General features: G+C 38.8%; 2 protein-coding genes across 2 annotated transcripts; one reads left to right on the top strand and one right to left on the bottom strand.

Annotated features, from left to right (window-relative positions):
- Positions 1-21,411: 21,411 nt before the first annotated feature.
- Positions 21,412-30,608, bottom strand: LOC139471304 (uncharacterized). Its single transcript, XM_071253612.1, has 2 exons — positions 30,449-30,608; positions 21,412-27,360 (listed from the first exon to the last, which is right to left on the bottom strand). The coding sequence occupies exon 2, from the start codon at positions 27,337-27,339 to the stop codon at positions 25,789-25,791; it is 1,551 nt and encodes a 516-aa protein (XP_071109713.1). The 5' UTR covers positions 27,340-27,360; positions 30,449-30,608; the 3' UTR covers positions 21,412-25,788.
- Positions 30,609-33,809: 3,201 nt separating this feature from the next.
- Positions 33,810-41,062, top strand: LOC139471367 (uncharacterized). The gene is made up of 4 exons (XM_071253694.1): positions 33,810-33,865; positions 37,554-37,662; positions 39,202-39,251; positions 40,136-41,062. Exons 1-4 carry the CDS (start codon positions 33,863-33,865, stop codon positions 41,060-41,062), a joined length of 1,089 nt encoding a protein of 362 aa, XP_071109795.1. The 5' UTR covers positions 33,810-33,862.
- The last annotated feature ends 12,655 nt before the right edge of the window (positions 41,063-53,717 follow it).

Genomic DNA, 53,717 nt, shown 5'->3' with positions numbered 1-53,717 from the left:
CAGGACCTCATGAATGTGAGTGAGTGAGTTGGGTTTAACGCCGCATTTAACAGTATTCCAGTTATATTACGGCGTGTCAGCTTAATGTGGGAGGAAAGCCCGAAGTGATGCAGGTCCCAGACGTTTACCACTTCGGTGAAACCCACGAGCACGGGTATGATGCTGACAAACCTAGAAACATAATCGGGGCGAACCGGGATTCGAACCCACAATCATAGGTTTCCGGCATGTCCAAGGGACGCAACTGTACACAGAGCCTTAGACGACTGGGCCACCCGTGCCCCCACGTCATGAATGTGGGGATCGAACCCTGGTCTTAGGCCTGGAGAAGAGAACACTTTAACCACTAGGAAACACTACAACCTCACGATTTTGTGAGCCTAAACATTAATATTGTAAAGTACACTGGGAATACACCAAACATGTGTGAATTGCTATAGATATGATATACAATCATCACTATAATCAATATTAGTATCACTTGTATTGGTATTTACACTGACAGCGGTAGAATATGACCCGGACCTGTAAAAGGCCGCTTGTCTATAAAGCTGGCTACGGCTAGGTATCCCAGTGTGTACCGATACTATGGAGAACCCCTGGGCTTGTTAGGAAGGTTGTCAAATGAATACATCCAGAGTAGCATGGCTCAACCACATCTGTATATATCCATTCTTCTGAACTGTAAACACCACCTAATATAGTTTAACCCTACGTTGACCCACAGCAACAAAACACTGAGCTTTGAATTTAGTGAAATTCATATATTTACTTTTGGTTTAATTTTTAAATATGCTTATTTAGAATGTCAAATATCCAGGGTAGCATGGCTCAACTATTACAGATATTTGACGGCGGTCTGTAGAATAATCGTGTCTGGACCAGACAATCCAGTGATTGACATCATGAGCATCGATCCATGCAATTGGGATCGATTGATATCATGAGCATCGATCCATGCAATTGGGATCGATGACATGCATCAACCAAGTCAGTTGTCACTTACGACAAGCATAGTCGTCTTTTACGGCAAGCATGGTTTGTGCTTACCAAGATATTCACGGGTTGGCCCATATGGGGAATCGAACCCGGGCCTTCGGGCAAACGCTTTAACCACCACAAGGCTCTAACCACGAACGCCGCCATCCCCTCCCTCCCCCAATTAGAATTTTGAAACTGGAATGTAGTGATTATCTTAAGTTAGCGATATTATACCCAAAAGAATTATTCTGGCGCTTTGTCAGCACTCACAAAATACCCCAAAATGGTTTCATTTTTTAAAATATGATTTAATTTAGAACTTTTAAAAATATAAAAAATCATTCACATAATACGCAACTGTAATTGGGTATCTAAGATATCTTATCTTGAAAATCAATAAATTTGCTCTTTTCGGTATAAATTGATAACATTTCAAACACGTTAGGACTCAGGTGGTTGCAAGTTCATTTCCTACCCCAGTCTGCATTGAACCATTATATTTTTACACTAATTACCCAGCCACAGATTACATTTCACAAACTGTTGCACGAATGAGATATTATCAAATGTAACAACAGTTGTTTCAATTTTCCATTACATAAAAAAACAAACTCGATATTCTTTCTTTTGACCCTGAGTTAATATCTTTTTCGCTTGTGTGGTACTTTATACATATTGTTCATAATTCTTTAATATTTTTTATTAATAATCAATACAATGATTAAACTGCATTAAATTGTTAAGGCGCTTGGCAACTCGTGCTCGACTATCCACTGTGTTATATCTCCATTCTGTTATGATGAATACCGCTAAAAAATACCAATGATTTTTTTAAAAATCATATGCGAAATTTGGAACTAATAAAATCAAAGCCATATTACGGAGAGAGCTCCACATGGTGTACGTACGTGGCGAATTGGTGCGACGCTTTAACCTCGCTGGACAAGCCCCACCGCCAATGGCTTTGTCGGTTAAGATTATTTACATAAAGAAATGTCAAATCAGGTCAGAAGTGTTGTATATTTCACGCAGGTGTTCACCAGAATAGTCACGTGATGTCATGGTTACGCGTTTAGCCAATCGGGAAACACTTCCGTTGCACGAGTTTTTCCTGCGCGTAAACCAGACTCCTTGAATTGAAGCAGACGACGCTTACTTAATCAAGTTTACCGGTGCATGTCACATTAATTCCAACAAGCTGTTTACAATTCATTTAAAATCGAGATTACAATGGGTAATTTCTCATGTTTATATTATTCTCGCGCTACGGAGAAGGCTGCTGTTTAAACTTCGGTACGTCATGCGCATTATGAAGACTTTTTTGTTCTGCCGTATGTTTTTACTCTGGAGAGGACGTTGAACAAAACGACAAGGTAAGTGCAGCCGTAAGTAAGGGGGGGGGGGGGGTAGCATTGTCCCATGTCGTCAATGAATTTAAAGCATATTATTAAATGAAAACATACAGCATGTACATAGAAACTACTGATTCTAAATTCTGTTTGGCAGCAAATACTCTGTATGTTTGCAGATGCTGGCCAATATTGACCTTACCTCAAAGAAACAGTACTGATAAGTTATATAGGACTTGTTCGTACGGGTGGATTTTAGAAATAGTATATTAACGTGTCATAATTTGTTGAAGAAGCCGTTATGACGGCAACGAAACTGTTTTCTGTTGTTTACATCACTGGTGTTGCATGGAAAAACGTGTTGTTAAAACGTTCGCTCCTGTACCACAAGTGGATACATGTGAGAAACGAAATATCCGGGGTAGAATAGGTGGGTAAAAGGCGACTATGCTTGTCGTAAGAGGCGACTCACGGGATCGGGTGGTCAGGCTTGCTGACTTGGTTGATGCATGTCATCGTATCCCAATTACGTGGATCGATGCACATAATGTCAATCACTTGATTGTGTGGTCCAGACTCGATTATTTACAGACCGCTGTCATATAGCTTATATAGTGCTAAACAACAAACAAATAAACAAGTGTCTTCCCGTCGTTGAAATATAATGATAATTGTTGTAAATAGGTGTAAGGACGTAAATTACCGTTTTAACCATTCGCTGCAGCTCTATCGTGTCAAGCTCCGCAATGACAGGTGTAATAACATCAATACATGCTGTTTTCTTTGTGAAACCTGCAAACTGTTGGTTTACTGTCAATAAAACTAAAATTCCTTGCAATAGATACGAGTTTAGCTCCGCCGATTCAGCAGTCCTACTCCGACGAGGGTAGTTGTTTGATCCGCTGTAAGCAACCGCAAATTTTGTACCCATGTCCAAATAGGAAGGGGTGAGGTTAGCTGTCACGTTTTCCTTCCGATTTATATTTTTATCAGCAAATGTTCACAAGGTGAGACTTTGCTAAACCCTTGCACCCATTGTCAGACAGCTACATACATACAAAGATTTTAGAAACCGAATTTAGATTCAATAAAATTTTATATATTCATGTTTAGAATTATTAATATGCTTTTTAGTTTTGTCTTTGAACACCCCCTCCCTCCACTGAGCTGCAAAAATGTATGTTTTCAGTGAGCACCATACCCGTCCTCGTGATTTTTCACCGACAGATAAAGATACTGCATCACTTCGGGCTTTCCTCCTACATAAAGCAGGCACGTCATAATATGACTAGAATACTATTCCACGCGGCGTTGAACGCGGCTCGCTCACTCACTCACTCAACAATGCCTACTTACAGTCATACATACACCAGGTTTCCAGGTAACCTTTTAAGCCATTGAATATTTTCTCACGTGTTATAATTCATATTGGGTATTGAACGTTTTCTTCCTATTGTTTAATTCCCTTGGACCCAGTGTATTGGGTATATTCAAACGAATGAGTAGGCATAATTAGCAAAATAATTCTGCTTGAAATGGTGTTTCAAGTAACGTCTGTGTTTGATCTGCTCATGTGCAGCCCCGGTGTCACATAAACTCTCAACAGCGACACTTGTATGGAGACAGGATTTTCTTCCAGGTACAGATGCAAAAAGCAGCTATTTCTGGACAATTTAAACTTTGAGCATGAATATTGTTTTTAATTCTTGTGGCAGAAAATGTCTTTCTTTTTCAACAGTCGGAACCCTAATGGCATTTTTCAAGTCATTTCTGGGTCGAATTTGTTTTCGATAATGTTAGGTAAAGCCCCGATTGTAGCCATGTTTAAATGTGGTTCCCTCACCACTGCAGTAGGAAACGGCCGTTATAGTAGACCACCAACCTTTAGAATGATATAATTTGTTCAAATCGTTTTAGGTTATGTAATGTTCGCACTGTTGAAGATGAGAAGCACTTTTTCTATTTCATGTCCTTTTTCTTCTGACTTAAGAGATGAACTTTATCACATGCAAATAATATGGTAACTAAGTTTAACAATCTTAACGAGTGTGAAAAGTTAATATACATTATACAGAAAGATAGTTTAGTAAAAACATTACAAGAACATTTATACAACATCTAAACACGCAGCTGTTAATCTTGTTTTTCTTTATACAGTGATTGTACGGTTGTATCTATATAATACCTGACACTAGTTTATACATCACCATGAATGTTTACCATGAATTTGTGCCTATTATATATACTATCTATATACACGTGACACATAAATAATATATACATATATCCTTCTCGGTCTCTCTCAAAAGCAAAACAAAGTAAACAAAGACTAAAACGAGCTGTAAGAACAATGTGTAACATTAATACTACGAATTATAGAATAGAGAAAGTATAAGATACAATGTATCTGTTAAACTGGTATTAAAAGAATAGTCCTATAAATAAAGAAAAAAGAGATAATAAAAACATTATTGCTGTTGCGAAAAAGAACGTTGGGCTGGGAGGCGGGGTAAGGCGGCTGATGATTGCAGTGTTGTGCTTGTGTGGGCGAGGTGACCTTGATAAGTTGGTTGTATAATCGAGTTGGATAGATCCATAGATAGGTGAGGTGAAATGGGGTTTAAACGTCCCTTAATGCCGAGCGCCTGGCAGGGTAAATTTTAAGTACCATCTTTCAACGTCATTTGGTGTGACGCGGCCGGTGATCGAACCCCTGACTTTCCGCTCTCAGGGCAAACGCTGTACCACTCGTCCACGGGGGCATGTCGATTCAGAGATGGAAGATATTAATCTTTATCATATAATGGGTAGGTTTCTCGGCAGGATAAAAGCAACGGATAAAAACGATATCCGTTGGGGTCATATGCGGATAGAGATGCAAATATCAAAGGTCAAGTAGGGACTACTTTCACTGTTTATAAACAAACATGGCGTCGCCCTTGTCATTCGGCAATCGAGTCAGAATTAACCATCGGGAATCTGGATAAACTACAGAGATAATTGCTATCATTATCAAAAGAACGGTCTAATATACTGAAAATCAGTGTCTAACTGTGACGTAGCGAAGGCATTTTATAAGTTTTGGCAACTTTGGAGAAACAATTTTGCGAGGGCACGTGCCTAGCCAAGCGGGATAAGTAGCCATATCTGTGCTTGTAGACCTCTGCGGCTTGAAACCTTCTCCAGAAATTAAAATAGTTGGATTTGGCCGAAATATGTTTGAATTGTTACCTTGTTTCGTTTTGTCGCTGTGTGTACATCTGACTTCACAGCTTAACGTTATGACTGTCAACAACGTCTGTCTGTGGCCGTGACGTCTCGTAGACTAGGTTTAGAGTAGCTTCCCTTTGACAAAGGGCAGTTTATCTAGCGGACAGACCGATGGATTGCAGCGAAAGGCTATTAAAAACAATTGTTGTTTTGCGTATACGTTGCTTCGCCACTGTATAAGAAACAGATTTCAGTTTGAACTATATTGGCTACTGTCACTGTCCGACTGACACATCACTTACCCTGTGACGTAATAAATATTAATGCGCGCATTCCAGGAAAACTCGCAATGTTTCGGTAATGTTTATGAGAGAGGGAAAGCGATTTTGAAGCACAGAATTAAAGAATGACATTATATGATAAAGAGGTTATCACGCTTGTGTGTTTGGGGATGGTAAATATTCTGTATTAGGAATAAACACTATGTATTTAGCTCACCAAGGCTCGCTAAATACAATGTTTATTCCTAATGCAGGATATTTACCATCCCCAAACACACTCGCGTGATAACCTCTATTTATTTCTTCCATATGAACGAATATTAAAATATGTAGAGATAATTTCGATATGGATCCGAAATGGAGAAATGTTGTTTTGGCAATTGGTTTGTATGGAGTTTTGTTTTGTCAAAGATTAATCTAAATTATTTGCTTTCTATTTTGAAAAAATTGCCGAGAATACTGCCGATGCATTAAATGGTCTGAATAGTAAAGCAAGATTGTTTTTATAGTTTGATGTAGAGCTCGAACAGGGGTTTGTCAGGTGATCATGATATAAAGATCAGTTGTCAAGGTCCTCGGATTTTGGGATATATGTCAATGTAGATTTACATGTTGCAATATAAAATTTAGAAATTTGATGCTCTCTCTCTCTCTCTCTCTCTCTCTCTCTCTCTCTCTCTCTCTCTCTCTCTCTCTCTCTCTCTCTCTCTCTCTCTCTCTCTCTCTCTCTCTCTCTCTCTGTCAGAAGTGAACAAACGCTCGTCCTACCGGGCGAGTTCATATTTCAGTCATATCAATTCATCTCTAAGCAAATTCAATAAAATTGGTATTTTCTTGAGTGTAGTGCGCACGCAAGCATTATGCGCACCCCCTCTACGTGATTCAGTATTTTGGAAAAAGGATATTCGAGTATTAGGCACAGAAAAACATAACATCATATCCCTTCAACGAATCCATGCAGGTTAACGATCGTGTGATACCAAACATGGTCAATACAAATTTGAAATTTAAAATAAAACATCACTAGACAATATTATTTACGTTTAAATTGTATTTCCTGTTCTGATAATCTTTGGTTTATATGCAAAGATTACGAGAAAATTCATGTAGTAATCTTAAACTAAAACGGATACAGCAATCAGCTGTACACACTTTTTCTACCGATGACTCGGTTAAAAATTACCCAATAATAAAACTTCAAAGAATTTTGATGCAATGATCGGCAGAATTGTATCTGAAACTTTTATCTTATCAGTAATAATATATTCTAATATTGTTTCGTTTCAGTGGCAGCTTTACTATATACATTTAAAATAATAATCATAAGTGAAGCACTTTCAAAGGTTCATCGCTATTGCGTATGGATTAATTTGACCAGTCACCGTCGAGGGTCCCACCCTTTTGATCGAGAAAACTTTATGTTGACATATAATAGTCAAACTACAACAAATATGACTTTGAACGAGTCAAAGTATAACATTTATGATATATAGATAATTATCCATTTTCTGTCAAACAAAGTTCATTTCAAGGGGTCAATAGCAGTAATCTAACCATGGTTGCTGTAAATAACGGTCATTTGAAACCAAATAATGAAATAGGTTACAAACATAAGTCCACGTATACAATGAACAATTTTATAACCAGACAGCGAAATACATAATTAATTTGCGTACTTAAGGAGGGATTTCTTGACCTGGTATTTCCAGTGTTACGAGCTCACAGTAAATGTCTTTGCATTGGGAAAAAAACCATCACAAATTATGATGGCGTGTGTTTTATATTGGGACCCCTCTCCAGACAGATGTGTATTCTTTTTAAAGTGTGCAGGTTAGAAACAAAGCACAGTATGCAAGATAATTTCTAACCTAAAATATCTTCTTCACTCTCACACGTTCTTAGAAATAATAACGATGCACACGTCACACATATCATTAATAGACGGCAAACTTGGCAACTGCCTGTTAAAGAAATAAACAGAATTTTAAAGGAATACAATCATATATTCATTATTTCTGTTCTAAGCGAATTGGTGAAGATGACTGGATGACGGGAACTATGCATTTCTTTGTACTGTCTGTCTTAAATATCCTCAACTATCAGATCCAAATTCTTGACTGGTGATTGGGTGGAACAATAAGTCCAGAAATTAAAAATTAAACTTTCAAAGGAAAAGTAGGAATATGTTCAAGGCTGTTTCTGAACAAGTTATGAATTAACTTCAGTCAGCACAATATCATGCAAAACCGCTGAACATAGTTGTGACTTTTTACTTTATAAAGGTTAATTGAAGAACATGGTAATAATAACCGAGAACATGGAACTTTATAAAAATTATAAGGGCGAGTGAAAACATCGCACAACGAGTACAAAATAATATCCACTTGCCTACAGGACGAGTTCTGTTTAAGACATTTTTCGATCCCTCAGTTGGTCTTTTAATGTGTCGACACCCCTTCAGGCGCCCCATTTCTTGTTATAATGAGTGTGTCTTTTTTAGCTCCAGCTAAGACGCATTACTTTCTATAATAATGAGTTGGTCTCTGATGTTTCAGCTCCAGTTATGACGCGCCACTTCATATAATGAGTTGGTCTCCAGCTCCATTTGTGACATCTGTTATTATGTGATTTTCTCTCATGTTTTAGCTCTAGTTTAGATATCTCCAGTCACAATGCGTTGTTCTCCAGTTGTGATGCGCCACCTCCTAGTTTAATTTGATGCTCACTAATGTTTCAGATCCAGTTGAGAAGCGCCAAATCCTATTATTATTATTATTCGTTGGTCGTTTAATGTTTCAGTTCCAGTTGAGACGCGCAACTTCCTACCAAAATGATGTTTTTTATTATTCATATCCAGTTTGAGACGCGTCCTGACAGAATCATTTTTTTCAATGTTATGGTTTAAATTCGACCCTACTTTAACTCAATATAGTTTCTGCAGTCACGGTGACTTTGACTGAATGTAAACATGTCCTTCTACAATTGTAGATTATACCTAGACGACCAAGGTGCCTGGACATGGGTTACACATTGCAACTGTCCGTGGTCATGTGGGCTCCATTCTGAGAAAGCCATGGTTTGCTGGACTTTCCCTGTGAAGAATGTGGTCAGTAGATATAGGGGTGTATTTTGCTGGTCCGAATGTTCCGAGTAGTGGGGAAAGTATAACCTTCCGCATGCATGGTGAAGTGTAAGAATGAGTTGCGGGTGCTGTCCACACCCAATGATACCCCAGTTACCGTAGAAAGGCAGTTGTAGTGTCAGCTGAGGTCGTCTGGAAGTTTGATCCCTTTTGCACTTAAATTGAGAGTTATCAAAATGCTCTAAGCTTCCGGTTGAGATGCGCCACTTCTATAAGAAGTTAGTCTTTAATGTTTCAGATCCCGTTGAGACTCGCCACTTCTATAAGGAGTTAGTCTTTGATGTTTCAGATCCGGTTGAGACGCGACACTTCATACAGTGAATTGGTCTCTAATGTTTCAGCTCCAGTTGTGACGCACCACTCAAAATAATGAGTTTGTCTTTAATGTTTCAGATCATGTTGAGACGCGCCACTTCTATAAGGAATTAGTCTTTTATGTTTCAGATCCTGTTGAGACGTGTCACTTCTATAAATAGTAAGTCTTTAATCTTTGATCCCGTTGAGACCCGCCACTTCTATAAGGAGTTGGTTTTTAATGTTTCAGATCCTGTTGAGACGCGCCACTTCTATAAGGAGTTAGTCTTTTAATGTTTCAGATCCCATTGAGACTAGCCACCTTCTGATAAAATCAGTTAGTGTACAACGTTTAAGCTCCAGTTGAGACGCGCCACTTCCATAAGGAGTTAGTCTTTTTATGTTTCAGATCTCGTGACGTGGCGCGTCGCATGATATATATTTATGGCTCCCTTTTGTTTCAGCTCCAGCTTAGAAGCACCACTTCCTATTATAATGGTTTATTCGGTGTGCAATGTTTTAGCGAAAGGTCGTTCTGACGTGACCCATAATGGGATGTCCTCAGATCTTTGTTTAGCGGCATCGAGAACAAAGATCTGATTTTAATTAGATTGGTGTAATCACCATTAAGCATTCACGAAGATTTTTCACACCTAATGATGAATAATTAAGTGAGATGTTTACCACTCATAGCTCACGCCGAGAACATAACTCCATGAGTGAATGAACTTGTTGGGTTAACCCTTTTAAACAACATTTTAGTTATACCAGAGCATGACAGCTTAAAGATAGTCATCGAGTTATGCCAAAAGGCTGAAAGACCTTAAATAACATGTGATATGGCGATATATCGATACTGAGCGTCCACAAACCCTACTCAAATCAGACAAGTACCTCCAAGAAACGTCGAGGAAAAAATAATCACATCCCGTTGATATTGACGATATCCTCACCAATGAAATAGTCCAGATTATCAAATGTCTGGACTAATGAAGTGCTGTCACATTTTAATCACATACTGGCCAACTCTTAAAAACGATTGCTGTACATTGATAATATTTTCACGATTTTCTGAACTTTTGTTACTATTGTTTTTGCATTAACTCGTTAAGAAATGAGGAGGTGAAATAGATTCCAGTCAGGAGATAATGTGCTTGCTGCCATTAAAACTTTTCTCGTTGAGAATATGTTCGTTCATAGTTAATTTCCCATCAGTAAGAATCATCTTTTTGTTCTAACACAGCTGTTCAGTAAGTCGTGCTCTTGTCCTGGAAATACAAATATACAGAAACAGAATCAGACCCTTCACCGCCATTTCTAAAATATATATAATCATTACATACCACAACGAGTTTCCAGTGGGAGGCCATCACCTTCAATTTGGTAAACTACACGCCTAGAACCTCAAACCAGATAACATAATGCCATCACAATGAGTGAGTGAGTGAGTGAGTGAGTATGGTTTTACGCCGCTTTTAGCAATATTCCAGCAATATCACGGCGGGGAACACCAGAAATGGGCTTCACACATTGTACCCATGTCGGGAATCGAACCCGGGTCTTCGGCGTGACGAGCTAAGGCTTTAACCACTAGGCTACCCGACCACCCCCATCACATTGAGGAAACTTGAGAATGACAGTTACCATAGACATGAAAAAATTGTGACCACATCACCTCTGGCTCTTAAAGCTCTGGAGAAGAAGATTTTTTCATTAAGGATGGCTACCTGTCAGCCATTTTGAAATTCCAATTTTGAGGCCATGAGCAGCCTTGAACCCTATTATAGCATCATACATTCATGAACTGATTCCATCCAGCTATTTTGGAGAATAAGTCGAACATGTAAGAAGCTTCTGTGATATTTAATAGATCGGGCGGTAAGGCTCAGTGACTTGGTTTGTAGCGTGTCCTCGTTTATTGCCGTGGATCGTTGTTCGTAATATCTATCACTCGACTGTTACGTAGTTTCGACTGGGTTGACAACAGAATTACAAAATAATAATAGATACTATTTTCTTTATTACCCTCGTACACAACAACTATGTATTTCTAGACTAATAAGATTGTTTAAAATAATGTTTTACAAGTCATTTTGCTACATGATTTTGATTTGGGTAGTAAATGGGGAGAGTGGGAGGACTCCTTTTAGCTTTTCAATATTTCCGAAATAAAAAGGTTGCATGGTGTGCCGAAATTGTTCCAACCAGGGGACAATCTGCATCTGTTGGATATTTTAGACCGCGGTCTCGTCAATTTAAGCATATCTTTCTTATAATCAATTTCCCATATCTCAAAAATAAACCGTTTCAGGTTAACAATTAATACTCATGTAATGCGAAGCTCTCCCAAGTAGCTTAATATAAACTCGTTAAATACATTCGTTAATACTTTTTAAACATTTTTTTCCATTTGGTTTGGTAAACTGTGTCCTTCAAAATATGTTAATGTCGATTAAGACGGATATGGACGGTAATTGTCATGTATAATGAACATATAAGTGATCATATTTGTTTGGGCTCATTTAATAGTCAGGAAGGACGCCGCCAAGTAGAATGTGGCACGTAAGAATTTCCAGTTCTTCAAATAATGTATTCAGGAATAAAACGATGTGAAAAATAATAATAATCAGATTTCCAACCAGACTGAGTTTTCTCATTATAAGTACTGCTTTTTTCCTGTTAAAAAGGGGTATAATTTTTCACAGACTGTAGTTATTGAAATCTCGAATAACTGCCGATCGCCCTACCTGTGGTTTGAAGTATTTCAGTTGCAAGGAGTCCTATCGACAAGTTTACAGGAGACAAATTCGAACGAAAACATGAAGTTCACATTTATTCTAAGTCCAATGATGGCAGTCTGAAACGGACTATAGCAATATTCGCACGTGACTCCGTTACAATGATAACAAGTATTTGTCACAGAGTGACGAAATATCCCCCGCCTGTACACCATAGTACCAAATATGAAGACAATCCAGCGATTAGTTCTTGAGATATTGTGGCAACACCATTTTCCAACTCCAAAAACAGATTTGCCTGCTGTGACCTTGAAAATGGGGTCAAGGTCACTAAAACCAACTGGTGTCTGCGGAGTCTGTATATACACCATAGTTCCAAATATGAAGACAATCCAGAGCTTAGTTCTTGAGATATTGCGGCAACACCGTTTTCCAACTCCAAAAGCAGATATGCCTGCTGTGACCTTGAAAATGGGGTCAAGGTCACCAAAACCGACTGGTGTCTGCGGAGTCTGTATATACACCATAGTTCCAAATATGAAGACATTCCAGAGATTAGTTCTTGAGATATTGCGGCAACACCGTTTTCCAACTCCAAAAGCAGATATGCCTGCTGTGACCTTGAAAATGGGGTCAAGGTCACCAAAACCGACTGGTGTCTGCGGAGTCTGTATATACACCATAGTTCCAAATATGAAGACAATCCAGTGTTTAGTTCTTGAGATATCGCGGCAACATACAGGTGGGACGTACGGACGGACGTACGGACGGTCGTGAATACTATATCCCCCGCTTCGCGCTTTCGCGCGGCGGGGGATAATAATGTAGTCTTCATAAAACATCTACTCCACACACAAAAATCATTTTGAGAAAATTCTAGATGTGCATCTTCTAAAATGACAAAATGACACTGCGGTTTTTTTTGGTTAACATTGCTCCCATGATGCATGTTACATTCATTACACTTGCATAGCCATAACCAAGGTACACGATATGGAATCTGTACTTGGAAATGCATACAAGTTCTTTACACTTTAGAGAGATAGAGGGAAACCATTTATTAATTTAGATAGGGTGAATTACCGAACTGCCCAAGCTATGGTGTTTTCAATTCATACCATCAAGTCTACGGTAGGATAAGAAAACAAAACAGGTATAGGGGTGGTCTCAAAAACAAAACTGGGGCGTAAAAGGATTTAGACAGCTTTGATACAGGGTGATTAGGCGTATAGTGTACAAGCTTTATAAGCAGAAGGTAACCTTACTTTTAGTAGAATTTGGGAGAAATTAAAGATACAATTAATGTTTCCCAGACTGCACTATTGCTCTCCAAGAGATCGGATTTCGATACACTGCCCGTGGCGATGACCGAGCACTTTTCAGGGGAAAATATTCCACCCTGTCTATGAGGTCACATTATCTCCGAACCATTCATAACTATCACGGTTAGGGCGTCCAGATAATTTACCTTGATGAATCATTCCACTGACTACATGTGGCTATCGGCAGATGGACAAAAAACACCCATGGTACCATCAGGTAAAGGTAATCGTGTCATTGTTTTGCACGCTGCAACCAATGATATGGGGCATATTGATGGATGTTTTCGAGGCGAAAAAGAAAACTGGGGATTTTCATAATGAAATTATAGGAGGTGAAGTGTTCATATAGTGGTTGGATCTTCAGCTATTGCCCATTTTAAACAACGTCAGTGTGATTGTCATGGATAACGTCCGGGAATCAGATACTGTCGCCCTAACCATGAGTAGTCTGAAAGCGACCATACAGGAATATATGACATTGTCGACTTCAGACCATATGAAACGAAAGTTCAACTCATGGAGAAAATTCGGCTGAATAAGAAACAAGTAAAGTACAAGAAATATGTGCTGGCGGCACAACACGGTTACGTTGTCTTACGTACGGCCGTCAGACATTGTGAGCTCAACCCTGTTGTGTCTATCTTGGCTAAATGTACAAGGTTCGTGGCAAGACATAAAACAACATTCAAAAGTACAGATTCATATACGTCATCAGCGGAGATAAATGCTACCTCAAGAAAACATCTGTAGAACAACAAATACTTCTGGATTCCAAACCCGCAACCTTCCAATACTCATCCCGTTTTATAGCTCTTAACTAGTCTATCATGTTTCCAAGCAAATATAATGCAGTACATATCCTAAATTGCTACCTCATCAACGCATGTCAATTAAATACAATAACAGCAATATTTTGAGACCAACTCCCAACTCGGTGACATTTGCAACTTGGAGAATGCACGGGACGGTGTGAGGTCATCACCTGGGGACAGGTGTTAGGTAATTACCTCAGGTTATAGGCCATTTCATAAATGCATGACAACACACGAATATTTTCTAAGTTTATCATCATTTTACCTGTAAAAGTACATTTTAAGGGTAATCACAGTGTCAGTTAGGACAGGCTAGATTAAGGCAATTCGCGTTATTTTGATATATGCTCTTTTTATAGTCCTTTGACTCGTATCTATTAAATGAAGCCAATAAAGCAGTTTTCTAGCATTTCCGACAGTACTTTAGTAACTTTAATGGCCCAAGCGAAGAACTTCATCATACTTAATTAAGCTTCATGTCAGTTCCAAACTTTGAGATGTTTCAAATTGTATGACGCAGATCAGTCTGCTGTTCAGATGTGGTGAAATGTGGTTTAACATATACTGAACCAAATTAAAAACTTCACAATCCTAAAATTTAAACATTTTGACCAGTTATCATTAACTGTATTTAAACAGTAATGGCCACGTATTGTCTTCAGATAACACCCGTTTTTGTGCAGGTGAATCGATCAAAATCATGTGCACAGCACTATAGTGGCAAAAGTGTTTTTTCACGTGCAACTGGTCACGTGGCCATAATATACCGCACGTGTTTTCAGCCATACTTGTTAGCAGTCATTAACACAAAAAGAAAAACATCGGCATGTTGTAGACGGGAACGTCCGTAGCTGAAGTCGCAAGGACGATGGGTTGTAGTCGACGGACTGTTTATGATTTACAGACGCGTCTACAGCAAACGGGTACCACCGCTGATCGCCCTCGGCCAGGTCGACCACGTGTGACGTCACATGCAGAGGATCGTCAGATTGTCTTACGTCACCTCCGTAACCGATTTTTGACGGCTACATCACCCAGAAAAGAACTGTATAGGGGTAGACTGAGTGCGCAAACTGTTCGAAACCGCCTGAGAACTGCTCAACTTCAAGCACGACGGCCATACTGCGGGCCGATTCTGACTCAAATACACAGACGTCAACGTCAATTGTGGGCACAGCGACACTTACGATGGACTCAGAGGAATTGGAATCAAGTCGTCTTCAGTGATGAATCCCGATTTAATCTTCGATTTGCTGATGGTAGGGCGAGGGTGTGGAGGCGCCGTCATGAACGTTACGCCCAGTGTTATGTACAGGAAGTTGACAGATTTCGAGGCGGAAGTGTCATGGTGTGGGGTGCTTTCTGTGGCAATGCACGTTCCAGGCTTCTTGTCATCCGTGGCAACCTCAACGCTGCTGCTTACCGCGACCAGGTACTGGCACCAGAACTTCCGCCTTTTATGGCAGCACATGGACCCGGTTTGATCTTCCAACACGACAATGCCAGACCCCACACAGCAATTTTGACAAGGAATTTCCTTCAGAATGCAGGAGTCAACGTCATGGACTGGCCGTCAAGGTCTCCCGATCTCAATCCCATCGAACACGCCTGGGATGCTCTTGGCAGAAGTCTGCGCACTCTCCAGAACCAACCACAGAATTTGCAAGATCTTGGCACCATTTTGCAGCAACAATGGCGTCGTCTTCCTAATCATGTGTTCACAAGCATCACAAGGTCCATGCGGAGGGGTTGTGTGTCAGTTGTCAACGTACATGGTACACGCTACTGAACTTGTGTGCCATCAGATTCTCGTGTTTGGGACTTATGATTTAAACTGTTGATGTTATTACCGAATACCGTAGGTGCTTGGAACAAATTATGGTTACCACCGTTAATTAAAATCCTTCTTTGGACATTAATGATTACAAATTACCTTCTCTGATACATTTGTCCGTTGTATATCATATATGGGATTACTTTTAAAAATGTGAAGTTTTTAATTTGACTTAGTATATTTTAGATAACCCATTCGTGTGGATTTCACCTCTTTTTTAGTCGTATACGACCAACTGGATAATCGAGGCTGGTTGTTCTCTTACGTTGACGTTTTTTACAGTGGAAACGCGAAAACGTCGTTTTTTTCGTATATGGGCATTGGACGGAAAACCTACGAAGAATCAATAAAATTGTGATGAAAACCAACAGGCTTCATCCTATAACTTAATTAAGCTTCAAGTCAGGTCAAAACTTTGAGATGTTTCAAATTGTATTACGCAGATCATGTGCCATGTGACCTCCAAAGCCCATAAGATGATGGTCGTTTACCGATGTAGCTCGATTTTCAGAAGATATTTTTAACATCGTCCGTTTATAGATATAGAGAATCTCACCCTCGTGTCTTTTGATATCAAATATATCAACACAATATATATATATATATATATATATATATATATATATATATATATATATATATGATATCAAAGGACACGATAGTGAGGTTTTGTTTATCATCCAACATTATTCATCCAACATTTCCAGTTTGTAGGCAGAAATAAGTAGTGTCTTAAGTGTAAAAATTACTGCTAACAGCTTCAATAGCAGAGCCAGTGATGTCATTTGATTCTGACGTCATGGTATCCGATGGCGTCACAATGATCTGCAAAGCATTGTGATGCAATTTCCTTGCAGCGATATCTACAATGTAGATATCGCTTGATCTCACCCAAGCGATATCTCCTGTATGAGCAAGTTTTGGATGCTAAAAAACGTTCCTTACATGAAAATCAAAAATCTTATTGCTCGCCATTAAATCACATTATTTCCTGGTAGTGTTGAAGATAATACAAGCACATCCCTCTCATCTCTACATGTGCATCAAACATTCATTTAAGCCAGTTAAAAAACTGCTCAAAGTTTGTAAAGGATCACTATTTTGAAATAATACGTCAAATTATGTCCATCTTTTGAAAGAGTCAAAGACAAGATGGTTTCAACTAGCGTTGCGGCGTTTGCAACGTGCGGAGCACCTACGGACTACTGTCATGCCGAATACTGACAGAAGTCAGCGTGTAGTGGCCAATACATTCAATGTTTCACAGTCTGTGATTAGTGGCCAATACATTCAATGTTTCACAGTCTGTGATTAGCAGTCTGTGGAACAGGTACCAACAAACCCAAAATGTTGACAATCGACCCCGTTCAGGGCGTCCCAGGTCAACGACATGCTCATCTCAATGCTCGCCGGCCATGTGTTGTTTACCTTACAAATCGTCATTCCGCCAACAGACGTCAAGGGTATACACAACGTCGAAACGGGGGTAATCGTCGCCGGTGATGTGTCGTGTTTTCAGATGAGTCCCGATTCACATTGAACTTCCTTGATAGGCGACGTCGAAATGAACGTCAAGCCATGTCAAACATGAGACCTCATGACACATTTGGCGGTGGATCGGTTATGGTGTGATGACCGAACACCACTTCATATTGTGCAAGGGAGGGTCACTGGACAGTACTATCTGGACAACATGACACCCTTTGTTGTTCCGTTTGCAATGAGAGTTGGTTGACGTTTTGTCTTTCAGGGCGACAACGCCCGTGCTTACCATGTGCGACTCGTCATTACTCACCTCCAGCAGCACAACATCCATAAAATGCCATGGCCAGCAACGAGCCCAGACCTTTACCCCACTGAATACGGGACATGATAAGGCGAGTAGTGCGTCAGTGTCATGAGCCGCCGAACACGTAGACTGAACTTGGCCGGGCGCTGCAAGAGGAGTGGGACAGACTCCCTCAAATCTCCACTGGGATACTCATACGCAGATTGCCTCGTCGAGTGAGAGAATGTTTGACAAATCGTGGCGGTATTACGCACTTAGTACTGGTCCCAAACCGTAAACGTTGAAATTTCCCATCTTAGTGAGTGAGTGAGTGAGTATGGTTTTACGCCGTTTTTAGCAATATTCCAGCAATATCACGGCGGGGGACACCAGAAATGGGCTTCACACATTGTACCCATGTCGGGAATCGAACCCGGGTATTCGGCGTGACGAGCGAACGCTTTAACCACTAGGCTACCGACCGCCCCCCATTACTAGAAGACCAACCTGTAGGTCCCGTGACCAAATCATGGAAACAAAGGTTTGAAAGTGTTTTTGAGTTTCCTGAAGTATACTGAACAATTTTGACTTGGGCTGCCCGGTTGAAAATCCCGGGCATTTTGGGGAAGGGTCAACAAAGGTCACACAGGGGTCAAAATTCAAAATTGTGTCGATATGCATATCAAATTACTCGTCCAGTCATGAGAAACCTAGAAATATATAGTTTGTTATACTTCCGACCTTAAATGGGGTAGCTATGGCCAAAAACTTTGAAAGGTCAACGCACTTTTGGCAGTCGGTGAAATTCACAAACACAGTTAACATTGTCCGATAGTCATGATTTTAGTGTCTAATAATATGTTTTCTGACATGACAAATTCAACCAAGCAACTTTTAAAAGTAAAAAGGGTTACCTTGGCCTTGAAAATCGAAAATGGCCATAGCTCCCCCATTTAAGGTCGGAAGTATAACAAACTAGATATTTCTAGGTTGCTTATGACTGGACGAGTAATTTGATATGCATATCGACACAATTTTGAATTTTGACCCCTGTGTGACCTTTGTTGAACCTTCCCCAAAATGCCCGGGATTTTCAACCGGGCAGCCCAAGTCAAAATTGTTCAGTATACATCAGGAAACTCAAAAACACTTTCAAACCTTTGTTTCCATGATTTGGTCACGGGACCTACAGGTTGGTCCTCGACTTATCTTAGACTTATCGTCCTTCAAGATCGTCGACGTTCATAAAATATACTGTCATACTTCACTACCGGTTGCAATGAGTTCCCAATTCGTTCACTATTACCATACAACTAATACTAGAAACTAATATTTCTTACAATTTTGGATATTTTATGTAATTTCCGAGTAACCCGACGTATTTAGGCACTGGCCAGGTAATATAGAGATGAGGGGTTCATAAGAATGTAACTTGTACGGGGGAGGGGGAGGTGTTTAAAAAATGTTACATAAAATAAATGGTAAGGTCATCAAAATGTGATAGTCTTAAGAAAAGACGAACCCCATCCCATGTAATAAATTACCAGTCCCGAAATACATTTACATTTTTAGCTTGTGTGCTACATTTGGCTTAACATTATTTGGATCCAGTATGCATAAGGTGCATATGTGAAGCCAATCATTGGGGTAATACTAACCAGCTGATCCTGGCAATAGGCTGAGGACACAACTCTGCACAGAAAATTAAAATTATTTTATACTGAAATGATAAAAGGAGTGAATGTTTGAGTTGGTTTAAATCGGTTTTGAACACCATTTGAGTGTATGACACTCGGGCCTAATGTGGGAGGAAAGCTCAGTGTGATGTTTCGTTTGCTTGTTTGTTTAACGCCGCACTCAGCAATATTCCAGCTGTACGGCGGGGTCTGTAAATAATCGAGTCTGGACCAGACAATCCAGTGATTGATATCATGAGCATCGATCCACGCAATTGGGTTTGGGTTTGCATCAACCATGTCAGCGAGCCTGACCACCCGATCCCGTTAGTCGCCTCTTACGACAAGCATAGTCGCCTATTACGGCAAGCATGGGTTGTTGAAGATCTATTCTACCCCGGATCTTCACGGGTCTTCAATGTGATAAATGTGATATTAACCACAGTGGTGAAGCCAAAGTGAATTAGATGGGTTTACACTTACCGGTAGTCCAGTTAATGCAGGTTTCAGACGTTTACCAAGTTGGTGAAACCATGAGTATGGTGCTGTGCAAAATAGGAACATAATCTGGGCGAACTGGATTCGAACCCACAATCACATTGAATTGCGCCCTAGACGATTGGGCCGCCCTGCCCCTGGAGACCCCAAAACACAGGTAAGGTGCAATTAGAGGCTCATAATCTGGGCAAATCTGGAGGTAAAACCCCCTGATCATAGGATTCTTGCATGTCTAAGGGACGTAACTCTGCGTTGCTTACTCCGTCGTCTTAGGCCGAAAGGGCCACCAATGAAACAGGAGACATCAGGAGATGACATATTCCGTGTAGGTGCAATTCTCATTTTTTTAAAAACGGGGGAATAACAATGAACACTGGCCATGTGGAATAATAACTTTATCTTCACATCTTGTAACATCTACGTTGCATATATGGACTGTGGTACATGGATAGTTCTGTTGTGTATAGATACATCCATAAATATATAAAATGGAATGAACACACAATGTAAGGTTCTGTTAGTTTCTGGTGGAGAGGGGCTCTACTGAACACACAAAGTAAGGTTCTGTTAGTTTCTGGAGGAGTGGGGCTCTACTGAACACACAAAGTAAGGTTCTGTTAGTTTCTGGTGGAGTGGGGCTCTACTGAACAAAGTAAGGTTCTGTTAGTTTCTGGTGGAGAGGGGCTCTACTGAACACACAAAGTAAGGTTCTGTTAGTTTCTGGTGGAGAGGGGCTCTACTGAACACACAAAGTAAGGTTCTGTTAGTTTCTGGTGGAGTGGGGCTCTACTGAACAAAGTAAGGTTCTGTTAGTTTCTGGTGGAGAGGGGCTCTACTGAACACACAAAGTAAGGTTCTGTTAGTTTCTGGTGGAGTGGGACTCTACTGAACACACAAAGTAAGGTTCTGTTAGTTTCTGGAGGAGAGGGGCTCTACTGAACACACAAAGTAAGGTTCTGTTAGTTTCTGGTGGAGTGGGACTCTACTGAACACACAAAGTAAGGCTCTGTTAGTTTCTGGTGGAGTGGGACTCTACTGAACACACAAAGTAAGGCTCTGTTAGTTTCTGGTGGAGAGGGGCTCTACTGAACACACAAAGTAAGGCTCTGTTAGTTTCTGGTGGAGTTAGACTCTACTGAACACACAAGGTCAGGTTCTGGCCATGTGGAAGAATAACTATATTCACATCATGTTACAGCTATATTGCATATATGGACTGTGATGCATAGAAAGTTTTCTTGAGCATCGGCACGTACATAACCATATAAAATGGAATGTATTCAGCAAATAATATATACTAAATTGTTACATTGGACAATAACACATGGAAAAGTTGATTGAAGTACACAAAATAACATTCAACAAACAGGGTTGCCCTAGCTTCTTAAAACTGGGGGTCTTTATGACTCCCTAGCTGTGCTACAGAGAGCCATATATCCTTTGAAGGAGGTTATGTCTCCAAACTATGAATTGATATCAGATTTCATAATTTATAATCTAAAAAAGATTATCTTGTTCCACTAATCCTGCTTTAAAATCATATTTTAGGTATTCATCTACTATCTACACAGTTGTTAATATACTTAAATAACAATGTCCAATATTTGTTATTTTTCTTTTAGAAAAATATAAACTAGGAAAGCAACTGCTATATAAGAACATCACTCTTCACATGAGATTTGCCACACTCAGTACTGTACACAATACACAATAACTTATCTGTTGTCATCTTTAAAACCACAAAGCATAATCTGGAATTATAATGAATTCAATTAAGTTGCAAACATCAAAGAATTAAGTGGCCAAAAGAGTGTGATGTATATTTTTTTGATCTGCTATATTTGGGAATTCCATTGAATGTAGCCATTCAGACTGATAAAAATATAATTCTTCAATAGAATGCCTCTGTTACTATGGCTGTAGCCAATGCAAGTACCCAATTATGCAGAAGTTGAAACTTAATTCTGACTGGCTGCCACTGATAGCTTGCCAGGAACGTTGTTATTAGACATCGGGTTTTCCAGCTTTAAAGAAAAGCGACGTCAGTTGCATTTTATTGTTAACATGGTTAAGGGATTGTTCGTTTTGGATTTGAATATTCCGACAGTAAAATGCAGATAAGTTATTGGTTTTGACAGACTGACATGCTGGACACTGGTTAATTCAATCCCTGTGAGTGAGTATGTAAGTGAGTGAGCTGGACACTGGTTAATTCAATCCCTGTGAGTGAGTGAGTGAGTGAGTGAGCTGGACACTGGTTAATTCAATCCCTGTGAGTGAGTGAGTGAGTGAGTGAGTGAGTGAGTGAGTATGCTTTTACGCCGCTTTTAGCAATATTCCAGCAATATCACGGCGGGTCAATCCCTGTGACAAGCCAACTCACGTATATGCCCGAGTGTGATAAAACATCCTGTGACATCCTGCCCCTCCCCCCTTAGTTATTGTCAATCATAAGTCACCAGGAGGTTTCCCAATCACAGATATCAGCAGTTGCACATAAAAGATTACTAAGGATGAACCTTGTAATCGGCCAGCAATAAATTCTATATATTAATTCTACATAAAAAGAGTTTGATTGTTCCTTTGTCATACAAAATGTTAAAAGTGCTCCAAATTAACCCGTGCTGTAAAAGCAAGTCTTCGGTATCCAGACTACCAAACCATACACGTTCAGCTCTCAGATTTTCACATATTTGCAGTCTGGTTATATATACAAGGACAGATTACATATACATGTACAAGGGTTTGAGGTGAGGAACTTGACTAACTCATGTAACTCACACCAGGTGCATCTTGACATGGAAAACTGGTTGCATCAGAGTAAACCAGGTTGCATCAGACTAAACCAGGTTGCACCAGACAAAACCAGGTTGCACCAGACAAAACCAGGTTCTACCCTGGTCCCATAAATTTATCAAAGTTGAAACACAGATTATAAACTAGTCTAAATAAGTAAAAGATCTCCGATGACTGTGTCATGAATTACACATAACACAGGGGCAGATATAGTATGGTAAATAAAGCTTAGAGATATTTAGTGTGTTCTGAGACTAGGGGTAGTCACACACAAATAGGTGATAAATTGGTGGGGCTGTGTCATGAATTACACATAACACAGGGGCAGATATAGTTTGGTAAATAAAGCTTAGAGATATTTAGTGTGTTCTGAGACTAGGGGTAGTCACACACAAATTGGTGATAAATTGGTGGGGCTGTGTCATGATTTACACATAACACAGGGGCAGCTGTAGTATGGTAAATGGAGCTGAGATTGATATGGTGTGGCGCTCTCACAAGTAGGGGCAGTCACACAAATTGGAATGTTTAGGACATGCACCAAGTCCATAAATAATAGGTTGCATTTTTCAGTAATAAGTTGCACTGGTGCATGTTGACATAAATATTATGTTGCATTTTTCAATAATAAGTTGCACTGGTACATGTTGACATGAATATTAGGTTGCATTATTCAATAATAAGTTGCACTGGTGCATGTTGACATGAATATTAGGTTGCATTCTCCAATAATTGGTTGCACTGCTGCATATGTTATGTAGCTAACTCAAGCCTGATAAGAATGAGTTGTATACAATGGTTGGTTATAAACAAAGACATGTTATATATCATGATATATAAAGACACATTGCATATGATATAAAATTTGATATTGAGTCCAACTAAGACATCTGCAGGCATTAGGAGGTGAGGTGAGGTGAGGTGAAATGGGGTTTAACTTCCCAGCAGATGCTGGGAGTATTAAAATTTTGATAAACATTGTATTTCACTTCATCGTGTTTGTGCAGTTTGGTTTAAAATTTTGTAATTATTACGCCAAAATCATAATGGTTGGCATGTTTGCATTAGTGAGTGAGTTTGGTTTAACGCCGCTTTTAATAGTATTCCAGTTATATCGCAGCGTGTCAGCTTAATGTGGGAGGAAAGCCCGAAGTGATGCAGGTTTGAGATTTTTACCACTTCGGTGAAACCCACGAGCACGGGTATGATGCTGACAAACCTGTAAACATAATCGGGGCGAACCTGGATTTGAACCCACAATCATAGGTTTCTGGCATGCACATTGGATGCAACTCTGCACAGCGAATCGCGGCGCCTTAGACAACTGGGCCACCCTTGCCCCCATTTGCATTAGGAAGTAACATATTCGTCCTGTCAGTCCCTATCAAATACTGTAAATCTTGAAATCAATGCGTCTCCAAATTAATATGAATGCTGACCCCTTGCCAAAAATGCGACTTGAGATCAATGCGACTCCCCCACCCCCATCCACAGTGGAATGATATGTATCCTTATCTAAATCCAATCAAACAGCAAATAGCACCGCTTATTAGCACTGAGTAAAGTACTTCCGTAATAACAATAAACAGCAACTTGACAACGGTATCAGGATCTATACCGAAACGTCGCTTTTCACAATATTAAATAAGTTGTTATCCATAAAAAGGTCTACCTTGTCATCCGTCAACTTCTAAGTAATGCCTATCAAACATTTAACAATAAACAGTGTTTTCCTAAAACAATGTAAAACAACACACAGTTTATATGTTTACTCTGTTGACTGGCATCAACGAACTTCAAAGTCAATAAAATAATTGAACCAACAACAGTTCACTGATTGGAATGGTCAATGATAAAAATTGTCTGTAAATGTGGACAATCCCGCCCCATCAACACCAGAATCAAAGAGCACAAAACTTCAACCATCAAATCAGACTTTAAATCAGCCATCTCGGACCATATCAGCAACTGCCCCAATCACAGCATCAACTGGAAAAACGTCACAATCCTCTCCAACAACCTCATTCAAAGTGTGCAGTGAGGCCGTTTTTGTTGATAGTAATTTTAGAGACATAAATGCATTGAATTCACGCTCGTGTTAATTTCAAGATTTACAGTAACTGATTACAGAATCTTTTTATTACCCAGACTGCAAAAGATCAATATGAGAAGGGAAGTAACGCTTACAATAGTCATATTTGTAACCTAATTTTTTCTACTAGAATTTCACCCTTCCAAACCTCCTTTTGAACATAATTTAAAACATTCTTTTTACCTATTTTACTTAATATTTTATTTCAAGCAACGACACTGTGCTTTTGAAATAATAAATTTGTGAACCAAGTTCTAAAAAAGGCTTGATAAATATTAATAACAACAGCAGTCATCAACAAGATCAAAATTGGCACCTAGCTATTGAGATAGTGACCTTAGAGGGACATATGACACGTTTTATTCACACCTGTATAATGAAAAGACATTGTCCCCAGGAGCCCAAAGAACTGGACAAAGACATATTTTCACACCTGGGAAAGGCTGCTTCAAAATTAGGTGCTGACACTCTCACTATAATGCAGCACTTCTGTATACACAGAGGCATAAAAAATAAACAATTATGGCTGACTTAAAGATAGCAATCTGAATGTACATACATGTATATAAAACCACATTCCCGCCAGAACCCACACTCACATTGAGTCTGAGAATCACTCTGTCCAGCCTGAACTGTACAGCACTGATTTGATATGTGAAGTTTGTTTTCTTGTTACTACACCAGATCAGTAGGGACGCTTCTCTAACCAAGTTCTATCACATTCTCTGGACAGTTTTTCAAGTCAATCTGAAAAATAAGTGATAAAAACTGATAGTTAGTTGACGAGCTGTTTTGATTGTCTCTGCACCAGAACATTAGCTTTGAAAATCTTCCACCACCGCTGGACTGCCATTTTTGTGTGACCTAAACTGCTGCAGCGAATTGGAGATATCTAGAACTGCTGCAGTTAGTCGTAGAGCTGCTTAGATTGTCTCTGCACCACAGCATCAGCTTTGAAAATCTTACACTATCACTGGACTGCCATTTTTTGTGACCTAAACTGATGCAGCAAGACGAAGAGCTGCTTTGATCGCCTCAACACCAGAGCCTCTGTAGCGGGCAAGATCCCCCTCTGTCTCCGGACGGCCCTCTTTCCACTCCACCTGGACAAGAAGTGACCGCCCCGCACCCATATCCTCCGGCCTCGGCTGACACAGTACTTCAGAACATTCAACATGCTGCAACAAGTTTGTGTCCACTTTAAGCACAGAAGGAACATCAACGTAAGTACGATACGCAACTTCTTCATTCTTAGCTCCTGAATGTCTTGACGGTGCTTGCTTTAAACGTGTGATCAATAATTTCAAAAATTTAGATTTAGGTTTTGAAATCAGTACATTTAGATCAATTGAATAGTTAATGATTCTGTATATTGAGCGGCGAAGTGTTGCTACGGAAGTGTACTTTCGAAGATCATTGGGGAGCTCTTTTCTCCAAATGGTGTCCGAACGCACAACTACCCCACCGTGGCGCAGCAACACAAAGGCACCATACATCATGTCGCCTATTTCCGGGTGCATATTGGAAATGTGTGTCACGGGTATGAAACTTACGTTATGTTTCGATACGTGTTCCCATCGACGTCCGGACGGTTTGACAGGCCCATGAACATACACATGCTGCATTTTCGCAACATAGAGGGCGCTGAGAATACTCGCGTATGCAGTCACGTCTAAATCAGGTGATGAGGTCACATGTATTATATGACAATGTAATGGTACAAGCGAGGTTTCGTTCACTGACGGACTTATAGGATCTGGTGATCCGTAGGCAAGATTTCGTGCAAATTCATAAAACGGCTTTTTCTGGTGCCAGATATCTGCAGGAGAGAGTCTTTCTGTGAGTTGAACACAAACACTGCTGTTAATCCCACGTCTATTGTAATCTTGAAGTGAGGGACAGTTAAGGACCTGAGATTCTCTTCCTGATGATATGACATGGGGTTCTGAAGCAGGCAACAGGAATGCTCGGACATGTACAAAACTTGATGATTGCACCATTTTGAGATAATCTGCTTTTGTAAAGCCAACAACTGCTACTTCGTCTGACATGAATATACCTGCCGGATTAACAAAATCAGATAAAACAAAATCACCTTTTTCAAAAAAGGCATGACCACAGTAGCGGGTGTGGGATATTTTTTTAAACGACAAAAACGGAATATCACGTTGAATGTCTTCAAACCATGTCACATAACCTTTGCTGTCTGTTTCCGGCAGATGAGTGTAATGAAACATGATCACATCAGGGCGAATCACGTGGACTATGCTTAATATACTCAAGTAATGCTTGAACTCGAAGTATCCCTTTCTGCACCACAGGTAATGAACAATGAAGGGCGGAGTCCCTGGGATCAGCATCTCGTTAGCATCCCCCTTTAGCCAGGTGTATACTTGTTTCGACTGGCTGGATTGCGTCTGAAGCAGGTACGGGTGTCGTGGCCATGTGTCGATGCATCCCAGGATTTGGTAGACCAGGAGTGATACGGCTGCCAGGAGAGCAACAATTAAGTTGAGGGTTAGCAGCAAGGATGAGCGCCTTCTCATGGTGGTCTGGGTATTCCGTGCCTGAAACACAGCATATGGTGATAGTTAGGGCTGGGGCGAGTTCAAATTTACTACCCAGGTACCCACCCCTCAATTACCCGACCCTACCCGGGCACCTGCTGGTCTCAAAAGAAGGTACAAAATATCTGATTGGGAATAGTCTGACCGTAGCCCTGAACAAAATGTTTATAGATACACGTATGAAACAATCTGGTCATGCATACACTGAAATTGACTAAAATTTTATTTTAATTCAAACATATAAAAGTCAGAAGGAATGGTTGCTTAGTCAAAGAGAAATGCGAACTTTAGTGATTTGTAGTGTAGTCCTAGATCATTTTTGTCATTATACAACATATCACATGACTAACCACGGGTCCGGGTAGTCCTGTGGGAAACTGGGTCCTTCTCAGTACCCACCCGACCCGGGTACCCTGTCCCAGCCCTAGAGATAGTGTAGGTAGTAGGAGTGAAACGATACAGCAAGGTCACGATACAATACGTATCACGATATATATGTCACAATACGATACGTATTGCGATACACACATATCCGTTAAATCACATGGAAACGTCTTGCCTTGGAATATTTGAGAGCACATTCAAAACATAAACCTAGCTGTAGACACATGTAGCGGCTATTTTCAGTAGTGAACTTGAAACCCTAATCACAACACATTTCGAGACATTTGACTGACAAAGATGCTGCGTGTCATTTTACGAGTAGTATGTAATTTCTTTTAGCAAGTGTATCATCTTGTATCGAAACGAAAAAAAACATTACATGTATCGCAAGGCATGATAACTCCTGATGCACGGGTGCACTGATGTATCGTTACACCCCTAATTTGTAGGGTCCTGAAATAACCATAACAAACATGAACAAAACGTTAGATTCCATTAAAGAAGGTCCATCATGACCGATTTTTTTTTTTAATATGAGAATTGATGGTAGTTATGGTTGCAGCTGGGTCTGTATTTATTTTGTCACATAAATAATTCAGTAAAGCCTTTTTGTCATTTGCTTGGATATCAGGGTTCAACAGCTGTTTTGGGTTTGTTTGTTTGTTTGTTTAAAAAGAACACAGACATAGGTAGGTGAAATGCTGCCTAAAAGTAATATATATTCTGAGATATTCAGTTTTTATTTTAAAAAGATAGCTGGTTTGAAGAAAAATAAAACAAAATTGCAGAAGAATTTTTTTCAAAGTGATGAATAAACGTGACAAAAATGACAGAAATGAGCTGCTTCATGTTTTTCTATTAATGACAGTTCAAAGAAGGCTTTGATAGGCATAAAGAAATTGGAAGAACATGAATACATGACACCTTTTATCGATAGCAACTTTGGTTATAACGAACGAAAATTAGTGGTCTCTTTGAGTTCGTTATAATTCACACAAACACACGACATTCTCGGATTCATCAAGATATAACCACTTGTGTTCCAACTTCCTCGCAAAAATTGTCATCGTGTCATCCTTGTCATCACTAGACCTTTAGTGTACTTAATTGAATCCTCCCTTGTTAATCTCATTGGCTTCGACATTAAATTGTTATCTTTGTACATTAATCCTACTTTGTGATGTGAACATATCATCACACACACACACACACACACACACACACACACACACACACACACACATAAACTCTATGCACTTACTCAGCATTCACCTGATGAAGGAGCAAGAAGTACCTCTGTCGTGATGAGGAATAAAAAGAAGTTGCTATCCATAAACATTTCATGTACTGATAATTCAAAGAGTTACTTCCCTTCCCTCACTATTATCATGTATATTACTCGAATGTCATACGTTTTATACCTCTAAAGCATTGTCTGTGCATTCTATGTAGTTATCAGGGATGTGAGCAGGTTTTCCCGAAAAAAAGAGGAAAAGTCTAGGGGGGTCTGGGGGCATGCCCCCCCCCGAAATTTTTAAAACATTTGATTGCATTTTAAGCAATTTCGTGCAGTTTGGACAACATTCACACCAAGAAATGTAATAAGTCAATGGCAAAAGTCAATAAGTCAAATAAACAAGATGGTCTGGGAGCAATACTGCCATAAACTTCAACCCCCATCCCCCAGACACAAGGACAACTGTCACAAGCGTGTGCAATGTCTGACCCTTTCCCCATATTGAAGCATATTGAAAAAAACCTACCTTGTACTTACCTTTTCATGAAAAAAACAAAACTCCATTGCAAACATAAGACATTAATACAACATATATCCCCATGACATGGGGTTTTGGACGCTGAAGAAACATTCATAGTTTTCTCGCTTATCACATGAACAACTGTAAAACATCTCATTCACTTACAGGCTAAAAGACAACTTTATCTTAATGACAAGCCTGTGTGACGCCACACCCCACGTTATAGTGCAAGTATTCGTGACAAAAAACGTATGATGTCCGAAAACCTATGCTGGTGAAAGCTCTGATCGAAAACAACACAATCTGCGGCAATTGTCCGGTTTTCGATCAAACTTTTCGGATTTAAAAAAAAAATAAAAAATTGTTTAATTTTTACGCGAAAGATGATTTTTTCCGAGGACTGCTGTTTTAAAAAACGCGATTTTCCGCGTTTCCACGGAGATTTCACATCCCTGAGTTATTTATACCTAATGCATGAGGTGCATAAAGGCTGCAATTGACTGCAGAGTCATTTGCCACAGCAATTCATTTTAAGTAAAGTGAAGATAAATTAATAATTGATTTCATCTGGCCTTAATCATGTTGAAAGGTTCTAAACGGATGAATAATTAAGACATGAAGTTATAGTTCATTTTAAAACCACCAAAGCCTTTGACCATGTTTACAATAATACAGAAAAACATTTATCAACAAATTACATAAAATTACGATTTAGGTTTAATAAAACATTATTTGCAAACAAATGATTAAATTACCCTTATTAACACCTTACGATTCAATCATATCACACTTTCTTAAACACCTTGAATTACTTAATTACATGAATGAATATTCGAAAAGTAAATGATATTTTATTAAAACAGTAAAAACAGATCAAACTGCATTCTTAATTATATCTGCATGCCACATCTTGATCATCTGAGCGCGGTACCTGAAGTTTTACTTACCTGAGGTGTCGAACTGGATGAGTGTTAGATTCTACTTCGTCCCTCGCAAATTATTTACAGTGAGTGCAGATATTTCGCCTATGTACATATCTGTCTCTCCGTGCACCCATTCATCATTACATTCATAATATGTTCAGTGACATTCCAAACTGACCGCTTTCCGACACAGCGCGCTGCCAAATGCATGTCAGGTGAAAACCCGGAAGATATGTACACACGATTTGATGACGTCACATTTTGTGTGGTTGAACTTCAATGTTGCATGCGATCTTGAATATTTTGCTCATACGAAGGGAAGAAAAGTCTATTGTTATTTACTGCAAATAAATTTGATTACGGGAACGATACAGTTAACACAAAATCATAATATATCATAATTATACATGTTATTCAGTTAATATCGACATTGCTCGTCAAGTCGCTTCGTATCAAACTCCTTACTACGAAACGACGCAATTCACATACTGGCACAACCTGGAGTTGGCACTGTTTGGAGCTGATAACGGCTGTACTCTATTTTAAGGATTTTTAGTTCAACGAGCATTGCGTCTTGAAAGATGCAAACGGTAATTATGTCATGCAATCCAGAAATATCAGGCATTGTGTCTTTGGCTTTTGTTTGGGGATCGAAAAAGAACAAAACAAATAAAAAATACAAGGGATTCTTAATGCGGTAAAGATGGCTTTGACAATAAAAATGAGATCTCAATGCCTCTGTGCAGGCATTAGACATGTAATAGTTATGTGGACCCAAGTCAGGCCAATATTTATTTCATTTTTATTTCAAGATGATTTCATAAAATCCTGTACAGTACCTTTTCAAAAACATTCGCCCTATACTAGCCATATTTTTCACAATCTAAATTTCCTAAAGAAAACAAAAAGGTCTGGCTTTTTACTTGTAAAAGTCATCACAGTACTGACATCAATAATTGACTAAAGTCGGCACCCCGTCAAAATGCCGGTACCATAATGGCGAAAACGGTCAAAGAATATTCTGAAAAAGATGTGGAAATAGACGAGGGAAAAAAATTGTACTATCGTTATCTAATTCACACAAACACACGACATTCTCGGATTCATAAACATTTAACCACTTGTGTTCCAACTTTCTCGTCACCCGCGAAGATCCGGAATAGAATAGGTCTTCATCAACACATGCTTGTTGTTAATGGCGACCATGCTTGTCGTAAGAGGGATCGGGTGGTCAGACTCGCTGATTTGGTTGATGCATGTCATCGTATCCCAATTGCGTGGATCGATGCTCGTGATGTCAGTCACTGGATTGTCTGGTCCAGACTAGATTATATTTACAGACTGACGTCACTCATATAGCTGTAATTTTGCTGAGTGCGGCGTTAAACATAAACAAATCCAAACCTAACATTTCGACATTCAGCATACTTTTTCTCTTGCCGTTTCATTCCCTCACCCAACACTGATTTCTCACAGTTGAATGTAATTTGTTTGTTTGTTGTTTAACTCCGCACTCCGCAATATTCCAGCTCTATGGCGGCGTGAAAGGAGGCATATGTTGTCAATCACTGGATTGTCTGCTCCAGATGCTATGATTTACCGACCACCGTCATATGGCTGGAATATCGCTGAGTGCGGCGTTAAACAATACATATAATGTGTTTGAGACATTTTAAATTGTAATTTGAACCGACATTAAACATCACACTGTTCTTATGTTTGATATATCATACTTGCGGGCGGGCGTGCGTGCGTGTGTAGGGAGGTTGGGGATCATTCCCACGTGGGTATGTATCTCATACGTCGTCATTCGTGACCAACTCGTGTTATTCCGGGATATGCCTAATAGCGGGTTACGGAAAGGGGAGAGAGGTGACGAATGATACGTCGTGTGTCCCAGTGTCTGATTTACCAGGACCGCGAATTTAAATAACAAAAAAAAAAGAGATAAAAGATTTGCTTGTACTGAATGATCGGAGAAATCAGTGTCGTTGGTATTTATTATATACTTCAGTGTGAAAGACTGAGTTTTCCGAAGTTGCGAAAAGTGACATTTTCATCGTAGTGAACATAACACTTGATAATAAAAGGGTAACGCAATTTTTCAGGGCATTGTCATGTGTAGAAGGCCGAGGTCTTCCATTAACTGCCCGACGAAGGAGTGCAGTTGAAAAGACCGAGGGCTTCTGCAAATGATAATGCCCTGAAAAATAGCGTTACTGTTATCATAGCTTAATGGATAGAATTTGTTATCAAATAAAAACAAACATCGGTTTTGAAACATTTAGTGCAATCAACACGAATTTCACTGACCCACGTTTACAAATATGGAAACGTCATAGAACAGACCAGGTGACGTCACTATTGAACGTGACGTCACCAATCCCTATCCCTATGACGTCACCTAACAACGGGCGTGATAATGGCCTGTCGTCAAGCAATATGAGGGCATTATCAAGTTACAATGGTCCGCTCATTTCTGTTAACATGTGGGCGGTTTAATGATAATTCTATCCATTTTAGCTATAATTTACTGCAGTGAAATGACAGCTGCCAAAAAAGTAACAACAAACCAATATTGTTGCGCGTCTGTCATATGTGTTAAAAAGGTCACATTAAGTATCCAGAATATCACTAACGTTAGGGGTCCAAGTGTTTTGTAAATGTGGAAACTCCTGACAAGGCTTAAGGTGCAATAGAGTGAGTGAGTGAGTGAGTATGGTTTTACACCGCTTTTAGCAATATTCCAGCAATATCACGGCGGGGACACCAGAAATGGGCTTCACACATTGTACCCATGTCGGAAATCGAACCCGGGTTTTCGACGAGCGAATTAGGCTACCCCACCGCCCCAGGTGCAATAGAAACGCGCTACAACACAGCCATGTTGAAGAGCATCCAATATGGGAGAGCAATCAGTTTTTTCAATTTCATTTATGCCCATGGGCTTAAAAACGTTTTAATTTCCCGCTTTTATACCCATGGGCTAAAATACGAGGGGGCTTAACGTGTAACCCCGGCATTTACGCTTAACGTATAGGTGTAATGACGTAACTTTTAGCAGTAATGACATAGTATATATAAAACTGATTCTACTGTCAGATTGTTATTACCTACTCTGACGTCATCACTCATATCGTCACCGATGACGTAGGCGCTTACAATGGAAACATTATACACATTATATTATTAACTCTCTTAACTTGCCCTACATAGGTGATATACAGCCCTATTTCATAGCTGTTTCTCGGTCAATTCAAACGCGTCCTGCCGCATTTCCCCTAAGCCCTGTTAACGCGCGTTTTCACTTGTTCGCCGTCACAACGATTTAGTCTGAAACATCTTGTTTAAGGAGGTCACAAATATCTCTGAAAGAAGCATAACCGTGTAAACACTGACACCATCCAGCCGGGATGCACTGATCACAAGACTATGTAAATGGTAGCCGATTATGCTTTTATGCATGTGCATAGTTGTTATTGAACATGTCTACACATTTCATAGCTTGAAAATCTCCGCATTTAATTTAATTCTATTTGTGGCGATACTAAATTTATCACCACGTAAATGCATATCGACTGTATATGGTGAACAATATTGGTCGTCATATTAATTCTGTCTACGTCTGTCATTGAAGCGAAATTTCTTAATGAGCTTCAGTGGAATAGTGTCTTGGGTGTGGTGATTTGTGGAACATTAAACAAAAGGGAGAGAGTTCTCCTGTTGCTTTGTCTGTTGTAGTTACGGTGTAACATCGATCGAACCGTATTTAATCGCTCATCATTCCATGTGTCGTACATAATTTATTAGACCTTTTCCAGTCATGCTACATTGCCAGACAGATCGGGAAGTTGGGGACAGACAGTATGGCACGGTATACCACATTCTGCGTGAGCCCTAGCTTTCTACTGTTTCTGCATGTCAAAATGTGTAGCAAAAATATTTTCACTTTTTTTAATAACTTGTGCACTGGCAACATATTTCAGCCTATGATAAGAGTACACATGGATGGACATGTATGTGTATAGATGTGCCATGGGCACAATGGTTAAATGTGCCCTTTGGGGGATATATGTGCCCTCAAGAAGAATTATTTTGATCCCACATATTTATCTAGGATTTTACATGAAGGAAAATTCGGAAAAGTATGTGAGTTTGTGATGACTTTTTTAAAGTTTTTATTTTTTTAAGTCAAAGGTATTTTAACATTATGCTCAATGAATTTATGTAAAATTGAGGACTGAGTTCTGTCCCTCTTTATTGGTCCTGTTATCAGTTACATACAAGTCACCTCTACAAAGATGTAACTTTAAATATATCTACAACAGCATAATTTGGGAAATTATGACTTCCAATTTGGGAAATGTTACTGACATTTGCTGCAGGCTTGAACCCTCGCCCTCTATGCAGGTCTAGATAAATCTCTGGGGGATGGATCTGGGGGGGGCACGAGTAGACAAAACATGCAAGGCTGTGCAGAGTTGTGTCCCTTCGGCTCGCCAGAAACCTATGATTCTGGGTTTGAATCTCGGTTCACCCCGATTATGTTTCTAGGTATGTCAGCAGCACCAGTAGGTTCACCAAAGAGGTAAATGTCTGAAACCTGGCTCACTTCGGGCTTTCCTCCCACATCAAGCTTACATGCTGTCATATAACTGGAATACTGTTAAAAGCGGCGTTAAGCCCAACTCACTCACTCATTTTCATTGTGTTTGTTCAGTTTATTTGTGTGAAAGTACATATATTACTAGCTCCTTATTAAACAATTTTATTAAAAAAAGTTGTTTCTAAAAACAGGCAAAAAACGGTAAATTTTTATAGTGGGTCTTTAATGAATTGTAAATGTTGTATGAGAGCCTAGATCCATCACAATTCCATCAGCCTTTATACTCATTAGGACTGCATGATATTACCGGGACCCTGCAATAAGCTTTTGAAATGATAATTATTGCAATATTTTAGTCTTGGTTCCGGTATATTGGGTAAAAAAAAATTAACAAGTTTTGTTATTATGTATCTTTTAACCTAAAATCTACACAGAAAGTCATTCTCAAATGATGTTTCCCCTAAAAATTGATTGCCAATGGCGGAAACGCGGAATGTATTTTTCACCCATGTTATCTCCACTATTAATGACTATAGAATGGCGACAACTGGCCATGGTGACTTTGACAGCCTAACTTTTACATTGGTGTGTAGGAAATAGGATTTGTGCGATCAGAGTCAATCACTGTCAAACACATCAGCCACCAGTGTATCACAATACTTATCGCAATCCAGAAACCTGTATCATAATGTATTGCAATACAATGTTTTTGCCAATATAAAGCCCTATCATACGTACCTACTTGTCATCCTTTTCAAAATGTTGTTCATATCATCCCTGGAGTCCTGAAGTAACTACCTCGGTATGTTAAGCGCAGCCTATTTCTCTGAACCAGATATGGGGCAGTGGGGTAGCCTCGTGGTTAAAGCGTTCGCTTGTCACACCGCAGACCCGGGTTTGATTCCCCATATGGGTACGATGTGTGAAGCCCATTTCTGGTGCCCATTTCTGGAATATTGCTAAAAGCGGTGTAAAACCACACTCACTCACTCACTCAATTGCACCTTAAGCATTGTTAGGAGTTTCCACATTTACAAGACACTTGGGCCCCTAACGTTAGTGATATTCTGGATACTAAGTGTGACCTTTTAAACACATATGACAGACACGCAACGATATTGGTTTGTTGTTGCTTTTTTGACAGCTGTCATTTCAATTATGAGCGCATGCTTGCCTCATAAATGTTCAAATTAAGAAGAAAACAAAACACAGTCCCTCACTCACTGAATCAGATACGTAATTGATGGTGTTTCGAGCACCTTTGTGATTTGTTTCAGAATGTACAGATGTCTGATTAAAGTGTTGCATTTTTTTTCACAACAAATGATAGTCACTCAAAATCGGAGAAACTTCCTTCTGCCATTATTAAAATCCCTCACAGAAGACATTTTGTTGACCTGGCTTTTGTCTATACCACCATGGACCCTAAATGTAGTATTAAGTGTTCATGATACTACAAATTGTTTTTTGCATTTATTGACTTAAAAACCTAAAAAAAACCGGTGCATACTCTATACTGATTTTATGTAAAGTATGCATTCAGTTTTTTACATTGATCCCGCCGTGATATTGCTGGAATATTGCTAAAAGCAGCGTAATACCATACTCACTCACTCATTCACTCATTTTTACATCAATAACTCTGTAAATATTGAAATCATTTCTTATAAATATATTTGTCGACGATAATATCTTTGTAGACTGCATATTTCTTCATTGACACTTAAAGCACAGTGGCATGATTCAGTGCAATCATACAAGCCCCACCCATCTTTATATCAGCCAATGAGGAAACAGAAGTCCATTATTGGACGTGGCCTGTTTTTGTTTATGGTTTTACAAAAACATAAATGCAAAAATCATTACTTGTTAAGCCAATCTGATACTTTGCTATTACTTGCAATTTATTTGTGTAGTGATATTATAGGATACCACTGTTGTCTGTGAACAAACTTTAAGATTAGACTTTTTTCAACATTTCAGACATTCAACATCATTGGAACAGCTTACTGTATGCTCAATAGCAATTAGGCATACAATTAGATTGGTGATATGTGGATCGTAAAATGTCGTTTCTTTGTTGGAACTTTAAGTGGGGCATGGTGGGCCAGTCGTTTAAGGCGTTGCAAGAATCCTGTGATGGTGGGTTTGAATCCCAGGTCGATTATGTTTCTAGGCTTGTCAGCACACTATCCATGCTCATGGTTTCTTTGGTATGGTTTGGTTTGGTTTGTTTACAGTCATGTTTGTTTAACGCAGCACTCAGCAATATTCCAGCTATATGACAGCGATCTCTAAATAATTGAGTCTGGACCAGACAATCCAGTGATTTATATCATGAGCATCGATCCACGCAGTTGGGATCAATGACATGCATCAACCAAGTCAGCGCGCCTGACCACCCGATCCCGTTAGTCGCCTCTTACGACAAGCATATTCGCCTCTTACGACAAGCATGGGTTGCTGAAGACCTATTCTACCCTGAATGTTCACGGGTCTAACAACTAAATGATGTGGTTTCAGCTACTGACGATGTGTGGGGCCCGAGGCGACTGGCAGAAGGAATGGCAGCACTACGTGAAGGGACTCGTGCTTCTTGTGGGCATCCTCTATACTTCCTATGCTGTGTATTGTAAGTCGAACTTTTTTCTTCTTTTTTTGTGCTTTTGTTTGTTTGTTTGTTGCTTAATGCCACACTCAGCAATATTCTTGCTATATGACGGCGGTCTGTAAATAATCGAATCTGGACCAGACAATCCAGTGATTGACATCATGAGCATCAAACACTCAATCGGGTAACAATGACATGCGTCAAACAAGTCAGCAAGCCTGACTAACCGTTTGAATCTTTTACTTCAGAACAACAACTATATTTCTTCGCTCAGGATGGATGCTCATGATGTCAGTCACTGGATTGTCTAGTCCAGTGTCTATTATGTACAGACAGCAATCATATAGGTGCAACATTGCGGAGTGTGGTGTTAAACAAAAAACAAAAATGTTAATAATCAGTGATGCTGCTTCAGTGCATTGTTATGCTCTGAGCCACGATACGAATATTGTAATGGTAGGTCCATCTTCCCTAGACAAGGGCGTTAACTGACTATAAAAGTCCAGTTTCCACCCTTGGCAAATTAGCCTGGAATATTCAGGATCGATCACAGCACCACCAGTGGCTATTACGAGTAAAGCTGTGGCGTCGCAATTTTGTGTGAAACAAACGCAAGTGATACCAGAGGTGGAAGCTGATTGGTCCACAGGAGAGGCTTAAAGGGGACATCACTGATAATAGCCACCGGTGGCACTACGGTCGAGCCCAGTAATTCCAGCCTAGTTCGACATGGACTCATTTTATTAGCCAATGTGTGGATGATGAGGGGATTGTGGGTAACATGGATGTCAAACAGCAGCAAGCCAAGAGAATGTTTAGGTGTTGAGTTACCATGTCTTAGGGCTGATTGTTTGTGTACCTTTGCTGATGGTTCCTACCTGCTCCTAGGCATCTTGCATACCAAGAAAGTAGGGCTAGGACGGGTAACTCGGGTACTCAGGTCGGGTGGGTCCTGAGTAGGACCCGGGTACTCACAGGACCACCTCAGTACCTGGACCCGTGGTTAATCACTGTTTTCGTTCCTTCTGACTTCATATGTTTGCATTCGATCCCCGGCCGCGTCATACCAAATACGTTAAAAGATGGTACTTGTTGTTACCCTGTCTGGCGCTCGGCATTAAGGGGCTAAAACAAGGACTGGTCGGCTCGGAGTCAGTATACTGTGTCTGAGTGGGGTATTCATATTAAACTGCGGCATTGTATCTCAGTGAGCTAGCACTATACATCGGCATCAGTCCAGACTAGTACAAGAAGCCACACAAACACACACGTACATGCACGTCACTATATAAGTGCGATAATCTTGGACGCGGCGTTAAACCCCATTTCACCTCACTTCACCTCATATGTTTGCATAAAGATAAAACTTCAGTCAACTTCAGTTTATGCACAACCAAATCGTTTTATACGAGTATCTAAATCTATTTTGACAAGAGTACGGTCAAACCATTCCCAATTGGACATGTTGTACCAATCTCTTGTTTTCTGGTTTTCTGAAGTTGTGAATCATGGCTGTCTGGGGAATGTTCTATTTCTTGATGACTCTGGTTGTGTTTCCAGATGCAAACCTGCGCCTCAATACAAGTACCTGGGCAGCACGCCCCACACAGGTAAGTGTGCCTTGTAATATGGCAGAACCTGCCCTTCATACTTTTCTGTTTTGTGGTTATGTGAAAACTTCTATTGAGAGGAAATTTGGTCTTCACCGGTATGTATTTGTCTGGTACTTTTTCGGAATACATTTGAAGAGGAGATGATTTAGTCTTCGTATATTTGTCTTGTCAGAATACATCTGTAGAGCACATGATTTAGTCTCCGTATATTTGTCTTGTCAGAATACATCTGTAGAGCACATGATTTAGTCTTTGTATATTTTTCTTGTCAGAATACATATGTAGAGCACATGATTTAGTCTTCGTATATTTGTCTTGTCAGAATACATCTGTAGAGCACATGATTTAGTCTTTGTATATTTTTCTTGTCAGAATACATTTGTAGTAAAGATGATTTAGTCTTCGTATAATTGTCATGTGGTTGTCGGAATACATCTGTAGAGCACATGATTTAGTCTTCGTATATTTGTCTTGCCAGAATACATCTGTAGAGCACATGATTTAGTCTTCGTATATTTGTCTTGTCAGAATACATCTGTAGAGCCCATGATTTAGTCTTCGTATATTTGTCTCATCAGAATACATCTGTAGAGCACATGATTTAGTCTTCGTATATTTGTCTCATCAGAATACATCTGTAGAGCACATGATTTAGTCTACGTAAATTTAGTCTTGTGGTTGTGAGAATACGTTTGAAGAAGAGATGATTTAGTCTTCGTAAATTTGTCTTGTCTGTAGAGCACATGACTTTGTCTTCATATTTTTCTCGTGGTCGTCAGAATACATTTGTAGAGGGAATGATTTAGTCTTCATGTATTTGTTCTGTGCTTGACAGAATACATCTGCTGAGATGATTTAGTCTTGAAATATTTGTCTTGTAGTTGTCGGAATTCATGTGGCGAGGAGACTCCGGCCTGGAGAACGTCCATAGTCATGTGATGAAGGAGCACCTGTCACCCGACGTCACCATCATCACGGCGTACTTCAACCTGGGCAAGTTCACCAAGGGCACCGGCTACAGCTACACGCCCCACCTCTACACACACTGGATGCAGGTGTTCGCCAGACTCAATAACCCCCTCGTTGTTTTCACCGACAGCCAGGATGTTTATAACCTTTTCGTAAAACTCAGACAAAACTTTGCATCGAACCAGTCCAAAATAATCTTGCTTGAAAGAAGCAAACTTTGGTCCTTTACCCTCGCTGGGGAAATACGAAATGTTTATCACCAACATAACTACCCCAAATATCACCCAAATACAGTTAACGAGAACTACTCCTGCGTCATGCACGCCAAATTTGAGCTAGTTAACAAGGTCATTCGAGAACAGCTTTACAAAACAAAATATCTCAGCTGGCTAGATATTGGCTTATTTCGCGACATCGCTGGCGAAGGTTCCGTATTCCCGATCCAGACACCACCGTTATGGGACGAGAACAAAGTTGCCTACAGCGAGGTTCACGATTTCGAAGCATCCTTGACCCCTACTGAAGTCATATTTCAGAACCGGGTATGGGTTTGTGGTGCCATGTTTCTGGGGAGGCCAGAGGTTTTGTATATGTACACCAAGGACTACATGAAGGCGGTCAGAATGCTGCTTGACCAGTCGTTAATGAGCACTGACCAACAGGTTATCTATTCAATGTACTTGCCATCATTCAACTTCAAGCCCCATGTGGACATACAGACATACACGACCCACAGCAGCGGGGACTGGTTCTATCTGGGGTATCTCATCAAGGACCTCTGGGACAAGAAGAAACGGGAGATGATGCCACTGGTTCGATTCTTTCTGTCCTATCTGTGATATTTTTTATGTTTCCAGAAGAGGTTATGTTTAAGATAGATTTTGACTGACTATTTTAATGTCATTTTCTCTCCTGCTCGACTATTTCCTTGGTTTTTACATGGCAAGGGCAGGTAACTCTAATCACACTTGCCAACATTTAGTTTCAGTTAACCTCAACTTCCTATTTTTTTAATGTTTAAAAGTTTTGAAAAAGTTCTTTCATTGCAACGATTTAGCTAAAACAATTTTTTTGTATCAACAAATTTTACTAGTCTAGCTTTTTAACTTTTTGTTCAATTAGGCTAAAAAATAATAGTCTTGGTTCTCAGGCACCACCTGCACGTTTTGTTTTTATTTCCATTTTCAAAAAAACATAAAAATCCTAATACTTAAACACAATGCACAAAAAATGAAACTTGAAACAAAAACGAAACATGCAGCAGACTTTATGATGATGTGGTCAGAGCCTGAGAACAAGACTATTATTTTTTTTAGCCTTATATGCTTTGAATGTAGAGATCTTACCCTTTTGAAAAAGAGATTCCTGTCGAACAACTGTTTGACAGTTGTTTTTTGCGTGTTTTTGTTTTAAGGATAAAGAGATCTTCATGCAGGGACGTATCGTATTGAAATCAGTTTGTTTACAAGAATGTTTTTACAAGGATATTATAATGATGATGGCCTTGTGTTTTTGTGTCAAATTACGGCTCTGTGACTTACAACTAAAAATGCCATGTGATGGCTATCCCAGAATTCCCTGTTGCCTGAGAATAGAAGTACTAGTTTCCTGTTTACTGCCAAATCCATGCTCGTATATCAACATTCAAATCATCTTCATGGAATTCTATGTACTCCATAGTAGTTAATGTTTAGTAACAGTTAAGACACCATGAAGTTTGTGAATATTTGTGATCGTCATTGTTTCATTGTTATTTGAGATTTTGTGCAAATGTTTATGTTGTCATTAACCTGTGGACAACTGGTTATAGATTGTTGATGACTGGACTGGTTGGGTCAAAATGGAGCTGTTTTATCATACTTCTGTTTGAGCTTTGTTTCTAGTCAAGAATCTCAAAGTACCAATTCCTGCCTGCGCTAATACAAACTTGTTATCACTTTTGTGATGTAGTAATAGAATGTTGTTGTGATGTAGTATCTCGAGTTTAGAGGTATCAAATCAGCGATATATACCTTTACTTTCACCACTGGGTTTACGCGATCTTACAGAGGTGTTATTAATTCTTAGACTGATATTGAACCTAATGTCTACACAAATTTTGATTAACATTCCTAATTTATAAAGTGTAAAATTACCGATTCAGATTGTTATTGTTTCAACAATTATCTTAGCTTTACAAAGCTGGTTGTAGTTAACTGCAAATGGGACCAAAGAGGCTTTAGTATTAAGAATTACAATTTTTGCATCGAATGCATTGTTAAAATCCCTCTGAATTTAACTATGGACAATAAAACAAGTTTTATTTTAGGGTCAAAATATTAAATTCTCTCAATTGGTCTGCCACAAGCACATAGTTTAAAGTTCTACACTGATCCCTCGTTTATCTGTATATATATCTGTATGGCTTGATGAGGGATCTATAAATAGTTTGGTACGAACTTCCACATGATAGTCGAATTTTCAATTAGTTTCAGTACAGTAAATTAGGTCACTGTTAAAAAGTAGGTCATAGTGGCCTATTATTTGATGATTACTCAGACGCCATTTTGTAAGTGACTACAATCAGGAGCTTGATCAGGGCCCACTTGCACAAAGCAATCTTAGTGCTAAGACTATCATAAGCCTATGTTTAAGTATGGGAGTTACGATCATCTTAGTGCTAAGATTGCTTTGTGCAAGTGGACCCTGGTCTTATTTATTTACACTCAGAAGTCCTACCCTCACTTTAAGGCAATGGCTGATGGTAGGGAGAGCAGTGATAGCTGTTTATTGTGTATTTACAACAAAGTATTGTTGATTTGTGTGATATCTAGTCTGTTCAAGTTCTGTGTTTTGTAATATATTGTACACAAAACTGTTTTGAATGTGTCTAGTCATTATGAATACTCAACTGTTTGAAGCTGTTTTTCTGATCGGAAAGTGTCACAATTACAAGGCTTCCAGATACGAATGATATTTTTTACATACAAAGGACATCATCAATAATTCACATATACGTTATATTCTACTCAAAAGAAGTTCAAGAACACCTGATTATTTTCATGATCTGCCATGATGGATTGACTGCAGTAATATGAAGAAATGGGTGTTCCTTAACTTCTTTTGAGTGGTATACATCCTGTTTCTCCATACCCCATGAATACATACGCATTGTGGTGTAATCGCTGTTTTTAACCAACAAGTCGAACAAAGGTTTGGTTCTAGTGAGCGGGAACTAGTCAGGACTCGATTTAGTGATCTAAAACATGGACCTGTACAACCTAATATCGAAAAATGCACCCTAATACTTATGTCTGCTTGCACCAGGTGTTTTAAATAAAAAAATTAAATTTGTGTTTGACTAACCCTTACTTGTCGACACAACAACGATCTTTGAACACAATCAATACTTCTATTCTATGTTTACCATACTACATCACTAATTGTTGTATTATGTGTAAGAGATCTAAGATTGTACTTATTTAGACACGTTTACACATCTATGTTTCATTTTGGATAAATTATAGGACCAGGGCCCCGTTCCACAAGCGATCGTAGCGCTACGACTGCCGTAAGCCTATGCTAAAGAATGGGAGTGACAATCATGTTAGCGCTATGATCGCTTTGTGGAACGGGGCCCTGGATGCAACCTGGTTTAGTCTGGTGCAACTAGCTTTTCATGTCAACATGCATCTGGTGCAAGTTAAATCAGTTCCTTAAACTGAGTTCTGTCCCAGTTCATAGTTTTCACATTCTGAATATCTGTCAGGCTTGTGATCGGTCTTAAGTATTTAGAAGGAAGTATATCTGTCTGTGATCGGTCTTAAGTATTTAGAAGGAAGTATATCTGTCAGGCTTGTGATCGGTCTTAAGTATTTAGAAGGAAGTATATCTGTCAGGCTTGTGAACTGATAATAAATTTAGTGCTATTTGTAGATCAGCCGAACCAGAGGTGCATATCAGCTTATGTAAAGAGGTAATTTATTATAGGGGAAGGAGTTCTGGCGACATTGAGGGGGGCATAAAAAAATGACACAGCAAAAGAGGGGGTCTGCCAAACAACGGGAGGGGGGGTCATGTTAAATCAAGTTTCTTAAATCGAGCCCTGCTAGTGCCCAGACCTGTGCAATATTTCTCATGCAACATGTGCCATGATCTGCCATAGCCTTGCTGCCCTCTACCGTATTTCCTCGATTAAACGCCAAGCATCATAAACAACAGGGTACGGGGTATCTGAAGATAATAAAAGCTGTGTCTCGATTAAACGCCAGGTCTCGAGTAAATGACAGGTAATTTTTTATGCTCGGAATTCTACCTCTTGTTATGTTTGGGTAGAGCACATTGTCCCCACTTAATAGTGAATGAGTGAGTGAGTTGGTTTAACGCCACTTTTAACAGTATTCCAGTTATATCCCGGCGTGTCAGCTTAATGTCGGAGGAAAGCCCGAAGTAATGCAGGTCTTAGACGTTTACCACTTCGGTGAAACCCACGAGCACAGGTATTGTGCTGAGAAACCTAGAAACATAAACGGGCAAACCGGGATTCGAACCCACAATCATAGGTTTCTAGCGTGCCCAAGGGACGCAACTCTGCACAACGAAACGCGACGCCTTAGAGGACTAGGCCACTCGTGCCCCCAATGAAAGCATTGGGGAGAAACTACAGTACTGAACATGGGTCTGAGTAGATCATTAGTCAGAAATTAAAATCATAAATGTCTGGCCATGATTAAATGCAGTGGTAAAGAAATGTATGCCTGGGCATTTACTCGAGGAAATACGGTACTCCACACCTTGCTTCAGTATTGGGCAGAGTTGGGTTTTCAAAGTTTATGCACAGGGTAGGGTTCAATTGAGTTTAACACAGCCTTGCGTCATTCTCTGACATACGTCACTGGTAAACCACGTAGCGGCCGTATGTATTCACAGCAGATGGAGGTATGTAATGTTTACAAACCCGAGAAGTATTGATGATGTACGAAATAAAGCCAGACCAATTTTTTTACAACTTGTGTTACCAAGTTTAAATGCCATGATTAAGAAACCAATTTACTTTTTACAAAAATAATGACTTTCGGTTAATTTCTAAAACTCAAGCTCTCGATATGAAAATTATATTTTAAAAAAACTAATTAAAAAACTAATGTTTAATGTTAGCAAGTTTTTATTCAAAAGATTTTTAAACTTTAGAGTTGGCTTATAAACAAAACAATTGTTCTGGTTTATGTTTGATGTGGAACTTGCCATGCTCCTCCAAGTATTGTGAAATCTAGACCGTCCAATGTTACTGTTTTATTATTTCTAATCAATTTATATAACAGGCAAGTATATATTCTTCATGAGATGAGCATCAGGGTCCATTGCTCTTGAAATCCACCGAGCCATGTTACTTGTTTCGAGTAATGTGTTCCACACTGGGATACACCTACTGATTCATTTATGCCAGCCTACGTGTGACCACAATGTTGAATATTGCATACAGACCTAGTGCTTTGCAGAACAATCCCTCCAAGCGATGGTTGCTAAGCAACTACATTGTTTTGTAAACTCCTAAATTCTGAAGAAATCAACTTTTTTTCAAGTTTCACCACTTGAAAATAGACGATCTATTTTGGATGGAATTTTCAACATATTTTAATGTTTACGTATTTTCTCTCATGTTCTAAAATATTTATGTCATTTCTTATTAAAGGTTTGAAGGGAGGGTTTTCTTATAGATGCTCCTGAAGTTTTGTATTGAAGAGTGTCATATAATGAGTCTGCAGGAAACTATTTTGCTAAACACTATTGGTTATTGTTACAGCTTATTTAAATGAACATTCCTGTGTCTTGATGTGGATTTCTATGTTAAATCAGTGGGGATGAGAAGCAATTGTTCAACATTCCTATTTGATTCAATGTTGTGAAATTGTCTGCCATGGTGTCCCTGCATGAGTTTTGTGTGGACAAAATGGCTGTTTGATACTACTTTCCTGAAAACATATCTAAAATCAGTCTGTGTAGAGATGAGATTGTTAGGGTTAAATTAGATCTGCAGGAGATTAATTTTCACAGTTAGTTGAAGTCAGTATTAAATATGTTTCCAGGGTATGAACCTGGATTCTGAGTTATTTGGAATGTGTATTTGATTTTTACAACACTTTACCAAATTAGATCCAATGTTCATACCATGTTTGATGAAGGTTCATACTCCAATGAACTTACAAAGTGAAAGTTAATTCTTAATTGTTTTATCAAAACACAAATTAGTGTCGTTCTTACATAACTTATATTTTATACAAAGGTTGCATCCATTTGATTATGAGCTTGAAATCATTATTAAATAAATATTTTGTTCAGAAATATGCCCCAAATGAATAGTTTGTTGGCAGTGGTGAAAAAAATGAAATGCTTCTTTTGTGGAAATTATCCAATTGTCAAAACTGTGTGTTTATAGTGAAAATGAATACCGGTAGATTGTTTGATTTGTTGTTTGATAGGCATTACTTAGAAGTTGACGGATGACAAGGTAGACACGATTTTATGGATAACAACTTCTTTAATACTGTAAAAAGAGACGTTTCAGTATATATCCTGATACCGTTGTCAAGCAAGACTGAATGAGGGACTTAACATTCTGTACTAAGTCCCTCATTCAGTCTTGCTTGACAACGGTATAAGAATCTATACCGAAACGTCGCTTTTTACATTATTAAAAAAGTTGTTATCCATAAAATTGTGTCTAGATTGTTTGATGGTGAACAGTAAATAAATGGTTACAGATGGGAAAAACAAAATAGTTTGTTCTCAAAACTACTCCCCCCCCCCCTAAAAAATCCATTCAAAAGGAGACTCCCAAATACTTCATGATATTTATTTTCAAAAACTGAAATGACATTAGAAATAGAAATGGTGAAACCAGCAGTGACTGTAGCAAGCCATGTTCATGATTGCTGGCAGTCTGGTTGTACTGATTAGTTTTCCATGATGGATTGAGTCAGTGTGGATGTAATAATTATTGATGAGGATCTGATTAATGACCTGACAAGTCAGATAAAGAATGCTGGGCACAGCGGGAAGGTTGTTATCTTGTCTGTATTGTCTATCCTTCGTTATAGACAGTTTCACGTAAGTCTGACTCTGCTGGCCTTACCTCCTCTGAGATGTTAGAGACGAAGTGATCAGAAAGCATTTTATTAAATTATTTGTTTTTTCAAATTATTTTGACTTTAGACAAATCTGTGATCTTGGTAATAGCAAAATATTGTTGTCCGTGATGTATTAATGCCTTTTTTTACACTTTTCATAAATTTTGCAAGTATTTTTAGAATCTCTTTGGAAACATTTATCCTCATGTGGGTCATTGGTGACTTGTGGGAATTTATTTTTCCTTTTGTACAAATATATTTTCTAAAAAGTTTATATTATAATTTATATAAATAATTGAATCAACCAATTACCCCAAATCAAATCAAATCTGTTCCTTTTACAAACAAATAATCAAATTAAAGGCAAATCAAAATCAGTTGTAAGGCTGACGTCTTACCAATATTATAAACTCAGATCAAATTTTTACTCTGAATCAATACCGTCAAGATCTACTACACATCTTCTACAGGAGATCATGTCGTATGAACCTTCTAAGTTCTCTAGGGGCTGTGGGTAGCCTAGTGGTTAAAGGTTTAGCTCACCACGCCAAACATAATCAGTTCTGAGTGGAAAGTAATAAATTTTAAACTGTGTGGATATTTCACATCCTGTCGTTTCATTCAAATCTTTAAATAAATGAAATAGGAATGTCTTTTATGAAGGATGAATTTTTCCTTGAACAAATATAAGTAAGTCTATTTCAATGTTCTGTCGAATACTGCCAGTTTGTCAATGAAGCCAAATCGTTTTATTTCCTTCATTTTAATTTGTCAGTCAAAGTACACATCTTGGCTGAGAGTTGTCGAATTGGAGTAGAAGATTTAATTTAATTAAAATGCAGTTCTGGAATCCCCGTGTTGAAGAAATGCATACCATTATTAAGAAAGTTACAAAAAATATCATTTACTGTGTGGATTTTAATAAGGTCAAGGTCACTGTCAAATAAATTTGGCGTGGTTACATGAAAACTGTGCCTTAATCAGAATATTTTCTTTCGCGAATTTGATACATGTGCTATTTATATGTTCCCATTTATTTTGAATCGTTTTGATGACAAGTGATGACCAACATCTCTGATATTTTTAATATTTGCATTTGGGTTTCCAAGGTGTCAGTGCACAGACACTAGACTGATTCCAACCCAGACGGTTCCAGTAACGTCAGGGTCAAGATCCTCCGCTATATCTCCATATATTGCATTGGTAAACCGCTAAACCTACATTCCTGTGGTTCTCCCAATCTCATTAAAATCAGATCTTAGTTCTCGCTATCGCTACACAAAGATCTGAGGACATCCTATTAAGGGTCACGTCAGAGCGACCTTACATCCAACCAATCAGAGCGTCGCTTACCAGATCATGAAAGTGACTGTCGGAATGTGTTTTCTAATCATGCAACCTCGAAATATTTAACACGGGGTATTCCGAACGACAGTTATGGGTTTTATGATTATATCCATACAATCTAGGCCATATATAAGCCATTCCAGAATCTTCTTTTTATCAGTTTTAATTTTTTTTAATCATAAAGCGTCAAAATATGTTTCGAAGCGTAGTCGCCAGTTTGAAAGTAGTGTCATCAAGCTCGAAGAAGCTGATTTCTGATTGGCTAATGTCGATTTCTTGTCAGTCATTTCTTTGGTCAGTCAAAATTTGCTAAAGGTTGTTCTGATGTGACCCGTATTGGGATGTCCTCAGATCTTTGTTTAGCGGTAGCGAGAACTAAGATCTGATTTTAATGAGATTGGTGGTTCTCCCAATCTTGAATTAACCGCCCCTGTTGTTCAATAGCCAAGTTTATTTGCTACAGACCAATCAAAATGCGAGTGAAAGTCCAGTTAGGATGGGATATCAACAAAATGGCAGCCAATCCCATTGATTACAATAGGGTTTGCAAGAAATTCAACATTGTAAAACTGACTGACACGTGAAGGAAAGCTCTATAAAATCTTGTTGATGGAAAGAATGTCTTCATGTCAGTTAAAACTGGCGGTGGCAAGTCTTCCCTTACCAGTTTCCTTCTTTCTTGGACATTTGATTGGTCGGTAAAATGTTAATGGAAGTCAAGGGCGGGTAATTTGAGATCGCAAGAACCATGGGAACGGATCGAGGGGTGAGTGTACATTTTCCGAAATGCGAGCCCTGGAGATATAGAGGATGGGATTCTTTTCAGATCTCTTCTGTGAGGTCCCTTACCCTGATTGTCTTAATATTCAAAACTATATACGCCTTGTCTTGTGTCCCGTAAATACATGCTATGACACTCATAAGTCTATGTTAAATTATGGGAGTTACAATCATTGTAGGTCTATGATCAGAGTTATGATCATCGTAGGTCTATGATCAGAGTTACAATCATCGTAGGGCTAAGATCGCTTTGTGCTTCATTGTCCAGGGTGCCATTTCACAAGGTGATCTTAGCGCTATGACTGTCGTAAGTCTATGTTAAAGTATGGGAGTTACAATCTTCGTAGGGCTAAGATCGGAGTTACGATCATCGTAGGGCTAAGATCGCTTTGTGCTTCCAATCCAGATCTTGAATAAGGTAGGAATGAATCCTCAGAAAGTTGAGGGATAAAGATGAAGAATACCTACGAAACGATAAAACAATGTGGGGGGTCCTGTATGACCTGTTTTTCTTTCTCAGTGCATTTCTATAGATTTTACATATGCATCATACAAGGAGATTATATATTTAGTTATGTACAGAAATGTCTTGTTCCACGCCAAGTTGAAAGAGTATTGACAAACGCAACACTGAATTAATTACCTTCCGGGCTATTCCCAAAATAAATATTTTATATTGAAAAGTGGGTCACTCTGACCTACTTTTTACCTTGATAAAAGTTACAAAAATAAAAAGGCTGGTACTGGAATACTGTTAAAAGCGGAGTTAAACCTAACTCACTCACTCATGCATACTCCATGTTGGTCATCATGATCTGACCTACTTTTGTGAAATGAATTATTGGGATTAAAGATGATTGATTGGATGTGTATATTTACATGTTATCAAGTTTCAGCATTACATTTTGTATTTCTTGTAGTGTATACTTGCATGTAACCTTCATCATTTGTCATTTGCAGTATGTCATATTTCAGTGTGTCTGGAATATTGGTGTCTTGCACAGGTTTCACTATGAATTCTTTTTTGTATTTTGCCTTTTATCAAGTTATCAGTACATAGTTTGTCTTTATTAAGAGTCATCCTCTACAGCTATTTTCCAGTGGATGATGTGTCCATTTAGGGGGACACGGGTGGCCCAGTCGTCTAAGGCGCCGCGATTCGCTGTGCAGAGTTGCGTCCCTTGGATATGCCAGAAACCTATGATTGTGGGTTCGAATCCTGGTTCGCCCCAATTATGTTTCTAGATTTGTCAGCACCATACCCATGCTTGTGTGTTTCACCGAAGTGGTAAACGTCTGAGACCTGCATCACTTCGGGCTTTCCTCCCACATTAAGCTGACACGCCGTGATATAACTGGAATACTGTTAAAAGTGGCGTTGAACCCAACTCACTCACTCACTGTGTCCATTTAGACGTCTCCATCTCTATTGGTTTTATCACTCACTTAGCAAAGATTTTGTCATCTTCCAGAGGCAAGGGCGTTTACTGACTATAAAAGTCCAGTTTCCACCCTTGGCAAACTAGGCTGGAATATCCAGGCCCGATCACACCGCCACCAGTGGCTATTACGAGTTATGTCCCTTCTATTGACCAATATGATTCCATCTCTCATATCACTTGCATTTGCTTCAAACAAAATGGCGGCACCCAGTCAAGACCATCTGATCGATAATCAAGATCTATATTGTAATAAAATGGGTCTTACCCCACAAAGTGTGTCAAATCATATATGCGCCTTGTTTAAAAACATGAAAAGATTTACAAAATAGCTGTCGACGACCAGTTGACAGGACACATGCTTTTCAAATCCAGTGCAGTCAGCTGAAATCTGTGCGTTAAAATCCATGTTGTTTACAAACCAGATGTCTAGGACGTTATGTGATTTTGATTGGACTATGCACAGACTCGTTAGTCCAGCCAAAATGTAACTCCGGAATTCCAGTCCAGTCCATTTCATTAGGGTGGAAACTGGACTTTTATGGTCATTAATTCCCTTGCTTCAGGAAGATGAGATTTTGTTTGTTGTTTAATGCCACACTCAGAAATAATAAATATGACAGTGGTCGGTAAATAATGGAGTCAGTACAACACATAACAGTAAGTCCCCGACAAGTTACATCCCCGCTTTTGAAATCATGAAAGAAAAGAGTAATTTGATTGGATGGCTATTTTTGTTTTATTATTTTGTCGTTTGAACTAGTTATGGGCACAAAACTGTGGCAACGAATGTGTCCAGAAGTTTTTCAGAATAGAATGGAGGTATCATTCCCTGGATAATCCAGGATGTATTTTACCTTGAGTGAGTGAGTGAGTATGGTTTTACGCCACTTTTAGCAATATTCCAGCAATATCATGGCAGGGAACACCAGAATTAGGCTTTACACATTTTAATGAGATTGTATCAAATATATATCTGCCATCTTACCTTATCCAGCATGTACTGAATGCTTGAATCAACGTGCTAATTAGTGAAACTATGTTATCAAAATGTTCTGCAAAGTCAAATATTTATATCAAAATATTGTCCAGCCGTGATATTGGAATATTGCTAAAAGCGGTGTAAAACCCAACTCACTCACTCACCTTTGGATATGTAGAAATGCTCATGTAGGCAGTGCTGTATTATCCAAATATCTTGCCAAATTTCAAGTCAAATATTTATTGTGAGTTGCCATGTGTATTGTGATTTGATTTTACCATATTTACTGTATTTACTCATATATAATTTATTAATATCAAATATATTTGCTATTTATATCATTTACGAGATATTAACTCCAAAGATATGTTACCACTTCAAACAATATTTTATTACCTCATTATTTATGAAATGAATTTATGAATTCTTCCCATTGTTAATATAACTGATGAATATTTTCGTGCAATATCTGATAAATTATTCTTATAATTGTTATTCGCCGAGAGTTATTAAGAATAAAGCTGTCACAGCAAAAGGTTTTATGTATATCAATTGTCAGGAGAATGTTGTTTTTTTAAGTAGGGAAACATTGTCCGAAGCAGCATTATCAATTATATACTCGTGCCAACTTGCCTAATCAAACACGCACTGAATATTTCTGGAATCAGCATACAAATTAGTGAAAATATGTTATCAATATATTCTGCAAAATCCAATATTTACTGAGCACAAATCAAAACATTTTATGAGCATATTATCAAAATGTCTTACCTCTTTATCAGCCGTAATATTGGAATATTGCTAAAAGCAGTGTAAAATCCAACTCACTCACTCACTCACTCACTCACTCACTCACTCACTCAAAACCTCATGTGAGTAGTACTGTATTAACCAAATACCTTGCCAAATTTCCTCGTCAAATACATAATATGAATTGACATGTGTGTTTTTTTGTTATTGTCATTTTGTTTTCCCTTATTTACTCTTATAAAATTCATTGATATCCAATATATTTGATATTTATATCATTAACATAAGATATGTTACCTCTTAAATCATGGGTTGTTGATTTTCAACTTTAATTTTTTAAAAATATTTTTGTCTTCTTCTGCACAAGTAAGAAAGATGCAGCCTGTTTTGCTGACCGCATCATATTTGTGCATTAAAATAACTGATGCATTAAAATGTCAGGAACACCATAAATAAATCAACCTTTGTCCAACTGATTTTCCCACTTAATCGACTATTTCACTGATGCCATGTTTCTAAAACCAATCTGAACTATTTTGACCCTGGAACAAGGTGAGCTCTTGAATGTGCCATTGTGTTGCGTAAAAAACTATTCCCACTCACTCACTCACCATTTCCAGATAGTGACAGTAATTTCATTATTTTTTAACCCATCCATTGACTGGTGAGGAAGTTTACTGAAATAACCTATTGTTCTGATGTAACATGTTAACTTTGTATGATCATTGTGGCGGCTGTTTGGTTTTATACTATTAAATAATGTATCTATATATATAATCAACAGTCAGCATATCTCCCTTACCTTATCTATATAGCTGGTGTAAGGTGACACATTTGCTATTTGGAATCAAAAGCCACAATCAGCAAATATAAAAATCAACCAAAAAATTATTTTTATTTTCCTGACCTTTCAGTCTTTGATGGATTACAGATATAAGATACAACTACAAAAACACACAAAACTAAAGTAACTATTGATTATTTAGATAATAATTGATCAAATGCGTTTAATTTAAAATTGATCCCTAAAAATGCTGTCCTGTAAAACTGAGAACAAATCCTTTGCAGCAGTAAGTACATACCGTATTCG

Source organism: Haliotis cracherodii, unplaced genomic scaffold (assembly GCF_022045235.1).
Source record: "Haliotis cracherodii isolate W230 unplaced genomic scaffold, xgHalCrac1.p SCAF_22, whole genome shotgun sequence".
In the NCBI taxonomy this organism is placed as follows: domain Eukaryota; kingdom Metazoa; phylum Mollusca; class Gastropoda; order Lepetellida; family Haliotidae; genus Haliotis; species Haliotis cracherodii.
Note: the sequence above shows the minus strand (reverse complement) of the source record. Positions and strands in the feature narration are given on the sequence as shown.

Bases quoted from the DNA above. Each gene is read 5' to 3' on its own strand.
- LOC139471367 (XM_071253694.1), top strand. The intron at 37,663-39,201 runs GTAAGTCGAACT...TTGTGTTTCCAG, and splicing joins TACTTCCTATGCTGTGTATT to ATGCAAACCTGCGCCTCAAT. The intron at 39,252-40,135 runs GTAAGTGTGCCT...TTTGTCTTGTAG, and splicing joins GGGCAGCACGCCCCACACAG to TTGTCGGAATTCATGTGGCG.
- LOC139471304 (XM_071253612.1), bottom strand. From the start codon at position 27,339: ATGAGAAGGCGCTCATCCTTGCTGCTAACCCTCAACTTAATTGTTGCT.